The sequence below is a fragment of the Ziziphus jujuba genome, chromosome 5 (genome assembly GCF_031755915.1).
Source record: "Ziziphus jujuba cultivar Dongzao chromosome 5, ASM3175591v1".
Lineage (NCBI taxonomy): Eukaryota > Viridiplantae > Streptophyta > Magnoliopsida > Rosales > Rhamnaceae > Ziziphus > Ziziphus jujuba.
Window position 1 is genome coordinate 24440497 of NC_083383.1, and position 72089 is coordinate 24512585.

The 72089-nt window shown below is 29.9% G+C and overlaps 4 protein-coding genes across 6 annotated transcripts; 3 read left to right on the forward strand and 1 right to left on the reverse strand.

Annotated features, from left to right (window-relative positions):
- The first annotated feature begins 18690 nt into the window (after positions 1-18690).
- LOC107421271 (lysine histidine transporter-like 5) lies at positions 18691-24574 on the forward strand. Its single transcript, XM_016030477.4, has 8 exons — positions 18691-18717; positions 18816-19006; positions 19212-19595; positions 22033-22432; positions 22943-23048; positions 23302-23393; positions 23524-23592; positions 24342-24574. Exons 1-8 carry the CDS (start codon positions 18691-18693, stop codon positions 24438-24440), a joined length of 1368 nt encoding a protein of 455 aa, XP_015885963.3. The 3' UTR covers positions 24441-24574.
- A 1523-nt stretch (positions 24575-26097) lies between these two features.
- Positions 26098-33981, forward strand: LOC107421442 (uncharacterized). The gene is made up of 10 exons (XM_016030688.4): positions 26098-26474; positions 27325-27363; positions 27733-27859; positions 28752-28813; positions 30052-30119; positions 30477-30526; positions 31790-31859; positions 32121-32244; positions 32466-32582; positions 33759-33981. The coding sequence occupies exons 1-10, from the start codon at positions 26157-26159 to the stop codon at positions 33855-33857; spliced, it is 1074 nt and encodes a 357-aa protein (XP_015886174.3). The 5' UTR covers positions 26098-26156; the 3' UTR covers positions 33858-33981.
- Positions 33982-35858: 1877 nt separating this feature from the next.
- LOC107421443 (uncharacterized) lies at positions 35859-42918 on the reverse strand. 3 transcript variants are annotated; one of them, XM_048475402.2, is made up of 10 exons: positions 42552-42916; positions 40819-40993; positions 40556-40714; positions 39386-39479; positions 39075-39145; positions 38181-38232; positions 37812-37860; positions 37585-37722; positions 36240-36359; positions 35859-36122 (listed from the first exon to the last, which is right to left on the reverse strand). In XM_048475402.2, exons 1-10 carry the CDS (start codon positions 42749-42751, stop codon positions 35987-35989), a joined length of 1194 nt encoding a protein of 397 aa, XP_048331359.2. In that variant the 5' UTR covers positions 42752-42916; the 3' UTR covers positions 35859-35986. The 3 variants fall into 3 exon arrangements, with proteins under 3 accessions (XP_048331359.2, XP_048331361.2, XP_048331360.2); XM_048475404.2 differs by lacking the exon at positions 42552-42916 and adding an exon at positions 42168-42493; XM_048475403.2 differs by having other exon boundaries at positions 36010-36140; positions 42552-42918.
- A 13989-nt stretch (positions 42919-56907) lies between these two features.
- On the forward strand, positions 56908-58638 carry LOC107435015 (glucuronoxylan 4-O-methyltransferase 3). Its single transcript, XM_016046549.4, has one exon. It carries the CDS (start codon positions 57322-57324, stop codon positions 58264-58266), a length of 945 nt encoding a protein of 314 aa, XP_015902035.3. The 5' UTR covers positions 56908-57321; the 3' UTR covers positions 58267-58638.
- Positions 58639-72089: the final 13451 nt, after the last annotated feature.

The window sequence follows — 72089 nt, forward strand, 5'->3', positions numbered from 1 at the left end:
ATCTTGTTCGAAAATTAAATCTAATATGTCCGAGTTTAATTATTTGCTTCCTTTTGATTATCATTTTTTTTCTCCATCCTCATATTTTCGGTTTGTGTAAAAAAAAAAAATTTGGTGCTGAAACATTTTTCTCCATTAATTTTCCAGGGTTTCTGAATTTATATATATTTCTTTACTTTTTATTAGTTATCACACCACGTAAAAAATAATTTTTCTCTTTTTGTTAGGGTTAGTTGCAGTTGGGTTTGTAGTATTGGAATTGAAATTTCTTTGCAAAATTTTTATTTTTAATTCCCATAGCTGCCAAAACTTAGGATTTATGTTTTGCATATTTTAATTTTAATTTTTGTTTTTGCATTATTAGTAATACTAAGATTAGGAAAGTAGCTAGGTTAAATTTTATTTTCCAAATTTTCTTACAAACCCCTTTATTGCCGTCCATAGCATTAAATCACAATTAGAAAATTTTCAATTCTCACAATTTCTTCTCTCTTTACCATCTAAAGCAAGTGATATTAAGAAGTTTTGGTTTTTGGTTTATGATTTTTGGTATTGAGCTTCAATTCCGAGTAAGTTTGGAACTTATTGTTCTTAATTTTAAATTTTCATTGATTTGAGTTTATTTGCTGCATATTTTGATATAGTTTGATTGGGTTTTCAATTTTGCTGGTTATTGAAAATTTGAAAAACAAAATGTTGAATTCTATCATTCTAGTTGCAAGATTATGGTTTAAGTTCGTATAGAAATAGATTTGCACATTTGTTTTTGCAAAAATTTTCCTTTGCCATAATTCATTGTTGCCATTCCTTATATATTTTTGGGGATCAAAGTTAGGATTTTTTTCTTGTGTTTAAGTGTGTTTCCACAAGTCATTTTTGTTTTGTGGAAAATTTTATTTTTGGTGTTTCAATTTTAGGTTTGCATCATGTGTTTTGCATGAATATTTGGTTTTGATTTTGAGTTTTGAATTGTGCTTACATCTTGATAGTTTTGCCACATAGTGTTTGATCTTATTTGTCAAAATATTCAAATGTTGCTTGATTAAGTCTTTGCTGCTCCTTAGTTTCCAATTTGCATGAATGGTTGATTTTTGTTTTGCTTAGTTGGTGTTTTAGGATCAGTTTGATTACAAGATTTGCATTGGGTAATTACAATCTTGGTTTTATTTGGTTTAATTTGATTTTACAACATCTTAATCTCTTAAAAAAAATTTCCAAATTTGATTCTAGCTTTATTTGCCGCATATTTGCATCTTTTTTTTTTTTTTTTTACTTTTCTAGCTTAGACTTAAATCTTATTACATCTATAATTGAGTTTCTAATTTTTATTCTATCAAAGTTTTATTTTTCTTATTCTGAATTGTGTGTTGCCTCATCCATATATTATTGAGACTAAATTTTTGCCAAATTTTTCTTGATTTTGAGATTTGGTGCCGAAATATTAGGCGAGTTTGAGCTTAAATTTTGATTTTGATAATTTTGCACTTTAGTTTTGTTGCATGATGCTGCATAACATATAAGTTTTTCAATTTTTGGTTTAGTTGTCTTTCAAAGTAAGCATGCAATATACAAACTGCAATTATCAACAAACTCATTGGAGACAATAGGAAAATTATGGAATTCAAACCATGCTATGTGAAAAATGTGGAGGAAATCATGAAACTAGATAATGTAGAATGAGAAATAATTTTTGACAATTTTCTAATCTGAATTATGCTAATAATTTTCATGGTCAACAAAGAAATTATTACTCTAAAATATACGATTTGGGAGGAGTAATAATTTGAATTTCTTTTGGATGGATGATAATATCAATCAAGGATGGCAACATCGTAATCAATTCCATCAACAATACCAAGCATCATAAGTTAATGAGCCAAATACTTCCTATAACTCTAATTTTGATAATAATTTTAATTCTTGCAATTCCTTTAATCCTTATTCTTCTAAAATAGATGCGGCTATGGCTAAGATGGAAGTAATGCTGATTCTTATTTGCAGTTATAAGTGATTAAGTGAAAACAATAGAATTACAACTTCAACATCTCTATTCAATGGAACAAGCCAGTGCACTTAAAGAAGAACAAGTTCAAGCCATTGTCTTGAAGGATGAAAAGCAACAAGCCAAGAAGGAATTTTTTTTTGCAGATCAAACAGCCGCTTGCTGCACACAAGGAAAAGGAAGGACCAAAGAGTGACACTTTTCATTTAGATAAAGATTTAAGTGAATCTTTCTGATCCGAACCTAGGACGACCTGCTCCTAAACCCGTATTATATTAGCCCGAATCTCAATTAAGTTCAAGTTCTAATGGAATGGACCTCAACCCCTAACCAACCTGTGGTTAGAAACCTTGGTATAATGTAGACGCCACAATAGGGGATGGAAAACCTATTGATAAGTCAAGCTAAAACAACCAATTCTCTAATGGTGTTTTAGGTGTTCTCAAAGAACAAAGAGATAATTAATCTCACAAGTATTTTTTTAATCAAATCAAAGTTGTATTCATATTGAAAAATAAGCCTTTAAATAGGCTTTTAAAGAAACAAATTAAACCCTAAAAACCCTAGGTAAAACAGGCCACACAATAAAGGGTTCTATGGTGGCCGAAATTCTCACTCCTTTCCTAATCTAATTTGGATTAATTAATTCCTTTATTTTGAATTAGGAATTAATTAATTTACAATGAAAATAATAAACTAATAACTTTCCTAAACTTATTTTTCCAGAAAATAAATAAATAAAAATTAAAAAGTAATGGTAATTTCCTAAAACAAAAAGTAGAATCAAATTAGGAAACTATAATACTAGCTTTTTTACTAAGTTGACTTTGACCAATCTTTGACCAAATTGAGCTCCAAATCAGCTTCTAGATGCTTTTTAGGATGCCAAATAAACTGAATATGAAGGCCCACACGTTGCCCATGCTTGGAAAAATAAGAAAAGGCTAATACAGTAAAATACAGTAAAGCCAGCAAGCAATACAGCAAATTCAGCCAAATTGTTGATTCTGTCCGTACAAGCCCTTTTTGATTGTATTTGAGGCTGATTTAACTTGATTCCATGACCTCTTAGGCATATGTATTGAACCCATAAAGCATTGGAACCATTTCATGCTTCCCGGACTCCAAAAATGTACCAAAACCATCACTCGGGTCCGTATCGGCTTCCACCACTTGGATGCTTCGAATAGGCTTTGTATCTTCAAGTATGGACAAGCTCTATTGAGATTGATTACCCTCTGTATAAATACTCCCAGTTTTCCCTTAAATCTCTTAATTTGAGCTCTTGTGATTGGCCTAGTCTTCATCCGTGTCGAGTCAGCACCCCAGGGGGTTATCGGTGGAGTGGGCTCGGGCGGAATCACATCACTTTCGATGCTCAAAACAATTTGGATTCAACGATTTTGAAGTACATTTCCCCACATATAAGGAATATGAATGCAGCAAGTGAAAGTGATGAAATGTACAAATTAGGTGGGAAAACAAGCAAAACCCAAGACAACCAGTTAAAGGAATCAAAAAGTACAGTATTTTGTGATCGCAGTGAATCAAGCAGGTCTTTAAATGGCCAAATGAAATCAGAAAAATCTGAAATTATGTGGAGCACTTCATAACACATTAAGAATGACTCATTTAAAATTTCAGCTCAAATTTCATTCCTAGCTTGAGTTGTAGCCCCAAACCTTAAAGTAAAAGAGGTGAAACTAAAACTAAACAGTAAGCTTCTAATTTTGGTTTTAGGAGTTCCAAAGATGATTTAAGTGATGCCATGAAGTCTTGAAGAAGAAAATATGATCCATTACAACTTGAAGAGGCCAAGTGCTAACCTATTCACTATAAACAAAAGAAGATGCAAGAAAATGCATATTAAAATTTTTGGATGAAAAAAGGTCACTTTAAAGAAAGAATATGGTTTTATGATAGATCATAAGTTTACACCAAAGCTTAAGAATCCCAGACATTTTTTATTCATTTTCTTACCAATTGCATTAAATTTGATAATTATTTGTATGATTTAGGAGCTAGTATAAATTTATTGTCTTACAATGTTTTTGTGAAAGTAGGAATTGGAGATCTTAAGCTTATTAAAGTTATATTGCAAATGGCAGATTCAAGAAACCATTGGGAGTTTTAGAAGCTGTGGAATTACAAATTGATAAATTTGTATTTCTTATTAATTTTATTGTTATTAAGATGGATGACAGTTTGAAAGCATCTTTAATATTTAGAATTGGTCAAGAGAAAGCGATTTTCCATATTACACAACCTACTTCATCTTCTAACATAGAAAAAGTCCTTCACATTGATGCCATAGATGAGAAATTGGCATATAAAGGAGATCTAAATAAAGGACAACAAGTGCATACATTCTTCTATAGTTTCTTTTAAGGTGGAAGTAACTATCAATTTGATCCTGGATAAAGCTTTAATAAATAAGTTAAGCTAATGACTTAAAAAGAGCTTGCTTGTAGGCAACCCAACTTTATTTTCTTTATGTTTTTGCTTTAATTTATTTTCTAGTGTATTAGTGTTCTTTAATTTGTTTGCTTTGTGTTTTAGGTAATTGAAAGAAGAAAACATGAATTGTTCATCAAGGAAGAGATGAAATCGGATTTGGTAAAAACTTAAACTTGAATATTGATTTGAGGGACAAATTTTATGAAGAGCATTTGCCAATATTATTAGGCATGAATAAATGAATAATGGTAATGGGCCACAGGGTATTGATGCATAACTTTGTGAATTGAAAGCTTATAAAAAATTTGGTCACCTCATGAAACCAATTAATTTTCTAAGGGAGTTTCTTTTCACTTTTAATTCTACTATATTCTACTTTCTTTCATATTTATCAATTATTCTTTCTTAACTTTGAACTTAGTTATTAGTATTTAGCTTGTTTTAAATTTTTTTTGTTGATTTTGTAGGGTTTTATGGAGTTTAGCTATTTAATATGCTGGAAAATTTCAATTTACAACTTGAAGTTTGGAAATTTTGGGAAAATAGTAAATGAGCTTTGTTTTCTTCTAAATTTTGTGGAGAGTTATTTCAATGTGTTTAAAAGCTATCGTAAAAATTCAATTCAAGAAGCAACTTCTAAGATAGTAAACAACTTCTAAGAACACCTTCAATTTTTATAAGGTTTTGAGTATTGGATAGAGCATTTGAAGGAGTATTAAGACCATCATAAATTTGTTATACCTGTTGTCATATACCTAGATGCTGCACCTATGGAATTTTTGGAGTTGCTAATGGTTTTTCCAGCTTTTCCACTATTTTTTTATTTTTATTTTTTTTTTTGCAATTTCAAGTTAATTTTCAAGTTGAAAAAGTATTATAAATTCTTATCTTTTATATTTCCTTAAATGTTATGTGTTTCAAAAATTGAAGATAATGTTCATATCAAGTTGGTGGTGCATTTAAATGTTTTGAAATGATTTTTTCTTTTTCTTTTTTTTTGAACATGAATGATTATGTTGAGCTTGAATTAACAGCTCTAGTTAAATTTTTGTTTTGCATGTTAGGATTAGTTTTATTTGCTTTGATTAAAAGTAAAAGTCTAAAAATTATATTTATTTGTTTATATTTGTTTTTGTTTTAGGACTATAAGTTTCTTTATGACGGAATTATGGTGAAAATTTTTCAAAATTTTTGTTTTTGGTTAAGTAATATGATTGTCGATGACAAGACTTTAATAGATAGAGATTTAATTCTTCAGTAGTTGAATTGTTTTTATATATGCTATATGCCTAAACTATATTCAATATGTTGTTACTTCCAAAAATGTTGAACACTTAATTAGTTAAGCATGATTTAAATTGTATTTTGAAGAAGATTTGCATAAAGTTTGCTTATGTAAGCAATGCTTAAGGCAAAATCTTAAAGTTTTGCATCACTAAGAAATGATTTTGGCCATGATTGTTATGAGTTTAAGCATTTATAACCTACCTATATTATTATTATATCCTTAGTACCATTATTTGAATGCATATTTAAGATGCATTTTTAGAGCCTTTTATTCTATTAACCTCATTTACCTACACTTATTATAGCCTAAATGTAAATTATTTTACCTACCCTTTACATATTATAAAGAGAGCTTAATATTGAATTGATATGAATGTTTGCTTTTTAGTATCAAAAAGGAGGAATAAGGTAAGAAATTAAGTTAAGGGGGTATGGTTTGTGCATGGTTATTGCCACCCCAGCCCGCTCAACCGATAACCCGCTGGGGTGCTAACCCGACACGGATGAAGACTAGGCCAATCACAAGAGCTCAAATTAAGAGATTTAAGGACAAACTGGGAGCACTTATACAGGGGATAATCAATTCTCAATAGAGCTTATCCATACTTGAAGATACAAAGCCTATTCTAAGCATCCAAGTGGTGGAAGTCGATACGAACCCGGATAGCAGTTTTTGTGCAAATATGGACAACGGGCAGCATGAAATGGTTCCAACTCTTTATGGATTCAATACATATGTCTAAGAGGATATGGAATCAATCCAAGGCAGCTTCAAAGGCATTCAAAAAGGTGTTTTACGGACAACTTCAAATTTGGCTCGTTTTTTTACTGTATTTTGTGCTGGCTTTACTGTATTTTGCTGAGTTGGCTTTTTCTTCCTCTTCCAAGCATGGGAAACATGTGGAACTTCATATTCAGCTTATTTGGAATCCTAAAAAGCATATTGAAGATGATTTGGACTTCAATTTGGTCAAAGTCAACTTAGTCAAAAAGCTAGTAATATAGTTTCCTAATTTGATTCTACTTTTTGTTTTAGGAAATTACCATTACTTTTTAGTTATTATTTATTTATTTTATGGAACAATAAGTTTAGGAAATTTATTATTTTATTATTTTCATTGTAAATTAATTAATTCCTAATTCAAAATAAAGGAATTAATTAATCCAAATTAGATTAGGAAAGGAGTGAGAATTTCGGCCACCATAGGAAACTACTTTGTATGGCCGATTTTCCCTTTGTTTTTAGGGTTTTATTTCATGACTTTGTAGCCTATTTAAAGGCTTACTTTTCAATAAGAATGAAGCTTGAATTTTATACAGAAAATTATTTGTGAGATTGAATTCTCTTTGTTCTTTTGAACACCTAAAACACCATTAAAGAGTGAGTGTTTTAGTTTTGACTTATCAATAGGACATCCATCACCTATTGTGGCGTCTTCATTATATACCAAAGTTTCTAATCACATGTTGGTTAGGGGTCAAGGTGACCATTAGAACTTGAACATAATTAGATCCAGGCTAATATAATACGGGTTTAGGAGCAGGTCGTCCTAAGTTCGTATCAGTTATAGTATTGACATATAATCCTTGATGCATTTGAAATTTGATGTATATGTATTTGAAATCAAAATTTTGAGGTACGAAGTGATATGATCATTAAGAATTGATCATATTGCATCATCATTAAAAGAAAAAAAAAAGAGATTCTAAACAATAAAATAAAATAAATAGAAAAAGCCAAAGGAAATAAGATAGAAAAAGCTATTCCCAAAAAAATAAAAAATAAAAAATCATGATGTTGATGTAGTTCAATGATTCAATAAATAATGATCTACCTAAAAAATAAATAGCTTTTGATTTTCTAATTTTTGTTTTTAAAGGATTATATTGCATCATATGGAAGGAAATGAAAAGTTGTTCAAATGAAAAGTTGTTAGAGTATATTATTGAAGTTTAAATAGGAGTTTAAATCTTTGAAGGAAAAAAAGAGAAAAATAAGTTTGAAGATAGAACAAGATATTCTTTCTAAGCTTAATAAGAATAATTATTTATTGATTTCACTATTTTATTGTATTTATGTAAAAATACTAAATAGATGTTGTATTGGATTCTTTTTAGAAGAAAGATGAAAAGATACATTAAATGGAATGAAGCTAAGTTATTGATTTTCTATTCCATATGTGATTTTCACAAACTTTGTGATTTATTTTGAAGATTTAAATATTTTTAAGATTTCTATAATTTACCATATTGGAGATATTGATTTTATATGCAGTAGTTACTATTTTGATCATATTTGGAGCTACAAATGGAATTTTTCAGTAATTCTTTTTGAATAATTTTATTAATACATGTGGAAACACCCCTATAAAATTCCATGGCTTGATGAAGAGGGGATGAACCCTAACACCCATTTGAAGTAAGTATATATGCATAGACTTAGTATTTTCCAAGCTATACTTAATTGAAGTCTCAATTGAAAGATCCAATGGGTTATGGGCCATGTCTTGAACATCTAGGAAGATTATTATGCTAAGAAATTGAAGCCTTTTCATTTATTTACCAAGTCAACCCCAAATCCTAATTGGTGTTTAAAGCCAAAAAAAAACATAGTTTGTTGGAGGTTTAGTAAATGATATTATCATATTTATTTTTGTATTATTTATTAACTATTTATTTGGTGGCATTCCTAATTTATAGGAGCTAGATATTATTAAGGATATTATTTTATTTGGTGGCATTTCTACTTATCACTTTTCCCTCTGACACGCCACTTTAATATCATTTCACCATCGAAGTAGTTTGTTTGACGCTTAGAAAATTCAAAAGGAGGACATTGAAGCAAGATTAGGGCGAAAGTGATAGAGTCCCACACATCTTTATGTTTGTTTAATCTCTTCAATTACTACCTCTTTGTATTCCTGATTTTATCTAGTATTGTGGATTTTGTCTACAAGAATAGCTTTCAAATGTCCAATTCAATTGTTATTCCTTTTATTTTACTTGATTTTATTTTTAATGATATATATATATATATATATGCTTTTGTTTACTGCAACAATCTCTTTAATATAATTATTAGCTATAAGCAGAAAAGCAAATTAATTTAAGCCAACTTCTTTGTCTATAGCCATTTTAAAATTATTTGTATATTTGCTAGAGCAACTCTCAAACACAACCTTTTTATACAACCGAACTTGTACCCGTAAAAATTATTATGAAACAAGAATTCAATATCAAACAATTAAAACATCATAATCATAAATTTAAACATAAAAATAAAAATGGATATAAGCAAAATATATATGTGTGTACAATAATATGAAATCATAGAAAGTCATGTGAATAGATCTAAAAACATATAATGTACCATATTATATATCTAATACTATTAGGTTGTGCTTGGCATCATAGAACACCATCGGAAAATAAGGAGAAAGAAAGAAATCATCACAAGACTCTTTCATGCCCTAAAAGTGTCATGGCAAACATGTCATCCTGGTCATAAGAAAATGATGCAAAACCCAATCATCTCTCTCTTATGACTATTCATATGATAACTAAAACCTATATGCTAAAAATAATATAATAAAAACACAAGTGCTATATGGTACATTTATTAAAACCCAACAGTACAGTATTATTCATAACCAATATTTTCACAACTATAGTTTTCTATTTCTAACTATAAATCGAAATTTGAATAATTGGGTATTTTTAAATTCTAAAAATCATATAATATATTTAAACCATACAATTAATATATTAATATCTGCAAAACATATTTAAAAATATTCCACTCATATATACCTCCGATGATCACTCCTGCTTCACTGTAGAATCACCTCTAGACTCAGTACAAGTACCTAAAATATAACCAAAAAATATTATTCAGACTATCAAAAATTTAACCAAGGACAAATGCATACAATATGTCCTTAAAAAGCCATTTTTTACAACTTTAGGAATACAAAAACTAGACACTGATGGGTTCAATTATATTATGAATCATTTGGGTCTAGTATCCCAAATTGAGTTTTTCAATCATGGTCAACTTTAAGGAATTAAACCTTCTATTAGTTTCTAATAACCTCTAGGAAAATATTAGCAGCTAGAATTTAGTCCTTGATTGTCCAAGTTAAATCCAATTTTATCTGATATATACATAAATTGAATTATATTCAATATTTACTCAAAACTCAATTATAATAGGCAATCTATATATCAACAGAAAGCCCATGAAATGGGTAACATGATGGTATGCTCATCTCGATCAATCATAACCAGTGGTGACCAAAATCTAATCGAAAAACTTTAGTCAAACTTCACGTTGATAGATTTCTTAAACATTGAGGAATTCAAGCAAAATAAGGCTAGATAAGGATTTAATAAGTCCAAAATAGGGAGGAGTTTGTGGCCCCAAGGCTAGAAAACTACCAAATGTCAGCAATTGGACCTAACGAGCTTGTCAACATTTTAGGCAAATCCCAGCATGTGGAATCATCTTTCAGCTTGGGTTTTGGTTGGTCAACCAATAAGGAAGTGGGTAATTCAATGAAGGTAGCAATGTAATGGAACTTGGCCATATCATTATGGGTGATTTTTGGTTACTAGCTTAGGTCATGTGGATGAAGGTTTGTTCAACTATTCCTCAGATTGTTAGGGGTTTTTGGGTGCAATTTTGGTATTTTCATTGTTGTTTCCCACATGAAGGTGATTAGTGCCTAAGTATTCATACACATCTATGTCAATTTAGAGTAAAGCAGATAAAGGTACTGATACTAATAATTTACTAAAGCATATAATTTGACAGATCCATGATTTTTAAAATGTGACTTAGAATTAAGAGTGCCACCAGTATAAAAACTTGTGTTAACAAGCTCTACGGAATGGTGTATCGATCAAAACCAAAATTTGACCTTACAAAAAGTCAACATTTAGACCCACATGCAATCAAATTTATCAAACCAAGTTAAACTTATGTAATTGAGTACTACTTGGCACGGGTTGTTATATTGTTCAGCTCTAGCATTATTGTTTAAACAATGATAAACATGTTTTGGTCTTTTATGAATGAGACTTCGTGTGTATATAGATTGTGAATTTAGTTCCCACCATATGTTGGGTACCTAGTAATATGGCAAATGGTAAGTATTAAGAAAACTCTCAAGTTATTAATACCATTGATCAAGAAGAAAAATGAACGAGTAAAATATCAAGATGCCATGATCAAGGAGCAATGATGAAGGTGTGACTCTCTACTATTAGGGATGTATCAGTGGTAATTTCCAAAATGAGCAAAGTCAACTCTTATGGTCTCTTTATATAGATATTCTTTTGATTGCTCACAAAATTATTCTCCTTATTATGCTATGCGTCTTTTGTTAAGCTCTATAATTAGAGCCTATTATGTTTATATTAATTTAATTCATTTTATTAAGTTAGCAATGGGAATTTTTGTATTTCTCATCTTAATCTCTTTCATCTTCTTATTCTAATCTTCTTAATGGTATCATAATGAGCTTGATCCATGCTTATAGCTTCCACAAAATTTATTTTTCAAGTTTATTTTTATGCATGTTAACTTTCTTTCTATTAGTTTACAATATGGTTTTTTTGTTTTCTTTCAATTAATTTCAAATATGTTTTCGAGTTTTTTTTTTTTTTTTTTAAAGGCACAACAAAGATGATGGCAACAATTGAGATCCACAAAAATAAACTGTTGTCCAAGAAAAAATGGTGGAATCTTCAAGAAAATACGAAGTATATATACCAAGATGTTAAGGTATTACGTTACATGCTCACATTAAAGAAGTTTGTGCATTGTATGGTAAATCAATATTCAATTTCAATATTATCTTTTCTTTAACTATATTTTCTGTAGATGCATCAAGTTGTTAAAAAATAGATAAATAAATAAAGAGAGAAAGGAAATAGTTGGCCACCATATTTAAAAATAAAAAATAAAAAATGCAGCAAGATGATTTATTTATTTGGTTCAAAATAAAAACCCTACAAAAGGTGTTTTGCTTAAAAAAAAAAAAAAAGTAAGTTTTCATAACCTTAACTAGTATTCAAGTTCAATTGTTATTCTATAGAAAATACAAATTCTTACTCCTAAAAGTAATGTTTAGATGTTGTATCTTCAATCAAATGACAAACTATGCAATCTAGCAAACAGGTTTATGGATTGATGTAAAAAACAAAACAAAAAAACAAAAAAAAAAAAAACCAAAAAACAAAACAAAGAACAGAAAACAAAAACACCCAAAAAAAAATCTCTAGAAAATTAATCATCTTGATGGGTGTGGCTTTAAAGGAGAAGTTTTTAAAAAGAAGCAAAGGCACCTACAAATTCAAAATGAAGTAAAAGAAACCAAAAAAAAAAAATATATTCACATATTTTCATATATGTGTAGCCGACTACTTGAAAAAGAATATATATGTATATACATATATACATATTTTAAAGAGGAAGGTAGGTCTGTATTTTCTTACTCTAATAGCAAGTTGGACATTCATCTTCATTCATACTCCAATTTAAATAGGCACATTAAGAAAACAAACTAAGTCATAATGCCATTGATCAAGGACCAAAAATGAATGAGTAAATCATCTAGATACTGTTGATCAAGAATGAATGCGTAAATCTTTACAATTAAGGAGGTATTAGTGCTAGTTTTTAAAATAAGCAGAGTCAATTTCTATGATCTATATATATATATATTTCTTTGATTGCTCATCAAATTGTTCCCCTAATTATATTATATATCTTTTGTTAGGCTTTATAAATAAGCATGTTATTTTTTTTACAAATTCCATCAATTTAATTGATTTAGCAATGAAAATCTTTGTATTTCTCATTTTCCTTTCTTCCATCTTCTTAAACTTCTTCACCAAGGGTTGCCACTTACCCAACTAGAGTTTTGGTATTAAATCATTAATTATGATAGTACCCTCAATATTTGACACATCAACATGTTCCACCTTATATTAGGAACATGCTTCCCAAAATTTTCTAGTTAAGGAATCCGTGACTTTACTAAAGTAGGGGTTTTTACATGATAACTGCTAAGATTTACCACATCCTATCTGTAATTTTAGATTTAAATTCAAATATTAATATCACTTTATCCAATGGTTAAATTTTTGCTATGTAAGCATCTTTAATTTAATCATATCAAGGATTCCTTATAAGAGACTCTCTCTCTCTCTCTATATATATATATATATATTATATTTATATAGAAATGATTTCATCAAATCATAGAAAAATTTGTAAAAACTACAACACTATGCACCTATAAAGGCACAATTGTATAATTCATGGACTTGTTAATGAAAAATGCTCTTTGTCACCACTAATAAACGATCAATAATACGATCTACATGCCAGATAATAGTTTAAATGGTAACCATTAAACAATTTAATGTTAGGGTTTCAAAATAAAAAATAATATAATTAAATGATCCAATTAAAATTTACCACATAATCTGTTGATGTTTATCAGTGGTAACAAAAAATAAAACTCTTTGTTAATAGAGTCGCATACAAAGGAAAGAGTATAGTGGATAGAAAAGGTAACATTTAGTGCATATATTTGGCCATGATTTCAAAGTCAGAAAATTGTTTTCTAAAACACATAAAGTGTTGGACCACAAGTTTTTTAAAACAATTATCAAAACAAACAAAAAAAAAGTTGTTTGAAGTTACATTTTCAAGCTCTCTAAAAATACAATAATGGAATTTGTTGGTACCATTGCTCCCATATTATACTCAAGAACCCATTACCTACCCATTTTAAATACTAAATGGTACCAATCCCATTTGCACGCCTTCAATTTTGTCATAATTATATTTAGGTCCTACATCAATGGAAACTTATCATTAACCTTTTTTTAATTTTCTATATTTATCAAAATGTACTCATTTGTCAATTTTTTCAGTTTATTTTTACAAGTAAAGACCATAAAAATGTCAAAAACTAGTGTATTATGAATGAATAATATTGTAAAAATACAACTATAGCCATTAAATATTAAAACTAACTGTTATGAACTGACAGATGAAGCTTAATTGATGATTTTTAAAAAATGTGAGACTTAATTGTAATTAAAACAAAATTGAGAGGGCCTAAATGAAATTTTTCCATATTAAAATATCAACATCAAATCCTACAAAGCTTGTAAAAGGAAAAAAATTATCAAATTCTTATTAATTAGTTTCGTAAAATAATTTTCTATTCTATATTTGGAGAACCATTTTCTAAATACCAAAAAAAAGAATGATCGAATAGGCTAATATGTTTTTTATTTTTCTTTTTTATTTTCCATTGAAGGTATTATTTAGTTGCGTTACTTGTGTATGATCTATTTATGCTTTAAATGATAATTAGGTTTTTCACCTAGCAATAAGATTAAAAATATTATTAAAAAAAAGAAAAAAAACAAATTAGAATCATTTCAAATTCTTTGTAAAATCAGATTGATTTGATAAAAGCTTTTCCTTTTGCTATCATAAATTACTATTGTAGTAGTCATTTGTCATTTATGTTTATTTAATCTTTCAAAAAAAAAAACATAATAACAATAAAAAAATTAAAAACATAAATGTTACCAAACGATCTTTAATATTGAGAAACCACTACTAATAATGATAAGGATTAATTTTAATGCATCCCTTAATGTATAACTTTCATGACCTGTGAACTCTAGACATTAATGCGAGGTAAAAAGAGACATGAATAGTAAACAATACTTTGGAGTAGATTGTAACAACCAATGGTGAATCAGTGTAAAGGCTATGAAGATAAATGTGGGCGAATACAAGGCACTAGGAAGCTATCTGGTGTGTAATTTCACATTACCTAAATATGGAACAAGAATGATTTAAATGTAAAAATAGTTATTCTCTTAAAAAACCAAGTCCTTTTTATATTAACTTCAAGATTCGAAAGACCTTTAAGGTTAATTACACTCTAATAAAAGCAATTTCAAGATGGGTGACCCTCTAAGAAGTTTAAATAAAAAATCACATATTGTCTGAAGTGTGATGATCAAATCGGGGTCGATATCGGTGGAGCACGAGAATGATGGGGTGTTACTGATTGTATCACAGTCTATACCTAGTCAAAAGTGTGTCAGCGGTGACACTGAACTTCAAGAGGAATGTATTTTAAGATATATGAACCCTAGAGGATGTGAGATTAGAATGGGTAAGATCAATGAACAATATATTGAGGTGAATTATAATGACCAGTGGTGAATTGGTGTAAAGACTATTAAGATAAGTGTAACAACCAGTATGGGCATATATGGAATAGGGGATGATTTAAATGTAATGATAGTCACTTTTATAACGTTAAGGTCCTTTTAGAGCAATTGACTCCAAAGTTCAAAAAAACTCCAAAATTAAGCATGCTCAGGCGATAATAATCCAAGGATGGGTGACCTCTTGGAAGCTGTGAACAAAAAACCATATACCAAGTGTAGTGGCTAAATTATGGATAATATCGATAAAGAATGACAAGTTTGCTAGTGTAGATGGGGTGTTAATAATAGTATTAGAGGCTGTATCTGATCATAAATGTGTCTGTGGGGATGCTAGTACCCAAGAGGGCAGATTGTGATGACTAGTGTTGGCAGGTGCAAGAGGCACTAGCAGACTACTTGATGTCCAATCCCATATCGTCCAGGTGTGGAATGGAAGATGGTTCAATTATAATGATAGTCACTTTCATAACACCAAGGACTTTTCAGAGTGATTAGCTTCAGAGTTTGAAAGAACTCCAAAGTTAAGAGTACTCAGACAAGAGTAATCCAAGGATGAGTGACTTCCTAGGAAACTATGAACAAAAAATCTCATACCGAATGCGGTGACTAAATTACGGACAATATTGATGAAAAATAACAGGTCCACTAGAATAGGCGGAATGTTACAATAAGTATGGGCAGGTGCAAGACAATGGCAAGCTACCTTACGGGCAAAGTTTACCTAGTATCTAATCTCACATTGTCGAGGTGCAGAATAGTGATAATTCGAATATAAACATAGTCATTTTTTTAACGCAAAAACCTTTTTAGAGAAATTAGCTTCAGAGTTCAAAAAAACTATGGTGTTAAGCGTGCTCTAGTTAGGCGGTCCTAGAATGAGTGACCTCCTAGAAAGTCCAAATAAAAAATTTCATATCGTCTAGAGTGTGGTGGCCAAATTGAGGATGATATTGGTGGAGCAAGTGATGGGAGTGTTACATAACTTCTCCTTTTTATATATTCATATATGCATACAAAAATAATCTACTTTTTATATATTCATATATGCATACAAAAATAATCTAAGTATGGGTGATCTCACAGAAAGTCTAGTATAATCTGGAGTTGTAAAGGCGGTTAGATGATACTTCATCAGATGATTGTACAAAGATTAGATGATTGTACAAGGAAGGTGGTAAGTTATAGAAAAAAAGAATAGAAAAGAATGATTGTACAATCTTTGAAGCCAGTATGGATAAAAGATCTTCCTATGTTATACTATTCAATCTACTTTATATATATTCATATATGCATACAAAAATAATATAAGTATGGGTGATCTCACAGAAAGTCTCATATAATCTGGAGTACGATGACTAAATTGGAAATAATATTGGTGAAGAAAGAACGTGATGGGGCATTACATAACTTCTTCTCCTTCTTTATATATTTATATATACATACAAAAATACTTTGGTGGAAAAAATTGTCTATCACATGGAAAGGAAAAACTGTCTACAGCAGTCAAATTGTGTAAGTCATGTTTATTTTATGCCTGCGAATGGTTGTTGCCTACTATAAGGTGGTTGACTTCGCTTGTAGTAGTGGATTTGTACATACTTACACATATATATACATATAAGAAATTGTAAATTAATTATAAAAGTGTCCTTCTATTTTAAACTAATTATTTACATCCTTCGTAGGTTGTTTTAGATTTATGAATGATATTAATCTAAAGTATACAAAGGAAATAATATAAGAGAAAGATGGTGACATTTTGATATTGATGATATTTTTTAAACCAACCAACTTGTACATATTTAGGTTAAACCTATATTGATGATATTAGAATTAGATTTTTCTTTATCTTTTGTATTGCTATAAGGTTTGTAATTAAGCAATGTATATATTATTTGATTAAATAGGTTCATTTTATTGTTCACTTTGTCCATATATGTTCATATACAGATTTTAGTAGTTTATTATGTTCATATTTGTTCAGTAATGCATTTTTTATTGGAATTTTACTATTTGTCACTACTAGCAAATATCATTAATTTATGTTGCAAATTTGAATTGAGTATTTAGTTTTATTTTTCTTTATATTAAAATTCTAAAAATAAACTATTTAATTATAATTATTTAAATTGTCATCTAAAATACAGATTCCACCAATAATCGTTGATCACCATAACAAGTAGCATTTTTTAATTAATTTTAGTTATTAAAGCAACCTGTTAAGTGATAAAGGAAATCCCAATTTTACAATCATTACTTCCATCTAACATGAGTTTAACTCTCTCAATATATATATATATATATATATATATATGAGAAAAGTCATTCACCAGTGTATATATATTTATATATGATATCCTCCTTAGACTTTGACATAGTTTCAATTTGCCCATTCCCTAAATTCTTTTTACAGCTTCTGAAAATTGATCGGTTATTATTCAAATTGATTGTTTTTATTTCTAAAATGATTACAATATTTCAAAATATTTATAAATTTTTTTTAACACCACACGCATCTATGAATGATAAGAGCATGTCACTTCAAAAATTAGAATTTTTTAGGAAAATTGAAATAAAAATGAATAAATTTATTGTACAAAAACTCTTACTAATATCAAATGATTTTATAAAAATTGCAATAAACAAAATAATTTAAAGGTTGTTTTAATGCATAGACAATTATGATTTAATAAAAAGAAATTCATGACTTAAAGAAAATAGTAGAAATTTATATAAATGGTAAAATAAGGACAAAAATAAAAACTTGCTGGAAAATGAATTTACTACAAGACAATGGATGTCTACAAAACTGCATAGAGATTTTAAGAGAAAGTTTTATAATGGAGTTTTGTTGTATGGAGGGGATCACTCTTCATGTTGTAGTAGTTTCATTTTATACGCTTTTTACTGCTGTGCTGAATATGGAAATTCTTTAAAAAATCCTGCTAGCATTAATCTTAATTCCATAATCTTTTATGGAGGAAATTAAATCCATTTCGAATTTGAATTCAAATTATAGACATAAAAAGTCAGCTAGCTTCAAATAATAATAATAATCATAATAATAATAATAAATATTAAATTAGATGGTACGTCCATGTTTATCCCCAGACACATGTTTGATTACTAAGGCTGAAATGTTTTCCACGATCAACCAGTTCAAGTACTCTCACTTGTTTAGATCTGTCACATATCATTATATACGGTCTGGCTCTGTCTCACACACACATATATATCTTAATTTCTCTCTTCTTTTTTTCTTTTTTTTTTATTCAGTGAATTTTTATTTTATTTTATTTTATATGTATTCGTAATTGTCCTAATGACCTAGTTCCTAAGGAAACTCCTTATTTTAAGACCCAAAAAAAAAAAAAAAAAAAAAAAAGTTGCAGATAATGTTATCAGTTTTTCTTTCCTTTATTTTCGAGCTTTAAATTGATCAACTGCTAAAACGTGTTCAATGTTTTTCAAAATAACCATGACTATTTCTATTTCAGACCCACCAAATCAGGATCTCTAGGATACCCAACTCATTCACTTAACTTTCTTTCATTTTTCTTGCAGAATTCTATATAGATTTATCTTCTATATAGATTTATCTATTAACTTTTTTCTCATCAGATTACAACTACTTCATCTAATTAAGAGCTGGTAAATTTACAGGATTAATCATGTGCAACCGTGATCAAGCTCAAATGGTATTTTTTATACGTGTGTTTGTGTAGATATACATATATGCATATATATTGTGTTGAGATTTTGTATTGAATGCTATATATATGCAATGTAAATCCAGGAAACTATTGAAAGTGGAAATGGAAGCACTTCTGAAGTATCAAGCAGAGAAGAGCAATTTGACATCAATAGCTGGTTGCCCATAACAGCTTCAAGGAAAGCAAAATGGTGGTATTCAGCTTTCCACAATGTTACAGCTATTCTTGGTGCAGGAATACTTGGCTTACCATTTGCCATGTCACAACTTGGCTGGTACATATACATTAAAATTTTACATGCTTATTTCATTTTTTTACTACCAATATATTTTCATTTTGATTCCCAATTTTCTTTCAAAAAGACCAATGAAATTTAAAAGTACTAATAAATTTTCTTTCATTTATGCATATGATATTTCAGAAACATATAGATATACAGTCTAAATCAATTTTTTTTTTTTTTTTCGTTTGCTATATAGGATCCCTGGAATTGCAATGATTGTGATATCTTGGTTGATAACTTTTTATTCATTTTGGCAACTAATCGAGTTACACGAAGCAGTTCCCGGCAAGCGATTCGATCGGTATCATGAATTAGGGCAACATTGTTTTGGACAAAGTCTTGGGTACTGGATAATAATGCCTCAACAAATGACTGTTCAGGTGGCTACCTCCATTGTTTACACAGTCACAGGTGGAAAGTCATTGAAGAAGTTCTTTGATCTTCTTGTTCCAAGCATGAGTAATGTTAGACAAACATATTACATCCTCTTCTTCACCTGTGTTCAATTTTTCATCTCCCAGACTCCCAACTTTAATTCTTTGAAATCAGTTTCCCTCCTTGCAGCTATTATGTCTTTTGGGTACGTATAAGAACATTATAATTTTTTTCTTGGTTACTGTTTTGCTTCCTTATATTATATGTTATATATATTTATATGAGAAGTGAAAACAGTAAGACATGTACTTGTCAAATTACCATTCCTTACCAAAAAACTTAAGCTGAGATGGGGAGGTGGATTTCGTTATTACATTTGTACTTTTTTAACACTCGTCTCAATTGTAAGCATGATTATTTTCTAGATTTTTTTTTTTTTATATCCTTATATATGATTCTTTTAGATAAAATTGTCAAGTTTTAAACAAACAATCTTATCAATCTCATATTCTGATACTATAGTGAACTATACTATTATTTTTAAAAATTTAAATTAATGTATAAATGAATTTAGAGTCGCGGTTGTTTTTAAAATTTTGTTAATAATTGTATTTGTTACACGTAAATTTTTTCAATTTTATTAGTTTGCTTCCTCACATAAAAAGCTCCTAGGTTTTTAATGAGGGTCAAAAATGTAAACTATGTCATACATTAAATGTCTTTAATTTCCTTATTAAGTTTTCTTTTATTCTGAAAAGGGAAATAAAGCTTAGTACTTATTAAACGTTAGAGTCTCTGCCATTCAAAATACTTTTAAACATAACTCTCAAAACTCTCATCCACTGTATGTAACATAAATCACATAAAAAAAGAAAACAAATAACGTTCTTTTATTTATTTAAAAAATTTCTGTCTTTGAATTTTTTTTTCTTATTATAGAAGTGTATTTCCTTTGAATCTTATAAATATATTTCTATTGTTTTTTTATATTGTATGCTTAATTATTATTATTAGAACTCTTTTCATGTATATATTGTTCACAAAATTAAATGTTAATTATTGATCATATGATTTTTTTTGAATTTATAAAAATGCTTTATATTTTACTTTTTCTTTTTATCATAAGTAGCGGCGGACCCACGTGAGGTCCAGGGAGCAATGCCCCCTCAATTTTTTTTTTTTAATTTTTTTTTTTTCAAAATTTTCATTTATTTTACTAATTTTCCCTATATAGCCGTGCTGTGCCCACTCCATCCCACATATGGGCTTGCTTTTTTAGTAATTTTCTATCATTTACCTACATTATTATCATTTTTGATTTTTGCACATCTCTTTTTATTTTTCTTATCTATCCACTTTTTATTTTTCCTATTTCACTTATACAAAATTTTATCATGCTTTTAGAGTTTATATTTTGTAATACTTATTAGAAATTTCTATATCATGCTATTTAATTAATAGTTAATATAAAAATAGATTTATAATTCAAATTAGAAATATATTTTTTAACATTATAATATTTATTTAATTACTCTTGGTTTATATGGAAATTTATATAAACTGTTGGCTTTAATGAAAAAAAAATTTTATTACTTTTTTCATTTTTATAACTTATTTTTGTAAGAAATTTTATATATTTAAAATATATGTTAAAAATTGGAAGAGCTATGATGAGATATCTATAAATAAAGCATTCATTTTATGACCACTAGGGGATTATGTTGAAACATATACTTTTAAAAGGATTTTGTTAGAGTTTAAAATATAATATATATATATATATATGTATATTAAAAAAATTGTTTTAGCCAATATCCTAATTAGTTGGATTTTAAAATAATTAAATTTGTTGTATTTCAACTTATGTAATTATTTCTTTAAATCATATATGAGAAAACAATCAATGTATAATATAATGTAATGGTGCGCCCCAGGAAAAAAAATTCTAAGTCCGCCACTGATCATAGGGTCTTATTTGCATCATAAATTATAGTTTTTTTTTTTTTTTTTCATCGTACTTTAATGATCTTTTTGTCATTTTTTTCTTTTTTGGTTCAAATTAAGTTACATTTTTCGTAGTTTAATTTTTGTGCATAATTACATGAAACTATTTTCTGCTTTTATAGCTAATATCAAATTTTCTTATCATAATGTGTTTAGTATTTATGAATAGATAAAGTTAATTACATAATTTAATTTAAGAATTATATAAGTAGCTAAAGTTCTTCAAAAACATAAAGAAACACAATAAAAAAAGAAAAGAAAAGAACAGGTAGCTAGACACTTTTTAAAGAAAGTTTAAATCAAATATGACATCGATAACAATCACATTTTTTCCTGATTAGGTTAAATGATAGCCACATGCAGTTTATTTTTTAAGAAAATACATATAAATGCACAAAAAAGTTCATCTTTTTACAACTTTTTTTTTCTTTTTCTTTTTCTTTTTTTTCTTTTTTGTTTTTTTTTTTTGGTCTTTCGTTTATGTTTATATTTTTCCCGACCATTAACATTCTAGCTCCACCCTGAGCTGATGGGAGGTGGGTCAGTGCTCAAGTGTGTATGTGTATATATGGATGCAATTTCGTAATATAAAGTGCTAATTGTATGTATATTATATTATGGCACATATATTGTTACAGATATTCAATGATTGCCTTTGTTGCATCTACAATTAGAGGAATTGAACATCACAGAGAAGTTGTACATGGAGTCAGATCTCATACAACAGCAGGGAAAATATTTGATAGTTTGAATGGAGTAGGAACAGTAGCCTTTGCTTTTGCAGGACACAGTGTGGCCTTAGAGATTCAAGCCACAATTCCATCAACTCCAAACAATACATCAAAAAAGCCAATGTGGAAAGGTGTTGTGGTGGCTTATATTATTGTGGCCTTCTGCTATTGCTCAGTTGCAATTTCTGGGTTTTGGGCATATGGCGATGCGGTTGAGGATGATGTCCTCATCTCACTAGAAAAACCTCCTTGGCTCATTGCTCTTGCCAATCTTATGGTGTTTGTCCATGTCATAGGAAGTTATCAGGTAATTTTGAGATAAAATCAATACTTATAAATGGTAATATTAATTCATATTGGATATAATCCTGTCTCCTTTATTGGTCAAAACTGATATAGTAAAAAAGTATCAAAATTTTCTTTATCAACTTTTATATTGTTTTAAAAGTAAGATTTAAAAATGTCTAGTGATTTCGTTAAAAACATATAGATTCAATTTACTATTTAAAATTTTAGTAGTTAATTAGATTGATATAGGTCACAAATATTTTTTTAAAACTTTGATCTAAAAACAATAAAACGATAGACAAAAGAGAGATTTTAATAGTTTTACCATGAAAGTGTCCTGGTAAAAAAAAATTACCCAATATATATTATCTTAAAAATGTGATACCTTTGAAATGTACAGCTATGGTTAATTTGGTTTGTTTTAGATGCTGATACACGTTTGTATTATAAGTTCAGCTAAAAAGTTCGAAAGATTGTCCATTGAAATTATATTTATACTAACAATAAAAAATAAAATTTTATGTTTAAGGTGTTTAGTATGCCAATATTCGACATAATTGAATCCTGTTTGGTACAAAAGATGCATTTTACTCCTGGAAGACCTCTGCGAATTGTTGCTCGGAGCACATATGTAGGTAAGCAAGCTAGTTTTCACTGGTTTTTGGTCAATCCTTAAAATTTTTCATATTAATAATAAAAACTTTTAACTTTATCTATCGTTGTCCCAAAAAAAAAAAAAAAAACAAAAAAAACAAAACAAAACAACAAACAACAAACAACAAACCTTTCTACTCACTGTTAATGTTGCAGTGTTAATTAAAACTAATTGGGATGCTGGTAATATGAATCATATATTGGGCTGGTAATTTTTTTTTTTTTTTTTAACAGCTACAGCAGGATTTATCGCAATGTGCATTCCTTTTTTTGGAGGATTATTAGGGTTCTTTGGAGGCCTTGTGTTTTCATCAACATCATATTACGTAAGTTTTTTTGTGCATATGATATTAACTGTAAAATATGTTCCTCCTTTTCTTTACTTTTTTGGTTACAATTGTTTTATGTATTAATTAATTAGTTGAATTTTTTTGTGTGTACTTTTGACACATTCAGATGCCTTGCATTATGTGGCTAGTCACCCAAAAACCTCAAAGGTGGAGTTTTCATTGGACTGCATCATGGGTAAGTTTATACTTAGATTATAACCTTTAATCTTGATGCTTATTTAAAGAAAAATTATATTTGTCATCAGTTCTCACTTAAAAGTTAATACATAAAACTTTATATCTTTCAAACAGTAATGCTACAGCACCACGCTAAACTAATGTGGCAAAATGATAAAATATATAAATTAAATATGGATCAAAAAAGCTTTAGAGGATAAGTGAAATTCAATACAAGCTAATAAAAAAGGATTCTTCATAAACAGCTTAATGCTTAGCATTATTTTGTATAATTGATTGCATGTAGATGGCCGAATTTAAGTTTCGTACGTATATATATTTTCTAGATTAAAATCACTTATACAACTCTTTTAAAATTAAAATTGTAAGGAAAGAAGGATATAAAGATAAATATGAAATTTAAAATGATGTGTTATGATATATTGGGAAAGAGTAAACATAATCATTTCTGGGACCCAAATATGAGGTTCATATGTACGTGTTTATGGAGTACGATATTCATATATTCCCAAAGTTCTAGAATTTTTTTCTTTAAAGAATATGTTAACAAGTCAATTAATTAGTTCAAACTAAAAATCTAAAAATCTAGTTGGGTATGACAATTTTTAATACATACTTGCTACATCTAGATTTCCAGTTCTATAATATTGGAATTATGTTATCAAATTTCATTATTAATTGACTGTATAGGCGTGCAATTAATCGACTGTTTATATTCCTTAGCAATATGTGCATGGTGAATTTCAGATCTCGATCATCTTTGGGGTCCTGCTTGCAACTCTTTCACCAACTGGTGGATTTCGACAAATTATCATATCTGCCAAGACTTACAAATTGTTTTCTTAATACGCTAAGTAGATTGGTTGCATATATTTTTTATCTTGTTGTTTGAAGGAACACTTCAGAATTAGAATTAGTATTAGAATGCATAGTATATGTGAAACTGTGATGGAAGCTAGGATAGATATTAGCGGTTACTTATCCAAAGTTTACTAATCAATTAAGACTCAAAATTTAGTTTTTTTTTTTTTTTTTTTAAACACCTTCTTTGTATAATGTGTTCTCATGTAAATTCTTAAATCATATATATTCAAATTAATCACAAATTTGCTCTCATTTGTCTTTATATTAGTCTCCATCGGAACAATACAATAGTTTTATCACTATTTTATCTCGTAAAGATCTAGAGGTTGAATTTATGATGTAATCTATATGAAAATGAATTATATAGAAATATTTGACCATTATAAATATCGATAATAGAAGAGTATTTTAATAAACCATCTAATTTATTTTAATTTTGAAAATAAGAGAAATAATATTTTTATTTCCATTTTAGTTTTCAAAAATTTAAGTATACCAATTTAGTCATTTTTATTCTTAGATCTTTTCATTTGAGTGTTATGTTACTGCCTATAATACATTGTATTAGAGGCTACAATACAAGGTTGTTGATAATAGGTTTTCTCAATTTTCTTTCAATTTTTTAGTATTGTGTGAATCAACAAGCCTATTGAAGCCTTTGTTGTTCTATTTTGTATGATTATTCTTTCTCTTACCTTGTGCATTTACATCAATTCTCCTATCTTCAATAGAAAAAAAAATAATTGTATTTATGAAAATACATGCCTCGTAATTAATTATATTGCAATAACATTCAAGTTATGAGCATATATGTCACCAATTTTAAGTAATAAAACTATTGTTTTCTCGAAAGAACAGGAAAAAAAAAAAAAAAAAAAGAGAGAGAGAGAGAGAGAGAGAGAGAATTGCAGACAGATATGTATACATATTTGGTATTTATTTATTGAAAATTTACCAAATTTAGCACTCTATATGACTAAATTCAAATCAAAGATAAATTTAAAAGCAAATAGATACAAAACATCATAGTAATTTGGCCTATCTACTCTTGCTTTTTGCACCAATATATATTCCCCTTTTTTTATTTTTTTATTTTTTTGGTGATGTTGGGGGTGGAACCCATATATATTCAATCCCAACAACCAAATATGAAGGGGTAAAAAAATCCAAATAGTAGTGTGAAAATGAACTTTCTTAAAACTATAGGGATAGACTTTTTTAATTTTAAAAAAAAAATATCTTACTCTACTCTAAATTTTTTGGATAAATTATAAAAACCTTTATTTAAGTAAATTTTATCACTTTTTTAATTAATGAGTACATCTTAATTTAAATGCAAAATTACAATTTTTTTACCCTAATAACCTTCCACTCATTTTTATATTTACTTCTTGCTTTCGTAGAACAATTTCAGTCTTAAGCCCAGGTATTAATGTATTAATGTTTCCCAAGCAATTTACTCGGTAGATAATTATTTCATTCCATAATTTATACTTTTTTTTTTTTTAAATAGCAAAAAAGCTATAAATTTTTAATAAATTTAATCCATTTATCTTTATTTCTTAAAAATATCAGTGAAAAAAAAAAAAAATTTCCGCTTTTTACCAAAGAAAACAAAAGTAGCTATTTTGGGGGATAAAATGGAAGAGTCAGAGAAAAATCTCAATTTGTAAACGACCCACGCGTGGCGTTCACAGAATGTCACTGATGATATGCTCTCCAGCATATTTCTTTGCCTCGAACTCTCAATCTTTTTCCCGAGAACCTAAATCTCAAGCTTCGAACCTGCCTTCTACTCTCAAATGGTCACCATTTTATCAAAGATTCTTCAAAACTGAGAACTTGGTTTCTCGCAGAAAAAGCAGGTTTCATGTGAATTCTGCTGAATCAGACGCTGATACCAGCAAATTGCCCACACAAATTTCTCGGGAAAATGAAGCAGTTCCCACTAATAATGGAGGCAACCCATCAGCTAGTTTGTTGTCATTTCTTTGTCCCTTGCTCAAGCTCTTTTCTGTAAGTCTCTTTGAACCCCCAATTTTTTATTTTATTTTTTTATATTTTCGTTTCAGTTTCAAAAGTCCAAAGAAGAGAAATTTTAAGTTATCTTGAAGCCTTTTCCATATATATATAATTGGTTTTTTTGTGTCAAAATTACATATATGCTGACCATAAAAATGATGACACTGAGGTACTTACTTACCATTTTGATGCTAACTAGCGTTTTCTTATGGATTCTCAATCTCTTACTTTTATCTTGGATACCACGTATATATATCAATCATAAGCAGTTCTCATTTTGAAGTTTGATGTTCAACGCAGTGCTTTTATTTTTATTTTATTTTATTTTATTTTATTTTTTGTAAAGAAATCTTATATAGTTAGTCTCTTATCGTGTTGACCTGATAAGTTTAAACAAAAGATTACTATGACATCCTTTGAATTTGCTTGAAAAAAATGAGGTCCCCTTAGTAGACCTCATAAGAGACTGAACAATAGTTTTAAACTAAGGGTTATTAATCCCTCGGATTTGTTTAATTGGGTTGCGCTTATCTTTTGAAAGCAAATTTTAAATAGTAAATTGAAAAAGCAAATTTAAAGGGTTGATGTATTAGGTCCTTTATTTGTATTATAAGGTCAATTAACAGGAGAAGTGACTATATATATACATATATATATATATGTATGTATATATGTGTATATATATATACACATATTTACTACAGTACCGTAATATGTCATGCTTTGGTAGTGCTATTCTCCTAATATTATAGTTAGGCCCGAGTTTCATGTTAAACGTTTTGCACATTTGTGTTAATTTCCTATAAGTTTACCTTTATTACTCTTTTTATTTTACTTCTTTCAGGGAGGAGATCCCTCTAGGGAACGGAATTATACTTTTGAGGTAATCTACTTACAAGAGCCACCTTGTGTGTGTTTGCTAGCTGGTTGAGATTGTGAATATAAAGTACTGTAATGTAAACAACTTATTTGTAGTAGTCTAGATCCTAGAGAATAGAACATGCTAAGATCTCCCTATAGCTTATGATTATGATATATATATATATATACACAATACTAGGATAATATTTTTGTTTATGCATCTATCGGTTCATTTATGCATCATCTAAACCGATATTTCAATTTTATTTATTTATTATTATTATTATTAATTTTTCTTTTTTTTTTTTTGGGCTGAAGGTGGTTTTACTATCTGAACATTTTTCATCTTTTTGCTGACCTTCAAACCCCGTATACATTTTTACTATCATAGGTAGCAACCTCATCATTGTCTACCTTGGCAAGACTTCCATGGGGATCCAGATCACTGTCAAAGAGTATCTCCAGCAATGAAATTGCCACTTTAAATCCTCCTATGCGTATACAGATCTTTGAGTTTGGTAAGTACTTTATTGGATAGTAATAAATTAGCAGTGGTATTCATGATATGGATGACAAGCTGAATGGTATCTTTTTTCCTTGTAGTCTGCTAGCCCTGTCTTCTCTGAATGTAGAGGTTGTTTTTTTCCCCTAAAGTGGTCTTAATATATCTTATTGTAAGTGCTAAGATTGTTTGTTTTTATTTTTATCTCCAAGAATGACTTGTTAGGACATTTTATCTTAATCTAAAGAGCAATTTTATAGCTTTAATCTTAATTTAGTTGGCTTAACATGTCAACTTTTTTGGTGTCTCAAAACTACCCTTCTGAACTATAACTAAATAAGTTCTATGTAATCCATTATATTAGGAGTGCAATAATAGTGACTGTAATCAATGGCAATTGCTTAAAATGTAAGCATTTATTTAGTTTATACTTTATATAGGTAAAATGTGGAATCACTTGACACTTATTTATTTATTTTTTTTAATTAAAAAGAAAAGCAAATGTACTTTTTAGAATTACAGGTTTAATTAGATAAAAAGACTATTTACGTTTAATAATAATAATAATAATAATAAACCACCTTAGTATTATGATTTACACCTTTGTATGTAATTTAATATTAATCTGGCTATATACTTGGTTATAGGTATGACTAGGCCACTAAGTAGAAAATGTGTATTTTGCTGGCCATGTGAGAGAAGGAATATCAATTTTTTTTTTTTCTTTCTTAATTTATTTTTTAGAACTTTCAACTCCTTTTTGACTCCATTTGATGCATTCAGTTTTCCATATTTCAACTTTTTCTTGTTTCTTTCTTCCTGTTTCTTTTCATTTTTAAATAAAAAATGTTGATCTAGGGATTGGAAACTTTCCCATTGTTGAATGTTAAAATTAATTTTGTCAACAGAGGCATGTCCTTTTTGCAGGAGGGTTCGAGAGGCCATAACAGAGCTAGATCTTTCTGTAGAGGTGAGTACAGATTCTGTAGATTCAATGAATAATAAATTTTATCCCAAGTTCTCATTTCTTTAATAGCTGGGCCTGTTTTTTAGAATAGACAAATCAATTTGTGTTTTTTCTCTTCAATAATGCTATACGTGTTTGATTCTATACTGAAATTTGAGCTAGGAACTTCCTATTAATTGTGAAATTCAGTGGAAGCATTTTAGAAAAGCATCAATATCTTGAGCCTGAGGAAACTTATTACATTTTTGTTTTGAGCGATGCGTAAAATAACTATTTTATCTTTCTGATAGTTGAAGGAAAAAGTTAAGAGGAAGATTTCAGGATTATCCTGATAGTTGGAGTAGCTTCATAAAATTGTTATTTTAGATACTCATAATAGTAATACTTCTTCTCTACTCTTTATTCTTCTTCCTTCTTCCAAAAATAACCTGATGGTTAGAGTAGCATGAAAGTTTTAGAAAATCCCTTTTCGCCGATGTCTATTCTTCTTCACTAGCATTCACAACATAACATCTTTTATACTTCTTTATAGGCTTAAAGATAGTTTCTAGCCATGTTATCTCTATATGCATCTTTCATTCTTAACAGATGGGAAAATAAATTGGCTAACGAAGCTTGAAATGATGGCTTAACATCCAACTTATATAATCGCTTATCCAACCCTGTTTTTCACCCTTCAAGAAAATAAAAAAGACCAGTTCACCAATACGTCCTGGGCCCTCTACTTTCTTCCTAAGTCCTTCGTTGGTGAAATAATCTACTAGTCTCCAATGTATCCTGCATCAAGAGTCAAGAGTACTCTGAGGTTGAAAAACATCTTGGTCTTTTGTGTGTCTATTAGCCCTTGTATTACTTCTGTTCAACCCTCTACAATATGACTTCCTTTTTAAAGAAGCATTCTGGGTAGAAATGCTGATTGGAATGTCCATATTGAAGTCTGGTATTTGTCAACTTTCCTTTCAAAACATTAAATTAAGTGGCCGTGAATATTTTCCAATCCTTTGGAACCAAATTTCTTTTTTGGTGGTTTTGTTTTGTGTTTATTTTTCTGAATATGCTTACAACTGAAAAGAAGAAAGAAGAAGAGGAAAAAATTATGAGTTTGAGATGGAACCTTGTATCTACTTGTTGCTTCTGCATAATTCTTTTGTTTCTCTTCTTTACTAATTTAAATTCTAATTTTTAGGAGATTGTTTACTTGCATTTTTGTCCTTTTGAAACTTATCGGTGTGCATTTGCAGGTCTATCCTTGCCCAAAAGGTTCTGTAAGACATAGAGAAATGGTTAGAAGAGTTGGTGGCAAAGAGCAGTATGTAATTTCACTGATATTTTATATTATGAAGTTCTTTTGTTTCATATCCTATATGATAACTTGGCATTGAAAATTGATTCCCAAGGTAAAGGTAATTGTCTTTTTTTTTTTTTTTTTTTTTTTCAATAATATCGGGTCATTGTATCATTCTTATGTGTCAAAATTGGAAGAAACATGGCATGTATCAATCAACCATGGGATGCTATTTTTTTCCTTATGGCTAAGATGTTGGTATCAGTTGCCTTAACCAAATTTAACATGCAATTTTGGAAATTAAAATTGTTATATATTTTGTTTCATTTAGCTTTATTTTGCTTCTTCTAAAGTTTGTACTAACAAATATTCAAATTGCAGGTTTCCATATCTCGTGGACCCGAATACTGGTATTTCAATGTATGAGAGTGGTATGTAATGAATCATCATTTCATAAGGATGACCTATTTTGGATGGACAAAAGTTTAAGATTAAGACCTCATCCATCGTTTCTTGATTGCTATTTTATTTAGAAATAATCTGGTTTTCTTGTCTGGTCAAGTTTGCTGATTAGTAAGGAAGAATGAGTTTTTGGTGAAGAATCACTAAGAGAGTATTTTTTGGTAGTTCATAAATATATCATTCTCAACTCTCAATCTGTAGACATAACCTAAGCCTCTTTCTTTAGTTGCTATATTGGGATCAACTACTATATTTTTCATGTCTACTTAAAGTGAAGAGTGAGAGGGAAACCACAACAAAAAATAAAAAATAAAAAATAAAAAATAAAAAATAAAAAATAAAAAATAAAAATAAAAATAAAATAAAATCTTTATAGTATGGCTGTTACACCTCCCATGAGTATTGTGACTACATAATGAGTCTGGGTTGGTTGGGTTTTAACTTTGCCCTTTTTCAGATTAGAGGATTAACAACTGTCCACTTGATTTTATGCCAAAAAGAAGCCTCACTATCATGTACCTCTGCTTTGGGCTGTTAGCTGTATATGAAATCTTCTTACCTAGAACAATAAACATCGGCTAAATCTTTAGGCCAAGTTATTATGAATAAATGATTAGTCCAAAACTATGATGATGGCTAGAAATTGACAGAGGACTGAATATAATGGTGAAAGAAATTAAGTTCCTTCTCCCAAAAATAACTTATTTAATTCATATCATACACAGGTTTGGTAATATAGAACTGAGAGTAGAACCAGATCGATTCAGTTAAATCATAATATTCAAATGCCCATCTTCATGCATAATTGAGTTCTTTAAGTCTTTACTGCTCACAAAATATGAACACAATACGCCAGTTGTTGTACCAAAACTTTTCTAATGCTCTACAGAGTTACAGACAAATTAAATATGTAAAGAAAACATCTTTAACACCAGCCTTCTGGATTTCTGAAACTTTTAATTAATCAAGTGGATTTCCAGTCTCAACAAAAACCTTTACAAGCTTGATACTGTTATATTTTTGTTCAGACTTGGACAGTAGCTCTTGATGATTGACCATCAGTGCCTTTATCAGGCCTCATTTGTCATGGTCAACTTTCAGGGGCTTGGTCAAGCACGGTTGAAAGGCTTGATCTTTTGTGGACTAGGTTTGAAAATATATCTTGTCTGTTTTCAATATTTTCATCGAGTTAGATGCTAAATAACATTCATTCTTTCTACTTTTGATAATAGGTGACATTGTCAAGTACCTGTTTCAGCAGTATGGTCAAGGGAGAAAACCGTCAGTTGGGCTTTTGGAAAGGTTTTGATAATTTCTTCCCGTTGTGCATGATTTATATTTTATGGGAGTGACAACACAAAAATAAAGCCAGAAGTTGTCCAAATACTATAAAACTTATATCTTGAACTTTGCTGACAATCATGCTTAATAGGCATCATAAAGTTTCCAATATTAAAATAATAATAGGTCCAGAATTTAGATGGATACCAGAACACATTAGGATTGGTTAAACAATTTTTATGATCTAAAACATTAAATTATTCTCATCTTGGTGCCGTACAGCACAATACTCACAGGATGGGTGCCCACAATTTTACGAGCTGGTAGAGGAATGACGTTATGGGAAAATGCCAGATTGGACCCACCACCCAAAAAGCTGGAACTTTTCTCATATGAAAACAATCCGGTACGACAATTTTATTTGCATTACCTACATAATCTGTTTATGTGCATGGTGGTTGTATGCTAAAACCATACTTGAAATTTTTAGGAATGGGTAAATTGCTAAAGTTTTTCCACATTGCTGAGCAATTACAAATAGTTTTTATGAATTTGATCCCTTAACATTTGTGCTCTTACTGGCATTTGCTTCCTCAATTTTTAGAAATTTGTATTCTTTATTTCCAGTATGCTCGAATTGTACGTGAGGCACTTTGTGAATTGGAGCTTCCTTACATCCTCCAAAATGTTGGAGAAGGGTCCTTCCGTTCAAACATACTTCTTGATATAACTGGAACAAAGGAGGTTAGATTTGTGTACAGCTAGAAACTCCATGAATTAGATGATTGAAATTTATTCCATGATGCCACAATGCCTTGTTTCTCATTTTTCTTTTTTCCCTTCAATGGTTTTTTTTTTTGGAAGATTTTGTTAGTTTCTTAGAGGCAGTGGGATGTGAATTGAACTTGAAATTTTCATTTGAGTTTGACCTATTTGTTTTCTTATCTTGTCCCTTAACAATCTTTTTCTCCTTTTTATTTTATTATATTTTATTTATTTATTTTTATGTTCTTGAGGAATCACTTGGAAAATTTGCTTATGTCTCTAATATTATGCCTCTTTTGTTTAGCAATAAATGAGCAAGTTTAAATTTTTAGTATATACCAAGACACATATAGATTGAATTGTAGTGAAGGAATTGGACTGTTCTTAGGATAGCCGACCTGGCCAGAACTCTTTCCACTTTCAAGTCCTACTTCAGTATAAGCCACTTATAAGGATCCTGAGTACTTCTTAGCTAAGTTTGACACTTCTAATGATTATCTTCGAATGCCTCCTTACCTATTTTAACTGTCTAAGGTCTTGGGGCATATTGATTGTTGATGCACCAAAACTGGAGACTCCTGTTGACTTCGCTTCCTTGCACATTTTCCATTTTCTGTCTTCAAGATAGAGCTTGTTGTATCAATGTCTTTACTAAATACCTAATTCTAAAGAAAATTATATGGTTGTGATAGTTCCAATTCGAATTGCCTTATGAACAAAGCAATGATTCTTCTAAAGACTGTTATCTTAGTTGTGCAGCTAGTAGCATGAGGAATGAGAAATAGACAAAAGGGATGGGAAACATACAAAAATCCATAGTTTTAAAGAAACAAATATTCTCATAATTGTAAATCTGTAATTGAAAACAAACTCTAAAAATCCACAATATCCTAATTTAATAAAAATACTGTCCTAGTTCTGCATAAGTAAGTTTCTTGCTGTTTTAAATGCTTCCATAATTTTCTATGCTCTACATTTGCGGGGACCATATTATAACAGGAGAGAGAAGAAATGAAAGTAACCAGCAATAAACTGAAAACCAAATATGTCAATATCTTACCAAAATGAAATTCTTTTCTTGCTTTCCTAGCTTGTGTGCTGCTGATCGCCATTGGGAACTGTAAGTATGATTATGGAAGTTTTTACTTCTTACAGGTTCCTTACTTAATCGACCCCAATACCGGTACTCAAGTTGGTGAGTACAAGAAGATTCTATCGTACTTGTTTCAGACTTACTCAACAGCCACTGCATAGTTTCTGCACTTGCCTTTGCTCTATGATTTTAGAATACAAACACAGGTATTTTACTTTCTTATTCCTTTTTCATTTTTTTTTTTTTTTTTTGAAAAAAAAAACTCAATTACATGCTGTAGAGCAAGGGCTCCTGAAATGTGGGAACAGATAGTCAATGTAGATAGTTAGCCTTGGTTGTGAGTATGCTTTATCTTCGGTCAGTATGAAATAGCAAGTAATGTAAATACCTCTTAACTTGGGGGCATAATTGTTTTGCAATAATAATGTATTTTTATAGAGTCGATGTGCTTAAGAAGAAGCTAGAAAAAGATGAATAAAAACCAAAAACACAACAGAAGAAGTTAAGAGCAGCAGTGTTTGATTCTCATTCAGATTAGTAAATCAGATTACCCTTGTTTGAGCATTTGTACAAGGCCAAGGACATCAGATCTGCTTGACCCGCATAATAACAGAACTAACAAACAGAAACAAAACTAATTCAGCTGGCTGACAACAGCCTCAGCAACACACATGGCACCAAATCTTGAGGACTCCTGTTGACTTCTGACTTGGCTTATGGACTGCTGAACTGGCATTTGCTTCAACTACCCCTGTCAATAAGAAGGCTCTTCCCTTTTTTCTGGTCCTTTAACAAAGCTTCTTTCTTAACCAAAACACATGAAATTCTTACAAGTTTGTAAATTCTCTAATTCTGCATGGTTCCTACAATAGTTATGTAAGTGCTGGATTTCTGGGAGGCCTGTCATTTAGGCAAGCAGCACTTAATTTCTTTCCCTGCTTCAAATTCTAGAGTTCAAGCACCACTTGATCTGATATTATACCAATTTGTGGGTGTCTTGCACTGGTATACTCAACTGAAGGTTAAATGACTTCCTGATTCATCACAAGCAAATCCAACCCAATTGCGGTGGCTCTCTCCAACATCCCATGAAGACAAGAGAGGATGGCTTTGGTTGTAATCAAGATGGAGTTTCCATTTGCTAAGAGCTGCTGCTGCTTCTTCCTTCTCATCTATTGTTTCATCGCCATTGGCAACAGCAACAAATGGACACAGTTTTGTTGAAAGAAGAAGCAGAAAGATGGAAGACACACAGATGTTAGCAAATACAATGGTCTTTTGTTGGATATAGCAAGAGATGAAAACTATCATGGCCTTGATCTTGCTTTGGAAATTACATGGAATAACTAATGGAATTTAAAATTAAAATATTAATGAAAGCATCGATCGCCTAATCACCGAAGTTGGATACGGTGTTCTGCTCTGATGCTCAACCAACTTAGATATGTTATTAAATAAAATCAAACATTTTTTAAACCCTTGAACAAGCCCCCAGCCATAAAAACTTGGTTATAATGTTTGTCTTCTTTGGCATGAATTCTGAGAAGTTATTTTGGGCTTTTAGACTTAAAGGCAGCTTTGAGACCCTTTTGATAGTCTTTTTTTCAGAAAGTTTAAGGCTACGAAGTTCTAATCAAAGACGAAATTTATTGCGAAACCGTATTGGCGACGTACATTTCAACTTGTATCGACTTTATAAACATAGTATGGATGCTTCAAAATAGTATGTTGTGGTGCTTGATTATTTATTTAGGTTGAAACCTGTCCGGTATTGCTCTCATGGCAGTGCAGGGATGTTCCAATATCCACAGGATCATGCAATAATTAATAGATTAGTACCAATAGTACAATGGGTGACCCTACACCTTGTATAGTAGCTTTGCAATTAATAGAGCAAATTAATGACTACTGGTTTTCAACTAATACATACTCAAATCAGAGTCAAGCCATTATCAGATTTTTTCTTTTTGGTGAAACAGCCATTATCAGATTTAATTGCTTCTTTGAAAGTCCCAACAATTCTATAGCTTTCAGTCAATATAAGAACACCTTTCTTTTTGTCATCTTATTACTTTGGAAAGGAATCCACTCGGAAAGAAATCTATATAAATGCACGGAAGAAAATGGTCACAATCTTGAACTGATTGAAACTGCTTGCAGTATAAGAAGAAATATTTAGAACATCAATTAAAATGGTTCTCTGAAAATCATAAATAATTTCAGTGCAATTCCAACTCCCTGCCTAATCATCTTTTTAAAATTACATTTTTTGAGAAAATGAGTAATAAACTCACACGCAAACTGCAGCTACAGCAAGATGATCACGCCTACTCTCGATGAATCTCTTTCGAAATTGCTCAAATTCACCAGCTTTAATTGCTTCTCTTATTGAGCTGAAGAACTTCAAATAGTGGTGAGTATTGTGTCTGCAACATTAAGGACGCCTTATATCATGATGACAATGATGATCACGATTAATCAAACAATTATTCATATTCCTTTTCACTAACTTGAACATAGAGAGAGGGAAAAGGAAAACTTACATTTCAAGCAGAATCTGAGCCAGCATTTCATGAACATTAAGCAGGTGATTAATGTATGCTTTTGTATGATTCTGGCAAGTATAGCAGCTACAATTTTCCACTACCGGTGATGTATCTTTCCTGAATAAGCAAAGAAAAACTCATTTAGATTTTCACAAGGCACAACTCATAAACTATTGTATCAAGCTTTAAACTCTATGACAACAAATAAATAAGCTTTTACTTTGAAAGGACCAAAACCTAGTTAGAACCCAGGTTGGGTAAGCCCTGAGGTAGTAATACAAAAGATTTAAGTTGATATAATTAAGACATTGCAAAATCTCTTATCTCTTACTCAAAAACCGGGCAGCCTTTGTGGCAATGTCATTTGAAGTTTAAATGAATTTATATGGTAACCTACACACTTCAAAAGAAAGTTCGCCAACTACATGCTTCAAACTCTACATTCTCAATACTCCACTAAGATCAACAGATTTTGTAAAACTACTAGTTATAAATTGAATTCCTTGGAAAGAAAACTTACATGTAAGAGAGAGAGAGAGAGAGAGAGAGAGAGAGAGAGAGGGCACATCCTATTATGACTTGCAAGGTGATAGTGTGAATCACAACCACCCAATGTTAATAATATTACCTTTAAACTTGAATAAAGGAAATGACTACATCTAAATACTCCAAAGTCTCTAGCCTCGAGGAAAAACTCTGGCTCTATTGTTTCAATGGTCATGGATTTTCACTAAATTCTTAAAGTCTTTCTCAGAAATGCCTAAGATACGAGTGAGGTGGCATATTCAATTGTAGTTGTAGCATACATACAAAATGCTCTTTGTCATATGAAGTGCAACAAACTAAACATACTATTGTATTAGCTAAATTTATTTTTCCCAACTCCTGTGCAATTTTCTGTTTAACGTCCATCCTGTTGAACTCACATACATAGCTCTCTGTATCTAGGAAGTTAAACCATTCATTTTTAATTACACGCAAAAGACTTGTTTGTAAGGCAGAAGAAGTTTCAATCGTACTGGATCATATAACAAGATAGAAAATAATTTAATCGTACTGGATCATATAACAAGATAGAAAATAAGGAAAGAAATAAAACTGATTAAAGTTAAGAAAGAAAAGAATAACACTGAAAATTATGGTTTCCATGAAATTTTTTTTAAGTATTTCAAAATTCAAACTGAGATAGATGAACTTTAATAAAGTAGAAGTATAACATTTTAAAATTGTTATTGGTTGCAAGTCTTTATACTAACCAAAATGTTAAATACAATACCAGACCCTGAAAGTTGAAACTTTTATCTGTTATTGGCAAAAGTTAAAAAGGGAGAAATCATCACACCTGTAAATTGTTGCCCTCAAATTAATCTTTGACCTGTCACTTCCTAAGTTGTTGGGGTCAAAACTAAAAACATTAACCCCAACTCCACCAAGTGGAAATGTAAGTGCAAAACCTTCGAGGGTAAGATGATATATATACCTGTAAGAAGTCAATTTAATAATCCGATCGTGGAGAAGTCAACAGTGAAAATTTGCTGAAACAGATTCAGAGCAGATTGAGCTACGTACTCAGAGTCAAAAAGATCAATGCCGGCAGCAACACCCTGCAAGACCTCCTCTGTAAGATGAAAAAGCAGATTTTATTTGCCACCAAAACATGAATACATATTTGAATGAAGGTAAATTGAAAATATTTCCACTAAACAAAATAAATAAACAAACATCATCCAAATGATAAGTGCAAAGCTGCATATCGCAAACCAATTAGTAGATCAAAATTTCATTATGCTAATTAAATATTTTTTTTTCATGTTGCCCAAATGGATATAATTACGTCTAAATTATAAACATGATAAATTTCTTACAAGCAATGTAAAAACATTGCCTAGACATTGTGAAAACCAAAGCAACTTGCGCCAAAAGTAGGAAACCAGGTACCAGGAAGTCCGAGCCCACAGACCAAGCGTGGCTTCTCCTCTTGTAAAATAGCCTGAAATTTTTGTAGAAGAATAAAATATCTTTCGTTATCAAGAAAAACACTAGTATTTTGTTCTGTCCACTTTGCTATATCTTTTATTGAAGTAGATAGAGCTACACATGAATGATGAGATTGTCAAAAACTCAAACTTGAGTGAAGTTGAAGGAAGACAGTTTCTAATAGTAGAGATAATGAGTCAAGCCAAGGAAACTTTTGCAACTTTTTTTTTTTTTTTTTTTTCCTCTTTTTGTAAAGAAACTTCCAGCAATTTTATTTTATTTTATTTTTCAAATGAAACTTCTGGATATAACATCGAATTTCATCCAATTTGTGTGTGTATTTGATTAAAAGTAAAAGTTGATTAATTTCACATTTATTATACTTAAAAATTTTCATGTTTTAAGGCAAATATCCTGCGTTTTCATAGAGCTATTAATATGTTGTTTGATATATCGTAAATCTAGACTGCTGATGTTTCCACCAACATCTACACTTTCATTCTTGTGTACTCACTCCCACTTAAGTTATGCATTTATACCTTATAGCCAAATATACCTTTCTTTGTAAAGCCCTATGTTCCTTGGATTCTTCACTAATCACTATATTCTCACCATATCCACATCCAACAGTTGGATGCTAATACTGGATACACCAAATGCATTGAAAACTTTGGAAAACAAACAAATCCAATATACCCACAAATGAAGAAAGGCATCTACCTCACCAACATTCACTTCAACAATTAGATATTATTTTCAATATATTTTCCATATAAGATTGCCAATATTTAAACAAGTGATGCAGCATTGTGAATAAATCTGAAAGGAACTGATTCTGGGAAATGGGCATCTTACGGTTACAGCATTAAGAAGAGCAGGGCGTTCATCCATGCTCTCTCCAAGTCCAAAACCACCAATCCAATAACCTTTTTTTCAAATAAAAGTCATATCAAATTAAATTTAAAAAAAAAAAAAAAAAAAGTAGGTCAAAATCAAATTTAGTGATAAAAACAGACCAAACTATTAGATGAGCATTATCATGCTACTTAAGCTACATAATTGCTTGTTAATATCGTGCAAACCTAAATAACATTATAAGTACAAATTTTATAAGCTTGAGTTGGTCATAGTTAACGAGAATGCATACACAAGTCTGAAAGTAGAACCTGAAACATTTCTCCTGGCTACCTCTTGTGTGCATCTTTCACGTTCTTCAACACTTGGGCCCCCAACAATTGAACCAAAAACCGCTCCACCTGCCTATATTCTGAAGGTTAATATGCCCACTATCAACCAGTAAATTCAAAACTGTAAGCTCAGTTCAATTACATCTTAATCTCAACTAGAACGAATAAGTTGTGAACAATAAAAGCTCCATCACCATAATACTCTGAAGTACCGAGCAGTGAATATTCTATAATTTAAAACTGTCTAATCATAACAACCTAGCTGAAATAAAAATCTGCTTTATATTAGAGAATGATTTTACATTTCAAAACTTCAAACACATAACTTACGCTTATGTGGGCAATTGATGGTTTTTAGTACAAAATAATGTTTAAATATAAGGATATGTTTGGATACAGATTTTATAAAGATCAATTTGTCATTTTGCAAAAGTTCTTTCAGCTGACTAACAAAAAAGTACCATTTGACTAACATAGAGGGTGTAAGTGCAAAAGATTAAAACTAATGTTATGTAACTGTAATTTCAGGAAATACAGAGTAACTCTGAAAACTGTACAAAACATAGGGTGCATCATTTTAATTTTCTCTACTCTAAAATGAAATTGGACCAGTAGGAAAATTAAGAAAAATATTCCTTCCATTTCACATTACCAGTCACTTAGTGCAATATAAAATATACTTTAAAGGACTGAACAACTAACCGATTCTGAAGTTCCTCTTTCAAAAAGTGACATCAGGGCTGATAAGATCTTTTTTTATACTTGGAACCTAATTTTTACAGTATTAAATTATACTAAAAGTAGTTAATAAAATACACCAACTGATTAAAACTAGCTCCGCTGAATTCTTGACTGTCGTTTTATAGAATTTTGTAAAAGCTCATTTTCAACAAAATTTTTAAGTTAGTTTCTTGGGAAAGGAAGAAGCCTTCAAAGAATACTCATTGAAAGAAGGAGCATCTTATTGCTTAAAATAATTAGAAATGCTAGATTTGAAAGTAAAATTAATTTTATACCACATTACCCAACTTAAAAAATGCATGAAGACTGAAAAGTAACAAGTTCAACCAAATTGTACACGCATGTATCAAAATACGCATGAATGGATAGGACAGCCATCAGTAAATCTGAGAAGGGGGGGCATATTACCGAGCTTAATGCAATGCATTCATCAAGCCATCTCACAGTCCTATCCACTGACGTTTTGTTCCTCTTATCTGATACCCATGCAGGAACTTCATCAGCCAAAGTGGCCCATATGTTAGGTTTCATGGAACTGATCATTTCTACGTAGTCTGCAGGTTTAATCTGCAGTAACAATGGATATCACATTTTCAAAATCGTGGGAAAAGCAACCATGTATACGCAAAATGTCAAGCTAATGCAGTCAAGAAGTAACATGTGACAATTACCAAAAGGCGACCACAAGGGGTCTCAAAAGATGCTCCAACTTTATTTGTACTATTACATTCTGGAAGACATTGAACAGAATCCCTTGCAACTGCAGCAAATCCATATTCAGGCAAGCCAACCATTTGGTGCAATCCTCCTACTTTTGATATTGTTTTCGGAGAAAGCCCCTCCAGACTGCAAAAGCAAAGAAGATAAAATCAATTACTTCAGTCAAATTATAACCAATTGAAAAATAAAATTATATCAAAACAGGACACTGAAGCATTATTTTAATTTCCATCTAACTTCCCCAAAAGAGGAAAAAAAAAAAAAAAAAAAAAAAAAAGAAAGAAGAAGAAGAAGAAGAAATAGAAAAGAAGAAGAAGAAGAAGTAAGATTTCCATGCTCAAAAGTCCAAAACAATAAGAGAGCTTAGAGAAGAAGCTATCAATATCAACAATGTCCAGCTAAAATACCAATGAATGACTAAGAGGACAGAAATCTACTTCACATATGTAAACAGACTAAACCCCGCAACCTTAAGAAAAATAAAGGGTAAGGAAACCGAACTACTGATCCAAACATCATTCACTATCATGAGATAGGATATCTATTGGTCATATCTGTTTCGACTTTTGGAATACAAAATTAAGATTTAAATAATAAACTAATTTAACAAGCTATTCACCCCTAAAACATGGATTTAAGAAGCCATTCAATTAGGATTTAATTAACTTTTTAACTATCTTATCTGAGTACACCTTACCAAAATTCTAATGTACCCAAAATAAAAGATTCTATTGTCCAAAAATGAGATAAGAAATATCATAGATCACTAACCACAAATATAGTCACCTAGAATAATAGCCTTAGCATATCTACAACTCTTAATATTGATTCATTAAACACTAGAATGTGATAAAGAGTCATTACTAATAAACTTCATAAGTTTTTCCCCCTTTCTTTCAAAATCCATAAGATATTTTGATATCGAATTCAATAATTCCTTTATGAGAAGGAATAACGAATGAAATAGAAAGGAATTTCTAGATCACCAAAATTGACATAGATGAAATAAAGCATCTCGCTTTTCATACCAAGTGACCTCACATTGCAATATCACCTGACCTCATATTGCAATATCACTAAGCTGGTTATGGATTCTAGTAAATACCGTATAGATACTCTTTTTAACTTAGGCAACTTTCATCAACTCAAGCTCCTTGATTCACTAAGTAATACAAACACCTTATCCTCTGCTATCACCTTACATAGATGCCATCACAGATCTTCCCCTTTTTTTTTTTTTTTTTTTTTTTCTTTTTTTTTTTTCACTTCCTAACTAAACAAAAATGTTACAATAGCCTACATGATAAAGCGAGCTAACATCCTCGCCACTAGGCCTGATCATCCAGGGCCTATGTCGGGTTCACAAAGAGGGTACAGCAGAAGTATGTAAGCGTTTCTCCGAAGAGATGGGCCCGAACAGGCAGAGCTCATAGAGTGTGCTTTCGTGCTGCCTTGTACTTTCCCTGGTTGTGTGTCCTACATCAAGAGAAAGTTCTTGAATACAATCCCACGCTGAAAATTCAGCCAAGCGTGTGTTCTGACAACAAATAAGACATAACAATACAGCTTCCTACACACAAGCTCTCTCACAGACCTTCTCACAAACACTTGGAATGTACTTTTACATTACTCCCAATCGGAAACAATAAACGTTATGGGGTGGAAGCTGGAAACAAACACTTACAAGTGAAGAGGACAAACTTGCAGGAGATGGGAATCAGGGGAAGGAAGAGACGGAAGGAGGTCAGGGGAGATGAAATAGGGCAATCCTTTACGCGTAGGGAGGAGGAGAGCAGGGGTTTCAATGGGGTTGGGATAGTTGCCGAGGTGGAGTAACCCAGTCCTTGCTCTTCCATTGCTCCATGCCTTCACTGCAAACTTCATGGGTTTCTTCTTCTCTTGGTTTTTGCTTGCACTCTAAGGTTCTGTCTGAGTTACCTTAGGGTTTTGAGCATACAAATGTCTATAAATTTTGAGAATGTGAACAGAGGTCCGAAAAGGAGGGAAGAAAATGGTCAAGTAAGGGAGAAGCAATAAGTTAAGAATTTTTATTTTATTTTATTTTATTATTATTTTTTAACATATTCTTATTTTATATGGAACAAAGTTTGTATGTTTATGTTTAATTAATAGTCAATAAATTTTATCTATTTCAGGAAAGTTAAAAGGTTTAATAAGTTGTAAATGTGAAAATTTTTTTCTTGCAATTTTTATTTTCCATGTCCATTTATTTCAGACTATAATTTTGTCTAAATTACAAACACAAAATAGTCGTTTCCATTTCATACTTTGTTGCATTATAACTTTTGTTTTGTTTAAATTATAATTTCTTCTTTAAATTTTAATTTTGTTATAATTCATATCCATTAGTAAATTTGTTTCAATTTATCTCATCAGTAGTGATTTTTTTTTTTTTTTGGTGGCTAGAAGGCAATTTAAGTGCCAGTGCAACTCTTGATTTTTTATTTTATTTTTACCCAAAAAAATATGTACATATGTGTGCATATATATATATATATATATATATATATATATATTTATATTTTATTTGTACCCGTTATATAAATAAAGAGAGACAATTACGCCCATGCATATAGATTTAATAAAATATTAAAATTTTAGAAAAATGAATTATAACAAAATTAAAATAAAAAACTTTGGATAATTATCCACATATATATCCCCAAATAAAAAACTTCTTTAAAATAATAATCTGGACAATTACGCCCATGCATATATATTTATATTTTATTTGTACCCGTTTTATTAAATCTATATGTAAATTATCCAGATTATTTTTATAAAGAAGTCCATAGGTTCTAATTAATAGTATGAATTATCAATCATAGTTCAATTTCACTTATGTATGTTATAACCATTTATTGTATCATTAATTATAGGCCTATGAATAAATAAAATCTTAACACAACAAAACTAATTAGTATTAAATTAGTATACTTCAATTTATTCATATGAAAATGACTAATATAATCAATTAATTACAAACTAAATGAAAAATAAAAACTTTTTACAATTTATTTTCGGGGAGAGATGGCCACACCATTACATTGTCTACACAAAGAACAAAAAATAAATATATTAATATTATTGATATTTTTGCCCTTATTTGTTATAAGAAAACACCTAACATTTTGTATTCAAAGGTAAAGAGCTTAGCATATTATATTGTTTTCTTTTTCAAATAAATAAATAAATAAAACTAAAAATTTTACAAATATATATATATATATAATATTGGTGAAATATTATAAAAAATCATCATGTATATATATTTCTTCTCCTGCTTATAGGCTTTCTTTCAGGACACAGAAGTCTGATGGTTAGGTTCTATTCTCGAGTAGTATTAAATGATGCCGCAGGCCGTCCGCAGCCTTCGTCACTTGTTAATCTTTGTTCTTAGTTTATTACAAGAGACAAGAGGATGATTTTGAAAGACAGAACAAAAAATTCTACTAATTTACACAAAAATTAAAAAAAAAAGTACTTTGATCTAATATACCGTATATAGTTTCTGAAACCATATTGAATGATTAAGCTAAAGTACCAAAAAAATAATTTAAAAGGGTATAATGTTAACATAAATTATAATAATTATTATATATTGCAAAATATGGTGTGGGTGCAAAGGAAATATCATTGGACCAATCTTGAGCCTTTGAAAATACCATATATTTGTTGGTCTTCCAAATCCTCCCTCACAATAATCACTATAATTTAAGGCTTAGATTTTTATCTTTCTTTTTATCTTTTTTTTTTTTTCTTTTTTCATTTTTTGCTTTTGCATTTCTAAGAATGGATGCTGTAAGGAAAGCTAACAAAATCCATTGTAAGAAAAAATATATATATATAATTCTTTTAAATAGTATTTGTTAATTATTATGTCAAAAAAAAGATCCCTTTCTAAGCGGCCAAAAGCCCAAAATACATTACCAAATTTGCACAGCAATAATTCCGACTTCTACATTTCAAAATTGAGGCAAACTAATCATAAGAGATAGTTAATAACGTCCCAAAAAGCATGATTCACCTTTTAGCCAAAAAAAAAAAAAAAAAAAAAGCATGATTCACCTAAATTTGAAAAATAAAAAAAAATATAAAAAAAAAACTAAAAAGTGTCCCAAAAAGCATGTCATAACTCACATGTGGGTGTGAATATTGAAAAACCAAAAAAGGTCGAAAGAGAAAGGAAGCGAGAGAGAAGAAGAACTAGATTTTCGGTGCTTTTCTAAAAGAACTGGGAAAGAGCGGGAGAGTGGGCCATGAGGCAGGAAATTCAGAGAAAAGGAAAACTAGGAAAGAAAAGAGCAATTGTTTTCTACTGTTTCTATATGAAATTGAAAAATGCAATCCATTAATTACAAACAATATTAAAAATAATAACTTTTTATTACCAATAATCTTTAACCCAATAGTGTATTGCCCTCCTTCAATAACTTCTATGTGACCTCCTTTGATATTAATTCAATGACATTGATATTCATTATGGATATGACCTATACAAAAGCAAATTTTCTAGTGTTATATGTAAAGGAATATGGATTGACATATTGGAAGTTAATAAAACTAATATTACCATCAATTCTATTGAAGAAACCACCACTACATAAGATAAATGTTGGTAACGCATATATGTTGTTCTCCTAAAAAGAGAATTGCAAAAATAATAGACAGACTGTTAAATTAATTTTTGCATAGAAACTTGTGAATCTTGTTGGAGTGAAATAAACTAGAATCGTAAACATACATAATTAAAATTCATTTCATATTAATAATTAATTAACAAAAATACTAACTTTCAAATACAGTCATTGATAAAATCAGATCTATAATTCTATAAAATAGAAAATATAATAGTTGTGTCTATAATGGACACACTACTCTTAACACCTTTCTGAATAATCTGAAGTGATCTCTCAAAACTCTAACACAAATACGACATATATTTGCTCACTTGCACTAATAATAAAACTTCAGCCTTTTAAAAACTAAAGTTTTTTTTTTTTTTTTTTTGGCTTGAGTTTAAAGACTAAAGTTACATGTAAGTTATATAACTTACCCATTAATTTTAACACACACCAAAATAATTTAATAATAAATATAATAATAACAAAAAAAAAATGGATAAGTCAAATGGGTATCTAAAGAGAGCTGGTCTTAAAGTCCAATAGGCCAACTGGAATATTATAGAGAGTGTGTCAATGAATAAGCAAGTTTTATTAATAGCACAAATAAGCCATGTAAGTGAATTATTGATTATGCCAAATCCACAAAATATTTATATATATATATTTAACATTCTCTCACTTTGACTGCACAATCATTATCACATATGTATCACCCAAACTCATTTATTACAGAATCTCTAAAAAAAAAAAAATACAATTTCATCTAAATATATAATATGCCGATAGGACACAACAATATACTAGATTAGGTAGTAGAGATTCTCTCAATAAATCTCCAAAAAACTAGATACCATTTCAACTAAACACTTTGCATGCCATAAACTTGGTCTAGGTAGTGGAGATTTACCTTATCACATGCAATCCCTCAATACACAATATCATTTCATCCGAGCACATGATGTACTGAAAAGATACAACAATATACCCAAACTAGGTAGTAGGGACTCATCATGGCATCTGTGATCAACATACACATATATACATGGATTGAAAGTCTTAAATAGACCTGTGAATATAAGTAGCAACAATATGTGTAATAAATATCTCATAAATAAATAATGATCTACATGCATCAATGTATCAATACAATACTCAAAGAGATAAACAATTCTCAATATGGATATTATTGCAAAATACATAATAAACTCCCACTAATCCATAGTAGTCTCAACTACCCAGCAAACCTATACAGGATACATACTCCTTAAATATACCTACTGATAAGACCTTAGTTAGCGAATCTACCACCATATTGTAAGTGTGCGTGTGAGTTACAGTAATGAGGCCCTCTTTAACTTTCTCTTTCATTACAAAATACTTTACATCAATGTACCTCACACCAGAAGTATCTTTTAAATTATTGGAGAAAGACATCATTGGAGTATTATCACAATACATCATACTAAGCCTCTCAATGGAGTTAACTAATCCTAAAACACGAAAAAAATTCCGAAACCAAATTGCATGATGAGTTGCCTCATAACATGCCATATACTCTGCCTCCATAGTCGAGGATACTGTCACAGATTGCTTAGCACTCCGTTAAGACACAGCTCCTCTTACCATGATAAATATATATTAAGTGGTAGATTTCTTATCATCTACACAGCCTTTATAATCTGCATCACTGTAACCAACTACATCAAGAGAGTTAGTGCATCGATATGTTAACATATGATCTTGAGTATCCTGCAGATATCGAAGGACCCTTTTAACTATTTGGTAGTGAATCAGATCGAGATTATTCATAAATTTACCAAACACAACCACAACAAAAGTTATATCAAACCGTGTACAAATTTGAGTATACATTAAACTATCAACTACAAAAGAATAGCAAATGTTTTTCATGTTCATCATTTCTCTATCATCCTTGGAACAATGATTTTTAGAAAGTCTTTCATCCTTTATGGCTGGTTCACCTCTAAAAGAACAATTGTGCATATTAAACCTTTTAAGAATCCTATCACTATAGGCTTTCTGAAACAACTATAACACATAATTAGTCATATCTCGAACAACCTTGATGCCCAAAATAAAAGAAGCCTCACCAAGATCTTTCATGTTAAATGGTTGCACAACATCTGTTTTGTCTCGGCTAACAGGTCGGTATCATTAGTAGCCAAGAGTATGTCATCAACATAAAATATCAGAAATATGAAACTGTTTCCACTAACCTTCATGTATATGCACTTATCGATAATATTCTCCTTAAAGCCATTTTTTATGACAACCTTATCAAACTTGAGATGCCACTGCCTCGAAGCCTACTTAAGATCATAAATAGACTTCTTAATTTTGCAAGCTAAATTACCATTCCTTATTTGCTAGAAGCCAATTGGTTGAACCATATACACATACTCATACAAATTACTATTTAGAAAATGATATCCATCTGGTACAACTCCAGGTCATAATTAGCTACAATAGCCATAATGATTTTTAAAAGAATCATTTGTGGATAAAGGAGATAATGTCTTTATTAATTAATTCCTTTCTTCTAGCTAAACTCTTTGGCAACACATATGGCCTTATACCTCTCCACTTGACCATTGGAGTCTTTTTTAGTCTTAAAGACTTATTTGTACTGAATAGGTTTGCTACCCTCTGGTAGCTCAATTAAGTCCCATGCACCATTCAATGCCATGGATTTCATTTCATCTTCCATTGCATCTAATCAAAAATTTAAATGCAAATTGCTTATAGCCTCATAAGTGACTAGATCTGACTTATCATTTATGTCAAACTCGTGCTCCTGCAGGTAGATCTCATAATCATCTAAAAATAGTTGATTTCTTAGACCTCTGTAACCTTCTCAAAAGCACATCAGTATTTCAATAACTAGAACATCTTGCTCTTCAATAATAGGTTCACTCTAATCAACTACTGGTTCATCAACGACTAGATCAATAACATTTCTATTAGGAACAATGATAATGGGAATGAAAACACTTTCTTCTCTAAATTGGAGCTCCTTTGGACCTTGCTATCATCAAATCTAAAATCATTTTCAAAATAAATAACCCTGTCTGACTCCATGATCCTGGTGGTATGAGATAGACAAAAGAATCTGTAACCTCTAGATTATATACATAGCCAATAAAATAACAACCAATGGTTTTAGAATCCAACTTCTTAACTTGGGAATTATAAACTTGAACTTCAGCTTTGCAACTCCATATACAAAAATGATGCAGATTAGGCTTTCTTATTGACCAGACCTCAAAAAGGGTTTTAGGAACATATTTACTCAACACTTGATTCAGAATATAAACCATTGTCCTCAAAGCTTATCCTCATAATTAATCTGGCAAACTAGAATTTATCGACATGCATCACACCATGTCCAACAATGTTCAAATTCTCCTTCTACTTATGCCATTTTGTTGAAGAGTATCAGGCATTGTATACCGTGCATTAATATTGTACTCACAAAAATAAATTGCAAATGGCCCTGAGTTCCATGCAGTCTTGTTATATCTGCCGTAAAATTCACCACCTCTATAAGATCTTACAGCCTTTAGCTTATTATTCTTTTGAAGCTTTATCTTTACCTTGAACTGCTTAAAGGTAACTAAGAAATCCGACTTCTCATGGATTGGCTCAATATATCCATAACAAAAGAAGTTATCAATGAAGGTAATAAAGTATCTATAATCACCAAAGCAGTTGGTATAAAAGGTCCACATATATCGGTGTAAATTAACTCCAAAACATCTTCACACTTTTCTATCTTATCCTTTCTAATTTTGGAAGTTAGCTTCCCTTTCACACATTCTACACAACTGATAGGTCAGAGAAATCAAGATTAGGAAGTATTACATCTTTTACCAACCTTTCTATTATGTGCCTAGAAATATATCTCAAATGTTTATCCTATAATATTGAGAAATTATCATTAACTCTTAGACATTTGGAAGCAATAGTAGGAGCAACAATAGAATTACAGAAGAATTGAGACCATTACCAAATAAATTAAGTTGATATAAACTGCCACATAAAGATTCAAAATCAATTAATTTTCCATCTTTATACAGTTCAACTATGTTATTATCAAACAAAAAACTATAGCCTTAACTATCCAAAAAAGAAATAGATAATAAGTTTAGAAATAGATAATAAGTTCATTCTTACTTAGAGTACATAAGAAACTTTTTGCAATTCTAAAATATATTCTGTAGCAAGCTTCAACTTAATTGTCAATATGATATCCACCTTCACTTTTGGGCTATCTTCCATGTAAACATGTTATTCAAAACCAGTTGACCTCCTTTGATTATCATCCCTTGCAATGAATTAAGAATATGAATTTTTGCTCCAATATCCAGCCACCAAGTATTCATAGGCACATCAATAATATTGGTCTCAATCATCAAGATATTACATTTATGCTCTTGCTTTCCTCTCAGTTTCCAACAATTTACCTTCTTGTCTCCAAAATTGTTGTAGTAGCTGCACTTTCCACTTAAGTACTCTTTCTTCTTTTCTAAAGGATAAGCACCATCCTTATGCCCTATGGAATTTACATCAAAACACTTCTTCTTGTTGGGCTTAAACCCCTATCTCTTCTTCTAGAAAAACTTTTCAGACTTGTCCACTTAATGCGACACCATAGCGCCGAATCTCGACCTATTTAGCTTAATATCATCCTCTTCCTTGGCAAGAATGGTAGTTAACTCCTCCAAGTTATATCTTTCCTTCTTGGTATTCAGACTTGACCTTATACTATCAAACTAAGATAGGAAGCTCTTTATTATAGAATTAGTTAAGAACTCCTCTCCAATATCCATCTTAAGATCATTGAACTTGTTGTAATAAGAAGAAAGTAATATAATATGCTTCCTCACTCCTTTAACTCCATCATATTTAGTATTGTTCACAAGGTCCAAATAATGATATTTCGTATTCATCTCAAACTTAATAAAACTTTTTTCCTATCTCCTCAAGAAGTTTCTTTGTAATATTAATTTTTGGAATACTTGCAATATGGATTCATCCATTTAATTCTCCATCATCATCATACAACACTTGTTAGATTGCTTTCAATCCTTATAGAGTTTCTTGGCTATATCATTACTCTCATCAATTGGTCTCTCATGTGGATCTATCTTCAAAGCCAAACTTAACTTCATAAAAGTTAGGTTCATAACTAGAGTTTTCTTCTACTTCTAGTAATTTGTCCAACTTTATCATGACACTCATTGGCAAAACATTCGAAATCTTACTAGCTGTGAATATAGCAAATACAACAAAGCATTCAAAACATAAAACAATGCAATTACTATTTTTTCAGCTTTCAATATAAAATACAAAATATAAATATATTTAGGGTCTTTGTAACACTAAAGATACCCTTATGAGTGGTAGAAACAATCAACTAAATAACCACAATTCAATGCATTAAACTAAATCATCGACAGGATAATTCAAAACATGCTATTCATTGCATTCAATCAACTTCCACTACCATTCAAGCATCATATAAAGTAACTAAAACCACCGATAAGATAGTTTAATTACCCATATAGACCCTCGTCAACTAGTGGGAGATAATTAACATATTAACAATTTCATGAAATAGGTAAATATAAGAACGTTCTATCCACTATACCAGTATTATATTGACACCCATAAACTAGATAAAATTAGATCTTGTGATAGATAAGAACATAAAATTACATTTACTGTGTCAAAACATATTACAATGGCACACATAATATAGACAAAATAAGTCCCATGACAGATGAGTACTTGAAATTCCATACTACTATACCAACTAAGCACAAAGCCTCCTTAATGTAAGTTAACACTATTTAATTTTAACTATAGGCATTTTAATTCAAAAATTAGAATGGAATTTTTTTTTAAAAAATAAACGGGCATCATCATACTGACATCACCACTATGATTTTCAAAAAAATAAAAAAAGGTCTACTAATGTCATCATGTTAATGTCAGCCAAGCTCACTTGTGATGTGTCATCTGACATCATGGTAATGTTAGCGAGACATGTCATATTGATGTCACCATGCGACCATCAACATTATTGACACATTGTATAACATCATGATTGTAACAACCCATTCTACCCGTATGTGATATTGTCCGCTTTGGGTCCCACCCGCACGGGTTTAAAATGCATCACAAGGGAAAATTATCCACACCCTTATAAGGCATGTTTCGTTTCCCTTTCCAATCGATGTGGGATCTCACAATCCACTCCCCTTGGGGCCCAACGTCCTCCCTAGCACACCGATTCAGGTACTAGCTCTGATATCAACTATAACAGTCTAGTCCATCCGCATGCGATATTGTCTGTTTTGAGCCCCGCCCATATGGGTTTAAAACGCGTTACAAGGGAAAGGTATCTATACCTTTATAAGGCATGCTTCGTTTCTCTTTCCAATTGATGTGGGATCCCACAATGATGATGTCAGCATTGCCAAACGACATGCCATTTGGGTCTCCTTCCAAAGCCAGTCGGGGTTTGCAGGTCGATCCGGTTCCAGCATAATGGATCTTACGACCCGATTTTTGACCCGACTAAAAATAGCCTTTTTTATTGCCATTTCTAGCCGTTCAAGCGGCAGCCTAATCGTCTGGTGATGGATAAGCGTAATCTAGGTTCAATTTTGAATAATTTCAACACAAGACAATGAATAATGAATTTGAACATACACAGGTTTTTGTGAGTTTTCTTTGTTTTATATAAAAAATGATGGTTTAAAAACATTCCATTCCATATGAAAATAACATTTACATAATACCTGGGTCATGAACTTATCGGAAATATATATATTTTTTTAATGAAAAAAGAGCAAACAAATTTTATTTCATAAATTTATTTCTGAGAACAAAAACATATATATATATATTATATACATGATCCACAAAACAAATTAAGCATAATTTTCAATAACTTAGAGAAGGGAAAAATAAAAAATAAAAATAAAATATAAACAACAGATTAATGGCCGATGCATGTTAACCAAAAATAATCTAATGCATACATATCTTATGGAAGTTATCATGTATGCGGCTTTGATACCAACTGTTGGAGTTAAATAAACACAGATCGTAAACATACATTAATTAAATTCCATTTGATATTAACAGTTAATTCATAAAAGTACTAAGCTCCAAATGTAGCATTTGGTAAAATCAAATCTGCAATCCTATAAAACAGAAAACGTAATAGCAATGTTTATAATGGATGCATTGTTCTCAAACCCCTCTCTGACTAATCTGAAGTGATATCTCAAAACCCTAACACAAATACGATGTATATTTGCTCACTTGCACTAACAATAAAACTTCAGCTTTTTAAAAACTAAAGTCACATGCAAGTTACATATAACTTACCCATTAATTTTAACACACACCAAAATAATTTAATAAAAAAAAATATGGATACGTCAAATAAGCCTCTAAAGAGAGCTGATTATCCAATCCAATGGGCTAACTATAGTATTATAGAGAGTGCGTATAGTTCAAATGAGGCCTGTAAGTAAGTTATTAATTATGCTAAATCCACAAAATATTTATATATATCTAACATTCTTTCAAGAAAAGAGCAAACATAATGTTTGATGTTGACTGCTTACTGTATTGGCAACATCGCATTTTGCTTTTTCTTGAATAGTTGATAACACAATCATAATCCTTTACCAACTCTAATCATAATTTTAGTCGCACATTAAGCTCTTTTTACATAAATGGTGCTTATAATTCAAGCTTCTATGATTTGTGTAAATTTTGCACTTTATTCCATAAATATAATGTCTTCCAATCTCTAATTAAAATGCAGTGGCAGCTAACTCCAAGTTTCATGTAGAATATTTGTACTCATGAGGCTTCAATTGTTCATATGCCATATGCCATAGACTATGACCTTATCATTTTGTATTAGTACAAATCTCAATCCTTCACTAAACTCATCACTCTAAATGACAAATGTATCATTGGTTAAAACGTTGAAACCAGCATTCTCTTAAGCTCTTGGAAGCGTTTCTCACAAACTTTCTGACTAAATAAACTTTACCTACATAAATGTGTGACATTACGATTCTAGAGGATACTTCTTCAAATTGCTTATAATATTTAGTTAATCCTACGAAACTTTTTGCTTCCACTACATTGGTTGGTCTCTTCCATTTTTTGCATTGCAACAACTATATATATATATATATATTAGTTCCATCTTTAGAAACAAAATGTCCCCAATAAAGGGATGTTGTATCTAGTTAAAAGTCACACTTTTATCTAGCTAAACGGGTCTTCAATCCTCAACAGAGGGCACTTGTTCTCCACAATGATGTGATTAGCTCTAGCTAATCAATGACATTGATCTTATATTTTGTCATAATGAATTAACTAATGCATGAGAAAAGAGACACTTGATATAATCAAGCTTCTATTTAATAACTGTTGCAATTGCTCTTTCAGTTTTTTTACTTTGCAGGTGTCATTCGATATGGTATCTTTGAAATAGGTATGGTTCCTTATAGCAAATCAAATAGAGTATTAATCCTATGTTCAAGTGGTATACTTGGTAAGCTTTTGAGAAATTCATGTACAAAGTCTCAAAGGAAATTTAATTTGGACAGCTTACTTAATGTCTTAATTATTTCGACTATATTATAAGTTTGGCATACCTTTAAGTTCTCTTCATTATTTGTCGTGTTGAAGCTTCTTCTTCTTCTTCTTCTCTCTCTCTCTCTCTCGAATGAAAGACATGTTGCCTTCCTTTGGATCGAAGAAAATCCTCTATTTTTTTATATACTATACTAGTATAATGTCTAGATAACCTACACAAGAAAAAAACATCGGCTTTTCACTCAGAGAAAAAGCTGAAGCTACACGAGAAAAAAACGTCAACCTTTCTAAAAACGTTGGCTTTGCTTAGGCTTTGCATCGGCTTTGCTCCTAGTCCGCATGCTATTCCATCCGGATGGTCTCCACTGTAGAATCCTCCTATATATATGGAACACTTCATATTAGTTTCTTATTAATATACTTACATTTAATTTATTATTTGGGTGAAAAACTATAATGTACAAGCAAAGTGTAAATAAAAGATTGATTGAAAATACAAGGCTTTTCTTTTTTGTACATGGTATTGATTTGGTACTTGATTTTTAAAAGTAAATTAACATGATTAGTTGTTTATCGTAAACTAACATAATTAATTAACTAACTATTAATTCAATATCATTGAGATATTAATTATTATAGTTCTACTAAAATTTGAATGGGTCCAGGCTCCAGCAGTACTCTTCAAACATGTACCCTAATCTCGTAAACCACATTGATAATATGCATCCTTTTATTTATTTATTATTATTATTATTAGTTTTTGAAAGATAATATGCATCCTTTGCTTTGAGTCACTAGAATTATTTCTAATCCCTCATTGTCTAATAATCGTAGAATTTTAGTCCCTGAACATATAAGACGACAAGTCTTTCTTCATTTTAGAGCAAGAAGCGAAGCTAAAAGGATGAAATGAAAAGTGTTTCTTGTGAATATAGTTTCACTGAACAAAAAAAAAGAATATGTATTTAATTTCACTTATCATGTTAGAATCAAAATATATTAATTTAAAATTAAAATTCATGTGTAATCATATTTATTTTAGATGCCGCAAACTATTGGAGCTCTCGAATAATGAATATTTGGATTGTTGTATATAGGAAGAAAAATTAACAATATTAATATTTAGATTGCACAAATGTATAATCAAAGAAAAACTTACTCTTTAATATAATTGTAAAAAAAAGCTTATTAATAACTACTATAGTTATTAATTAATTATATATTCTAGCAATTTTTTTTTTGAAAAAAATGGCTTTTAAAAAAAATTAATTTTTGTAAAAAATAAAAAATATGTAACAAAGCACTTTAATAATATCTAAGTCTTATCAATTAAATATACAAAATAGACATTTATTATTGAAGAACAAGTTTTTTAAAATTTATATACACTGCTAATGTATATGTGTAGTCTGATCACAATGTACATCCCAATTGGACAGGCTCTTATGTTTTTTTTGGCTTTCCTTGTGTCAGTTTATGAATGATTCGATCTGTTACTATCAGTTTTGAACCTGGTAGCAATGAAGCATAGAAAATACCTTCTCTCCTACTTGATTTTGAAACCCAATTAACTTCCATCAAATTGACAAAAACGGTTGAATTGTGTGCCAAGCATATGCGCAACAAATTCAAAGTTCCAAAAATTTCATTTCGCTCTATCAATTGCAGTCTCTGATTTTTGAAAAAAAGAATATATATCGATAAAAAAAATATATATATTAGTGACATGTAGCAATAAACTATTTATTATATATTGCTCATTAAATACTTTTATAACTTTAAAATAATTTATTTTGACATGTCATTATTAGTTGCCGCTTGTTAAGCTATTTAGTTTTTATCTTTTATTTTAAATTTTTTATTAAATTATGTATAATTTACTTATTTTAAGTATTTATTAGTGTTAGTTAATAACAATTAATGTTTATTAAATATATAAATTAATTATAAATGTAAATAAAAAAATAAAAATAAAACGAACAAAATTTTAAATTGTTATTCATTCTATATGAATTTTTTTTAAATTTATAATTAATTAAAATATCTAATTATTTTTAATTAACAATAACAAACAATTGTCTTTTAACTCACCAAAGAACACCACGGAAACCTTGTCTTTGAACTTTTTTTCCTAGTATTTTTTCTATTTTTGTTACTTAGGAGAGTGGCTACGACGCCAACTTCTCTTTGTTAATGCCTTTGAATTTTGGTTCATAAACAATTATTTCAGCCAAAAAAAAAAAAAACAACAATAACAAAGAATTGAAATAAACAAATTACTCCCGATTTAATAAAAAAACAAAAACAAAAACAAAAAATAAAAATTAAATATGCCGTACAAGATTACATTGTTATATATAAAGCTTTTCTCCATTTATGCTAAGTAAATCTCAATGGCAGAAAGGGTAACAGTTGAATAAACCGATAATAAAAAATCAAGAAAACCCAGAGAGACGCTGTAACCACTCCATCACCAAATCCTAAGCTGTATCAAAGCCAGCACATTAATATTCCTTCAAAGGCATTAATTTATCATTACCCAATATTATCTCTACGGCTCTCTTTTTCATGAAAATATAAAACTTATATAAAAATAAATAAAATATTTTTATAGTACAATTCAACGTCAGTTGCTGGTCTACCAAACCTAGCTATTTGTACCAAACGCTAAACCCCACAATCTCCCATGCTTAATTTCTAAGATATAAAAAAAAAAAAGAAAAAAAAAAAGAAAAAAAAAAGGAAAAATGGAAAACAAAGTTGATAATTGCCTCCTCTCACTCTCTCTCTCTTTTTTTTTGAGGGGTTTTACTAGGACTCAAAATATTAAGCTCAATTAACAACTTCATTGTCTCTGATAATAGCCATTATGATATTCCCTCTTCAGGTAACATTTTTCTTGAAAATCAGTCAATTTTCCTAGTGTCAAAACCTCCATCTACAACCCCAAATTTCCTTATTCTAGGAAAAAAAAAATCCCACCCAACCTGTCTCTTCCTAAATTCAGACTCAAAACAAAATAAAAAGCAACGTCACGTTACCAAAACCTCCATTCTCGATTCTTTCTTTTCCATCTCTCTCTTGGAACAAAATCCAAACACATAGAGGACACAACCAAACAAAAAAACAAAAAACAAAAAAAGGAAAAAAAAAATGAGGTCCAATTCGAAGACAACTCAGTTCCCAGTGAGTATCAAGCTCATCCTTCTCTCCTTATTCTTCATCTTCCTCCTCGTTCTGGTAATCAGATCAGGTTTCACTCCCCAACAAGCTCCATTAGTCGTTTCTGAAACCCATCTCACAAACTCCATAACTCCATCAGAGGACCCACAATCTTCATCACCATCATCCTCATCATCTTCATCGCCATGTCCAACAACAACAACCTCCATTGATAAACCACTGATCGCATCAACAACATGCGGCAAAGCACCACCATCCTTAGCCAACGCCATAATCCACTACGCAACGACCAACATAACCCCACAACAAACCTTCAAAGAAATCTCAGTCTCATCGAGAATCCTGGAGAAGAAATCCCCCTGCAACTTCCTCATTTTTGGTCTGGGCCACGACAGCCTGATGTGGACTTCACTCAACCATGGAGGCCGTACGATCTTCCTCGAAGAGGACAAAGCCTGGATCGACCAGATCAAGGAGAGAATCCCATCCTTAGAGGCCCACCACGTGACGTACGACACCAAAGTCCACCAGGCCGAAGAGCTTCTGAAGCTCGGAGAAGACGACGAGTGCAAGACGGTGAGCGACCCGAGATCGTCGAAATGCCAATTGGCGCTGAAGAATTTCCCAAACGAAGTTTACGAAATCGAGTGGGATTTGATAATGGTGGACGCTCCGACAGGTTATTTCGACGGAGCTCCGGGAAGGATGAGCGCGATATACACGGCGGGGTTGATGGCGAGGAACAGAGAGAGTGGAGAGACCGATGTGTTCGTTCACGACGTTGATAGAGTTGTGGAGGACAAGTTCTCCAAGACTTTCCTCTGCGAAGGGTATTTGACAGAGCAAGAAGGACGTATTAGGCATTTCACTGTTCCGAGCCATAGAACCCGATCTGGTAGACCCTTTTGCCCGTAGAGAAAGATTTGGATATTCGCTTGGTCTGAATCTTCTTCTTTTCTTTCTTTCTTCTTCGTCTTCGTCTGTCTTGGTCGCTGTGTTTTCTCATCACCTGCTTATGGCGGTGATTCATGGAGGATGGAGAGGATTGGGGAAGAGGGTAGGTGACACGTGTCTCCTAAAACTTTTATTAATTTTTTTAATTTTTGTTTTTATTATATGATAATACATGTATGTTTGCATTTTCCAAAATATAAATGGAGGGCTGGAGATTGAGCGGACTCTGGTCTTTTAGACGTAAATTACCCTCTTTTTTTTTATTTTATTTTTTGATATTATGTTTTCAATATGATAATCGAAATTATATAAACATCATTTATATATTTTAAATATGTTTCTTTATTCTCGGAAATTATCTCTTGAAATTTTTAATTTTTGTTTTTAAATGAATGCAATCATATGAACTACAAAATTGTCAAACTGATATTCTATTCTTCAGGTTTTTAAGTTCAATTTATAAAGGGATGTAATAAAAACAATTACGTGCAAAAGTTAAATAAATGACATTAGAATAAAAATAAAATCAATTAAGGATTACCGAAAATTAAATATTTAATATAATTAGTGAAAAAAATAAAATTACTTCGGTGAAAGTTGGCGTATATATGTTTAAGGGTTCTATTTTTTTTTTGTTTTTTTTTTTTTTTTTTGTTTTAGTAAATGTATATATGGTTAAGCTATTATTATATATATGAAATTTTTTATTTTTTATTTTTGGTTATTAGTATTATTATTATTATTTTATATTTGAGTGGATTTGAAAGCTTAAACTGGAAAAGTAATTGCTTTGCCTTTCCAAAAAACTTGTTAGTTATTTAATGAAGAGTTCAAAAACAAGTATAAAATTAATGTTGGGAGTTGGAACGTTTACATCATCAATATTAGACAGACAAAGATGGATAAACGTACTCCAGCATCCATTCAAATAATGGTTTAATTACAATTTAATGAAAATTTAGTCAAACTATATTTAATTATTTATTTTTGTTTCTATAATCCATAAATATCTCAATTAATAATTTAAAACTAACAGTTAAAATACTGCAATATTTTGTAATTATGTGGTCATAACTCATACTATAGTTTGAAAGATAGATCCAAGCAAATCAATACAATTTGTTGTATTGATTTGTTAAGAAGTTGGATATTTAATTTCTTTTTTACAGTTTTCATCGTTGGTTAAAATATTTTAATTTAGAATAAAAGATAGGGAAAATGCGACAAGTGTTTAGAATTGCATCTTTAAAAAAATAATAATAATAAGAAATAAAACAGTATTTAGGATTTGAAATCCATATTAGTTTTATCTATTGAAATGCCACCCCTACATTTGTCAAATTACCATATGTCAATTTTCAAGAGAATAGATTCTTTTCTTTTTTATACGTCCTTTTTTTTTTATCGACTTATATAAATTTGAAAATTTAATATACTATTAAACTACCATCTAGCCTATTATATATATATATATATATAATTTTTTTTTTTCTATTGGGAGTCACAGTATATAATTTATTCATTGTGTATCTATTTTGGTACAAAAGTTGATGATTTTGAACACCATTAATTATTATTATTATTACTTTTACCTATAAACTAATTAATTTATTTGTTCTATTGACTGTGACTATAATAAAGTAATAATGCTATATTTATTAAATTTAATTATAAAATAATATGGCAGATAATATAAGAATATATAATTGATTAATAATACTATATTTATTAAAATATTTATTAAATTTAATTACAAAATAATATGGTAGATGATATAAGAATATATAATTGATTTTTTTCCTTTTTAATTTACTTATCCATTTAAGGATTTGTTTTTTTATATTTAAATTATATGATATCTCAATTAATAATATTTTAACAAATATCATTTGGTAAATAGATTTGGTGAACATTTTACTATTTTCCATTTGGATAAATAAATCTCAATAATGCAACTTACTAAAATATCCATTATATTTATTTACCAAATAATATGCTAAATAATTTGGTAGTATTTAATTAGTTTACTTTTTTAATTTACTTATCCGTTTAAGTATTCATTTTTTCATATTCAAATTATATAAATATACTTATCAATAATATTTTAATATATATAATTTGGTAAACATTTTAATACCTATACCATTACTAAATAAATAAATTTTAATACAGATCAAATGCTCAATATGTATAAGATACAGATAATAAGATGTTAATTAGTCAAAAATCCAATTAGACAAAATTGCAACAAATTTTAAATCAAAAGATTCAAATGCAACCTTTTATATAAGAAGGTTGAAAGTACAACTACAATAATAATAATAATAATAATAATAATAATAATAGTCATAATAAATTCAACTATTCTAAATTTAACTAAAAATATTAAAATATAATTAACCTTTGATTGAAACGTTAAACTATTCAAATTAGATAGCTTTTTTAAGTCCTTCATGAAACAAATTAGATGATTAATTTCAATATCATAACCTTGGCTTTGATTAAGATTTGTGTTAGAAAGACAAAGGCAAATGATTCATGTATTTGACCAAAGTATTTGATCAACTATCCAAATTGTTATTTTATTTTATTTTATTTCTTCATCTCAATGTAATAGAACCCTTAACTAAATTAATAAAATTTATCAATTAAAAAATTATATAGCACTCAAAATTAACAGATTTTATTAGATTATATTCATCTAATGACAATGATTTGTCAAAACCTTACTCAAATACATTGGTATAAGTAACAAATCGCATACATAAATATATCAATTTTTTTTTTCTTCTTTATTATTGTTGTTACCAACCAGCGCTTGTAGCCCTAGCGGTAAAGTAACTTGTAAAAAGTTCCTTGATCACAGGTTAGTTTTCATTTTCCTTTACTGGTAGGCTTTATTTATTTATTTTTTTTCAGTAATTAAAATAGTGTTTTCTTGGGCTAAGAATATATAGATTTACCCGCACTACCAATTATGATAAAGACATCCCACCAAAACCAAAATTATGATCATAACATGTCTCCGCTTGTTATATATCATTATACCTCGTCGATAGTGTGAAGTGGGTCCTACAAAGATGTTGCTAGATCAATCATGTAACCTAGTTCTCCAACAAAAAAATATACACTTGATAATTTAATAGTAAAAATACAGTAAAATAATAATCTCCAAATAAATAAATAAAATAATCATATTACCGAGATGTAGCTTCTCGCCAAGTTACCAGAGGTAGATATGTAAATATAAAATTTTTCTGCCATGTGGATATTTTGAACAATTTTTTGTCTCGATATGCATTGTCCTGAATAAAATTTTGTTTAACATTTTTGGATGAACGAATTATTCTATATATCTATATCTCTCCTCTATTTGGTCAACCTTTTAGTTTGGCTGATTAATCAGCTCCTTTATTTGCTATTTTAGTTTCAGTTTGGTGATGTTCTATACTAACAACCATAAGATATTATTGGGAGAAGAAAAAAAAAATCAAATGTTTTTATTATCATTGATTGATTAAAAGAACAATTTTAAAGCAAATGATGCATATTTAAAAATAAAAGCAAAATGCGCGACCCCATTTATATTTTAATGTTTCACGGATCATATGTGAAAAACTCTATAACAGAATATAATCTAATTAATTAATCTATGTATGGAGTTTGAATGTACTTTAAAAAAAAAAAAAAAATAACAGATCGAAGAAATTGAATTATTCCTCACTTATTCACATTTATTTTTAAAATAAAAATAAAAATTACGTTTGAAATCAAAGTAAATTTGTTTTTCTTAGATGTAAAATCAAAGTAAAATCTTTAAAACTCATATGTTTCTCATGATCATTTTTCATTTCTGGAATAACTTTCAATACCACTCATCTTTGTGTTAGAATAAAAAAAAAAAAAAAATCTGATAAAGTAGAATATGTTATATAAGAATAAAAAAAATAATATGATAAAGTAGAATATGTTATATAAGTTGCTTAAAGATATATCAAATTCCTAAAGCGAAACTAACTCATTTAGCACTCCTTTTTAATAAAATTATACAAATGAGTAAACTTTTTTCACGTACATAAGAAATAGTGATCGATTCGCAACACAGAAGATAATAATTAACTTCATTTTTCTTATTCTCCAATTCACACGAATGACTATATATTTCATAATAAAACATAATCATCTTATTAATAATTACAAGATTGGCATTAGGATTTAGTAGTTTGAAGCGTTCTTTGTAACTATTTTACAGTTTATAAAAGTTTTTATGTATCTTGCCTAAAATTTATATACTAGCTCAATATAAATGTCATTGACATTTAGATATTTCATTCATAATTAATGTAACGTTTCAGTTTTACTATTTCAAAAGATAAAAATGTTAATTATTTTTTTTAATACATAAGATTTGTTATCACTAAAGATCAATAGCACGTGGAACCTCGAATAATAATTTTAATTAGCTGTCGTGAAAAAATTTACTTTTTCATATTGAATTTTTTGTATAGTATCGAAAATAAAATAAAATTATATGCCATCAAATAATAATTGCCACATTAAGAACATATTCCACTAGTAATTATAAAAGATATGACAAACGGAAAATTTTATTTTGAATATTTATGAATTAATATGAAAAATTATATGATTACCCACCCCATATATATATATATATATTTATTATTTTTAATAATTTTCTCTTTTATCTCAATGTCTCATATTTGCAAATTCACAATCATGGATATAAAAAAGTTACCAATTAAACCAACTTTACTTGATTATTGTATGTATATATATATATATATATAAATAAACCGAAAGCTCCTTGATCCCTTGTGTTACTTGAGCATTTATATAATGGCATTGTTGGAATATTAAGAAATAATATATATATATATATATATATATATATATATATATATATATATATATATATATATATATATATATATATATGTGAAAATTCTACAGTACGGACGGTTTACATACTGATTTCAATATTGATGATGATTTTAAAAAAAAACTATCATCAATACTTTTTTTGTGTAATAATATTAACGATGGTTTTTGATTCTCTTTATATAATAATATTAATAATAATTTTTTCAAAAATTATCGTCATTATTTGGATCGTCCACATAATATATAATCTATATATATATATATATATAATATTTGCTTAAAAGAAATATAATGGAAATTCTATGGTGAGGACGGTCCGCATTAGAACCGCAATATTAGTGACGGTTTTTCATAGTATTAACGACGGTTTCTTACAAAATTGTCACCAATACTATGAAAAACCGTCACCAATACTGTGATTCGCATGAGGACTGTCCGCACTATATAGACGGACTGAGAGATATAATGTGTGTATATATATATATATATATATATATATAGATATATGTCTGTGCGCACATGCGTTTTTGCTATAATTCGATTTAAAAGTGGCCCATAATTTAGATTTGTAATCATTATTAGACACGAAAGAACAAAAACAAAATAAAGTGAGATAAAATCATTGTATTATGGCCGAGGGACAAATTTAGACTTGTTTGCCACTAATTGGATAATATTATTGCCCGGCTCTGCTTTTAAGGTTTTATTTCGGCTTTTGTTGATTAATTTTAGGAATAACTGAATCTCCTTGTATGGTCCCAATTCTTAAATAGCTAAACAATACAATAATGGATGGTGAATGCATTTGAGATTTAGAGATTTAAATGAAATATATTTTTTAATTTAAAACATACTATAATTCCCAATAAAAATTTCAACGTCTTAAAAGACTACTTTTATAGTATTGAAATCTGTTCCATATTCACTTTTAAAAACCCTATTTAATCAAATAAATATTCAATATAAACTTTTTTTTTTTTTTGGTGAATAATACAGAATTGGAAATTGTGACACCCCAGCTATTTATTCTTCCAAACAATTTTGAGCTTATTTTATTTATTTATCCTATTTGGTTATTTGGTCCTCCTGAGGAATTATTTTGAGACTTGAATTTATTTAACAAGAATTTTATAATCTTTCCATCAAAATTTATTTTGTAACTTGGGTTCCCAAAATTTTTATTTTTTTTTGTTTTAAATCATTTGAGTGAAGAGAGAATAAATTTTTTTCTTATATATAGTTACTTTATTCAAAAGTTTTCATTGTGGACCAATGGAAATTTCTTTTGGACATTATTTTGAAATTTTAGGTTGGAAATTCCCTTCATTTTGTGGAGGGGGATTTTAAGTGAGTTGCGATTAGGCAATTTTGTAGGCAATTTTTTTGAAACTCAAGTATAATAGGAGAAAACGCACACTCTTTCTTAAAAAGGAAATACACAAGTATGTAAGAGAAATCCCTTTTAAAAATTTTCTCTCTAATACTTTCCTTTAAGTGAAACATATATTTACAGTGGAGGAAGGCAGTAGAGATAGAAAAGAAAAATAATTTTTGCCATCTATATGTGCCAGTTGTAAGCTGTTATTACAGCTTGAAATGTGGTGTATATAGATAGCAAATGAATTGTCGTCGTCTTTGACTTTGTCAAAAGCTTTATCCAAAAAATAGCTTTACTGTCACATATGTCCCATTTAAAGTTACTGATGGATTCTGTCCAAGCCCGCTCAACCGATAACCTGCTGGGGTGCTGACCCGACATGGATAAAGACCGGCCCAATCACAAGAGCTCAAATTAAGAGATTTAAGGACAACTTGTGAGAATTTATATAGGGGGTAATCAATTCTCAACAGAGCTTGTCCATACTAGAAGATACAAAGCCTATTCTAAGCATCCAAGTGGTGGAAGCCAATACGGACCTGGGTAGCAATTTTGGTGCAAATATGGACACCGAGCAATATAAAATGGTTTCAACTCTTTATGGATTCAATACATATGTCTAAGAGGATATGGAATCAAGTCAAGCCAGCTTCAAAGGCATTCAAAAAGGGGTTGTATGGACAAATTCAAAATTGGCCTATTTTTACTGTATTTTATGAGTTGGCTTTTTCTCTTTCTTTCAAGCAAGGGCAACGTGTGGGACTTCATGGTCAGCTTATTTAGCATCCTAAAAAGCATATTGAAGTTGATTTGGAGCTCAAATTGGTCAAAAAATGGTCAAAGTTAACTTAGTCAAAAAGCTAGTATTTTAGTTTCCTAATTTGATTCTACTTTTTGTTTTAGGAAATTACCATTACTTTTTGGTTTTTATTTATTTATTTGCTGGAAAAATAAGTTTAGGAAAGTTCTTATTGTATTATTTTCATTATAAATTAATCATTTCCTAATCCAAAATAAAGAAATTAATTAATTAGAATTTAAATTTAGGAAGGTAGGAAATTCAGCCACTTTAGGAAATGTTATTGTATGGCTGGTTTTCCTTATGTCTTCTAGGGTTTATTGTGTGACTTTTTTAGCCTATTTAAAGGTTTGTTTTATCAATAATAATCAGTACATCATTCAACAGAAAATTAATTATGAGAGTGAATTCTCTTTGTTCTCTTTGAACACCTAAAACACCATTAGTGCATGAGTGTTTTGGTTTGACTTATCAATAGGATATTCATCACCTATTGTGGCGTCTTTAACATATACCAAGGTTTCTAATCACAGGTTGGTTAGAGGTTGAGGTGACCATTAGAACTTGAACATAATTAGATTCGGGCCAATATAATACGGTTTTAGGAGCAGGTCGTCCTAAGTTCGTATAAATCACTTTTGCTGTAACCTTTATATCATTTCTACTTGTCATTTCCATACACATACTACTTATATTTCTATTAGGCCAATAAAGGATCTACACCACATAAACATGTCAGTACTAATTGGCTTTGTCAGAACATCTGCTAGGTTGTCTTTAGTATAAATTCTCTTTATATCCATACTTCATTCTTCCACCTTCTCACCAACAAAGTGAAATGGAACTCATATGTGTTTTGTTTTCCAGTAATATGTTGGATTCTTTGCTAAATGTAAAGCGTTTTGACTATTATAAAACAGAGTTATCTTCTCTTGTTTGTGTCCAAGCTCCTCCAGTGGCATTTGCAAATAGATTGCCTCTTTGCTAGCTTGCAAAGCTGCAATATATTCTGCTTTTGTTGTTGAAGTAGCTACGGCAAGCTGTAGTTTTTGAAACCCAACTTACAGTTCCTCTAGCAAGAGTAAACACATATCTTATGGTAGACTTGCTTTTGTCAAAATCACTTACATAATCTGAATCAACAAAGCATCTGATAGTAAAGTCTAATCCTATATAACATAATGCAACATTTGAGGTACCCTTTACAAATCTCAGGATCCTCTTCATAACTTTCAAATACTCTCTACCCGGATTTTCCATGTATTGACTAACCACTTCCATTGCACGTACAATGTCAGTTCTTGTGAATACCATAACGGACTTTAAGTTACCCACTACTGATGCATATGGTACTTGAGACATTTCTATCATTTCTTTTTCATTTTTAGGACTCATACTTAAGGATAACTTGAAATTTATAGGAAGATGATTAAAAATTGGCTTACAGTTTTGCACGTTGAAATGCAGCAAAATTTTCTTCAAGTAGTTGTTTTGAGAAAGCGAAATATTCTTATTATTTCTATCTATGTAAATTTGCATCCCTAGAATCTTGTTTGCTGGTAATTCACTTCAAACTCCCTAGCTAGCTGTGCTTTCAAAGCTTTAATACAATCTTTGTTGGGACCTGCTACCAACATATTGTCAACATACAACAATAGAATAATGAAATCACCAATACCAAATCGCTAGTAGTAAGTATAAGGATCTATGTTAAGTCTATTATATCCAAGGCTCATGATGAAGGAATAAAATCTTTTATACCAATATCTTGGCGCTTGTTTGAGACCATATAGAGATTTGTTCAACCTACAAACCAAGTGGTGTTTTGTATGTATAGATGGCCACCAGCCATGGTGGTTGTTAAAACAAACATGATGGCGGTTTTTGGGATTATTTGATAAAGGAAAAAAGTTGTTTTTACATGTTTATTTTGGATATTAGTTTGATTTTGTAGCTTGAAACTTGGGGTTAAAATTGTTGAATACCTTTTGGATTTTGGGGTGTTCTAAAATTGATGGTGATGGAGAAAAAGATGATAACATACTCGTAGGTTGTGATGTGGCAGTGGTGATGTGCAATGATGACTTGTGTTTTGGAGAAAATTGATGTTTTGAGGAAATTAAGCAGATAATTGAAAATTTTGTATATTGTTAAGCTTAATTTGGACGTTAAGTTAGGTTATTTTGGTAAAAGTGGTATATTGGAGAAATTGTTGTACTTTGAATTCTTGTTGTTTAATTACTTTAGCAAGTTTGTTGAGTTAGTTTCTTCAGTATAACGTTGGATATACATAAGTTTTATTGGATAAATAAGTACTTGATAAGGTTCAATTTTGAGTTCTTGAGATTTTGGTGATTGGAATGATGAGTGAAGGAAATTTATGAATTGATGAGGCTTGATAGTGCATTGGAGGAGTTAAGTTTATATCTTGGTGGACTTGGTTGGAGCTACCTTTTTTTCTTTATTTTTTGTTTTTTTATTTTATTGTTATTATTTTTTTATTTAAGGTGTTCCAAGGTGAGTAAGCAAGTTTGAATTAAATATATGTATATATATTTTATTTATTTTTTGGTTTGCTTGTACATTGCTCTAGAATGGAGAGGAGTCCAGAGCTCATGTTTATAACTTTTTAGTTTTACTTTTGTTTTGTATCAACTTAAATTAGTATTGATGCTAGTTTTGGTTTGGCATTTTAGAGATGGCACAACCGCAAGAAGACCGTCGATTGGATGATATTTTGGAGTATTAGTTTGTGAGTGGGAATTTTTGTATAGCTTGTATATATTTTGGCGCATACGTTTATATGAATACTTATTTGGTATAAAGAGTAGCATTTTTCATGGGTGTTCTTCAAACTAGATCTAGAGCCATATTATATCTATAAATATGTATACACATATTGCTATATATTTTATAAAAATTCTTGGACATACCATTGGACAAGGAATTTACTAATAAGTATGAGAAATTGTTTACAATATTCGAAGTAATTTATGCTACGTATTATTTTCTAAGCATAGTTACATAGAGAAAATGCTTTATTATAGCTAGTTACTACGGCAGATTATTATGGTAGCATTATATGATTCATGTTTTTACCACGTTGGGGAGACTTCATTTTTGTCATATACGTTGAGGATTTATTTTATCAAATTTTCTAAGCATTTGCGGTAAAATCCTACTTGATTTTATGAAATTTTATCATGGACATATTTTGATTTGAGAGTCAAAGCTTATATATATGCATATATATATATATATATGTATATATGATTGAGAGTTAAAGCTTATATGTATATATACCTATGTATGTACACTTGATGCATACTGTTCCTTGAGCTTGACTATGCTAAGAAATTGATTTTATTAAAGTTATATGATGGTTTTGGTATGCGTTTTCATTATTTTGCCTATGTTTTTACCAAATATCATATACCTCATCTTTGAGGTTCAACGTGAGAATAGACACACACACACATATATATAATGAAATTTTATGATGCAGTTTTATCATGCGGACGTTCGTAAAGATGACAGTTTTGAAGAAACATCGTTTTTTTTTTTTTGTTTTTGTTTTTTGTTTTGTATATTATTGACGATGGTTTTAGAAACTATCATTTTTGTATATATTATTGACAATAGTTTCTTAAAAAACAGCCTTTTTTGCAGACATCTGCATAAGTAAAAAAGTACGGATGTCCGCACCATGAAAGAACTTTATATATATATATATATACAGTCCATCTATGGTGCGGACGGTCTTCATGCGGACCACAGTATTGGTAACGGTTTTTTATAGTATTGGTGACGATTTTCTAAGAAACCATCGTTAATACTATAAAAAACCATCACTAATACTGCGGTCCTCATGCGGACCGTTCTCACCATAAAATTTCTGTATATATATATATATATATATATTCAAAATTTAGCAACTAGTGCATACTTACATTCATCTTTTATATATAATTTTCAAATTTGAGGAATTCATTATGACTTTGAGATAAAAGATTTTAGTTTATCTTTTAAGATTGGTATTATCAAATTGTCTTACTATTTAGAATGGGTAAACATCATTATAACACCTCATAATTTGCTATTTTTTTAATGTACATTTCTATTATGAAAGATATCATTACAATTCCCTTACATTTTGCTTACCATTTTTTTTTTAAAACTCTTACTCATAGAATTAGAATTTGACCAATTTATCTACATATACAACTTCTTCTAAAATTGCTAGATCTTCAAACTATTGGAGCTAATGTCTGCCTTCCCCAATAAATAAATAAAAAAAAGTTATATATAACAATTATGATTTTCTTAAACATAAATTCTAAGAGTTATTATTATCAAAATTTTTAAGAATGGGTAAAAGAATTTTTTTAAATGAAAGGTAAATTGTCTAAAATTTAACTTTATTATTAAAAGTTTTAAAAATGGTGTTATATTAAAAGGAAAGTGAAACCTGAGGAGGTTATATTAATATTTTCCATAATAGATATGTCTTATTTAAAAAATAGCAAACTAGACAAGTCTTTAGTGATATTTACCATTTAGAATTCCAAAAGTGATTTATACACATATGTGGCATCATTTTTATTTATTAATATATTTTGATGATTTATGCATCATGAGATTTGAAGTTTAGATACGTTATATGGCATCTATGGATTTACTTTCTATGAAATTCGATGATTGAGGAGATGATGATGCCTAAAATATCTATATGATGATGAGAAATTGAAAATTAGTTTGTGTTAATTAACTCCTTAATTTTGAAATAGAAAATAATCAATTTATAATCAAAATAATAAAATATCAACCTTCCTAAATCCATTTGTCCAACAAATAATTAAATTAAAAAAAAGACTATTTCCTAATTCAAAAGTCATATTATAGATTTGGAAAGTAGTTGACTAATTTTTTAAATAAGCTGTCTTTGTCCAATTACGAGCTAATTAAAGCTCCAAATCAGATCCAATATGCCATGTAGGATACCAAATAGGATTAGAATTGGTCCCACACATTGCCTTTGACTGGAATGACCAAAACTTGCTTGGATTGCAAGTTATCTCCTTCCCAGTGCCAATTACGCTCATTTTTGGCCTAAATTGAAGTGTTTGCACAAATTTTATTCTTGGACGGCTTTTCTTCTGCCTTGGCATGATTCAATGATCCCTTGTGAGGTTAATCACATTCATAAGCTAGTAAACCCATTCCTTGCTGCCCAGGGTCCTCATATGTACCAAAATAGCTTTCCGGGTCCATTTCGGCCTTTATAACTTAGATACTCAGTACGGGTTTTGAATCTTTTGATATTAATATGCCTTTTTGAGATTTAATTACTCTTTGAATGAAATAATGAAATTGTTTTTAAACCTCTTAACTTGTGCCTGAGTAATTAGTCCAGTCTTCAATTGCACAGGGTTAGCACCCCAGCGAGGTGTTGTTTGTATATGTACAGACAGATTCCCATCATTCCCCTCATCTTGAAATTGTTTTGTCCTCAAATCAAAGTCATCACTTGCAGAAAAAGGAGATAAATCAGTAACATTAAAGGTAGCACTCACATTATACTTACTTGATAAGTCAAGTTTGGAGGCATTTTCATTGACCCTTTCCAAAACTTGAAAAAGTCTATCTCCTCGAGGCATAAGTTTGACTTGTGTTATTTAGAAAACCTCTCCTTTTTTAAGTGCAACCAAACCCAATCTCTAGGTTTGAATACAACCTTGATCTGCCCTTTATTAGCAACCTTAGCATATTGCTCCATCCTCCTTTCAATGTTTGTTTTAGTCTTCTCATGAATCTGCTTAACATATTCAGCTTTTTGTTTTCTATCTAGATTAGCACATCCACTTAAAAGCAAATGTGTTAAATCTAATGGAGTTAAAGGATTAAAGCCATAAAAAATTTTAAATGAAGAAAATTTAGTAGCCACATGTATGGTTCTATTATAAGCAAACTTAACATGTGGCAAACATTCTTCCCATGTTCTCAGATTTCTTCTAACTAATGCTCTGTACAATGTAGACAAAGTTCTAATACTTCGGTTTGACTATCAGTTTGTGGATGATAAATAGTGGAAAATAAAAGTTTAGTGCCTAACTTAGCCCAAAATATTTTTCAAAAATAGCTTAAGAACTTAACATCCCTATCTAAAACAATTGTCTTAGGCATACCATGAAGTCTCACCATTTCTTTAAAGAATAAGTTAGCTACATGAGATGCATCATCAGTTTTATTACATGCAATGAAATGTGCCATCTTAAAAAATCTATCAACAACCATGCAAATTGAATCTTTACCCATTCTAGACCTAGATAAATCAAGTACAAAATCCATAGATAAATCAATCTACAGATGAGAAGGAATAGGTAAAGGCATATATAAGCCATGCAGTTTTAACCTTAATTTAGACTTCCTACAATTTAAACACCTCGCACATATCCTTTTCACATCTCACCTTGTATTTGGCAAATAAAAATGTTCTTGTAATATTGAAAAAGTTTTTGAAATACCAAAGTGTCCAATTAAGCCCCCACCATAACCTTCTATAACTAGCAATTCCCTAATACCATTACAAGTGATGAGAATCTGCCTGTACAGGTACAATTGACAACCCGCTAGGGTATAGATCTTGTACAGTTGAAGACCAGGTGAATCACTAGGATTCAAGCCAAGAGATTTAAGGACAACCTG

Coding starts and splice junctions, on each gene's coding strand:
- LOC107421271 (XM_016030477.4), top strand. CDS start 18,691: ATGTGCAACCGTGATCAAGCTCAAATG. Junction 23,049..23,301: donor TGCTCGGAGCACATATGTAG/GTAAGCAAGCTA, acceptor TTTTTTTAACAG/CTACAGCAGGATTTATCGCA. Junction 23,394..23,523: donor TTTCATCAACATCATATTAC/GTAAGTTTTTTT, acceptor TGACACATTCAG/ATGCCTTGCATTATGTGGCT.
- LOC107421442 (XM_016030688.4), top strand. CDS start 26,157: ATGTCACTGATGATATGCTCTCCAGCATATTTCTTTGCCTCGAACTCT. Junction 30,120..30,476: donor AGAGTTGGTGGCAAAGAGCA/GTATGTAATTTC, acceptor TTCAAATTGCAG/GTTTCCATATCTCGTGGACC. Junction 31,860..32,120: donor TCAGTTGGGCTTTTGGAAAG/GTTTTGATAATT, acceptor GGTGCCGTACAG/CACAATACTCACAGGATGGG.
- LOC107421443 (XM_048475402.2), bottom strand. CDS start 42,751: ATGAAGTTTGCAGTGAAGGCATGGAGCAATGGAAGAGCAAGGACTGGG. Junction 40,994..42,551: donor CAAGTTTGTCCTCTTCACTT/GTAAGTGTTTGT, acceptor TTGCTTTTGCAG/TCTGGAGGGGCTTTCTCCGA. Junction 37,723..37,811: donor ATTGATCTTTTTGACTCTGA/GTACGTAGCTCA, acceptor GACTTCTTACAG/GTATATATATCATCTTACCC.
- LOC107435015 (XM_016046549.4), top strand. CDS start 57,322: ATGAGGTCCAATTCGAAGACAACTCAGTTCCCAGTGAGTATCAAGCTC.